The sequence below is a fragment of the Antechinus flavipes genome, chromosome 3, assembly GCF_016432865.1.
Source record: "Antechinus flavipes isolate AdamAnt ecotype Samford, QLD, Australia chromosome 3, AdamAnt_v2, whole genome shotgun sequence".
In the NCBI taxonomy this organism is placed as follows: domain Eukaryota; kingdom Metazoa; phylum Chordata; class Mammalia; order Dasyuromorphia; family Dasyuridae; genus Antechinus; species Antechinus flavipes.
This window is the reverse complement of record NC_067400.1, coordinates 590289893-590361981: the sequence shown is the minus strand read 5'-3', so window position 1 is coordinate 590361981 and position 72089 is coordinate 590289893. Positions and strand designations below refer to the sequence as shown.

The window sequence follows — 72089 nt, the reverse complement described above, 5'->3', positions numbered from 1 at the left end:
TGTTTACCTATTTTCTCATGTGTAAAATGAGAATAATAACAGCATCTATCTCCTACGATTGTTATGAAGATCAATTGAGTTAATAATTGTAAAATGCTTAGTATGTTCTAAGCACTATCTAAATATTAGCTTTAATTATTACTATTGTCATCACCATCTATGAAAAAGATAACACTTTGCATCCTTTAACAACTGATTTTATTCTTTTGCTTTACATAAATTTTCTTTATTTTCAGGACCAAATTGCTCCATATGAAAGGGTAATACCAAAAAGGATACTACTTTTACCATAAAGAATAAAACAATCCTTACTCTCAAGATGATTCCACCATCACTCCTGATTCCACCATTATTCCCAATTTCACTCCACGGGGCCAAACAAACAAGTTTAATCTCCCCTCGGATAAGTCTTAAAATTTTTTTAACATTTTGAAGATTTTTGAGTCAGAATCCAGATGATGGAGTAAAAGCAAGAGCTCACCCAAACTCTGCCCCAAACCACTCCTAATTCCTTTTAAAAATGACTCCACACAAATTTTAGAGCATCAGAACACCCCAAAATTCAAAGTAAAACATTTTCCAGCCTAAGATAACTTAGGTCAGCAAAAATTTGGAACTATGCCCAACTATGCCCAAAGGACAAACTGTGCATACCCTTTGATCTAGCAGTGTCTCTACTGGGCCTGTATCCCAAAGAGATCTTAAAAGAGGGAAAAGGACTAGCATGTGAAAAAATGTGGCAGCCCTTTTTATAATGGCTAGAAACTGGAAACTGAAAACTGAGTGGATGTCCATCAATTGGAGAATGATGAATAAGTTATGGTATATGAATGTTATGGAATATTATTGTTCTGTAAGAAACAACCAGCAGGATGATTTCAGAGAAACTTGGAGAGACTTACATGAACTGATGTTGAGGGAAATGAGCAGAACCAGGAGATCATTATACAAGGCAACAACAAGATTATAAGATGATCAATTCTGATGGACATGGCTCTCTACAACATGGAGATGATTCAAACCAGTTCCAATGATCTTGTGATGGAGAGGTCCATCTACACCCAGAGAGAGGAGTGAGAACTGAGTGTGGTTCACAACAGCATTTTCACTCTTTTTGTTGTTGTTCATTTGCATTTTATTTTCTTTTTCATTTTTTTCCAGTTTGACTTGATTTTTCTTGTGCAGCATGATAATTTATAAATATGTATACCTATATTGGATTTAACATATTTCTACCATGTTTAACATATATTGAACTACTTGCTATCTAGGGGAGGGAGTGGAGAAAGGGGGTAAATTCAAAAACAAGGTTTTGCAAGGGTTAATGTTGAAGAATTATTCATGCATATGTTTTGAAAAATAAAAAGCTTTAATAAAAATAATTTAATTTAATTTAAGAAAAGAATGAAAAACCAAGTAATAGACTAGAAAAGTGAGCAGACAACAAAAAAGTTTTTAACCATAGAAAGTTAATATGGTGACAAGGAAGATTGAAACACAAATGCAAAAGATGATTAACAAAATCAAAGCTCCTACATACAAAGCCTCTAAAAAAAATAAGAATTGGGCTCAGGGCATGGAAAAACTCAAAAGAGATTTTAAAAATCAAGTAAGAGAGATAGAGGAAAAATTAGGAAAAGAATTGAAAGTAAGTAGTACAAAAGAAATACAAAAAGCTAATGAGGAGAAGAATCCTTAAAATTCCTTAAAAAGCAAAATTGGCCAATTAGAAAAGGAAATTTAAAAGTTCATTGAGGAAAATAATTCCTTCAAAATTAGAATTGAGCAAATGGAAGTTAATGACTTTATGAGAGTCATGATCGAAAAAGAGTCTGGACATCCTCTTTTGAGATTTTTGAAGACAGTTTTCTGAGTTTTCTCTTATATCCACTGCAGTTCATATCTGTCAACAAGCAGTCATTTAGCATTTAAGTGTCAAACATTGGGCTGAGCACAGAGGATGGAAAGAAAAGTAAAAACAAGGCCCCTACCCTCAAGGAGTTTATATTCAAATGAAAGAAACAACATGAAAGATATATGTAGTATAAATAGAAAGTAATCTCAGAACAAAAGTGTTGGGGTTGGGGGAAGAAAATGAGGGAGACAATTGAATACACGTCAATTAAATATCTATTAAGCATCTGCTAATACCAGATGGATTCAAGTCCTATTTCTGACCAAGTTAATGTCCCAGTGCCCTAGACAACTCTATATAAACGCTGCACAATAGCTATTGAGCCACAGTGATAGAGTTTTCTAGATTGATGAAATAACTGACATTTATACAGTCCTTTAAGATTTGTAAAGCCTTTGTGTATGTTAATCCCAATTTGAGCCTTACAAAAGCCTTGTGAGATAAATAGAATTAATATTCCCATTTTATTGATGAGGAAACTGAGCAAATCTCTGAGACAAGATATTACTTCCAATGCTTCAGACACTATGACATGTTGCCTACTGGATGTTAGCTAAATATGTCAGATGCTGGGAATAGAAAAAAAAAAAATTGCAATGATCCCTGCCCCCAAGGAGCTTACTTTGTTCAGGAGGAATAAATGGATACAGGGTAATATGAAGAGAAAGTAAATTCTAATAATTGGGAGAGATCAGGGAGGCTTCATAGAGATGGTAGCATCTGAATTGAATCAGATGTTGAAAAAAAAAAAGTGAGCATATAGAAAGTATTTAAAGGTTTGCCAGAGCCATCATCAGTCATCCTGACCTATGTCTTGCCACTAGAGCTGATGACTCTGGAGGAGAACATGGGGATGGTGACTTGCATTTCTACTTCATGTAAATCCAATTCACTCACAAGTCTAGCTTCCTGGTCTCACTGATTCTCTTGGAAAACAAAAGATGAATAACAATGACAATAAGATGTCCTAAACACTACATATGTGTGTAGGCAACTAGGACTCTATAATGCATATAGCTCTGAGCTTGAAGTAAGTCCTGAGTTCAAATCTAGCCTTAAACATTTACTAGCTATATGACACTAAGCAAGTCACTTAATCCTATTTGCCACAGTAAAATGAGCTGGAAGAGGAAATGGCAAATCAGTCTAACATCTTTGCCAAGAAAACCCCAAATGGGATCATGAAGATTTGGATGTGACTGAAATGCCTGAACATCAACTCTGTGTGTGTGTGTGTGTGTGTGTGTGTGTGTGTGTGTGTCTTATAGAGAGAGAACATTTATCTCCACCAATAAGGAGAGAATCCCATGCAAGTGGTCTTTGGAACTGAGTCATGTTATTTCATTTAATCTTCAAAATTCTGTGAATGAAGAGCTTTTATTATTCCCATTTCACAGATGAAGAAACTGAGATTTGCAAAAGCTAAGGGTCTGCCCAGGGTCACACAGCTAAGGAAGTATCTAAGGCAGGATTTGAATTCAAACTCTTTTGACTCCAATTCCAGCACTCTATTCATTGTACCACTTTTGCCCTCCTAAGCAATTGCCTTTTCTGAGCCCATTAGATCATGGATCTCATTCCACAAAGTGAGATGTGCAAGTGTTTGTACATAGTTGTTTTCATGTTCTCCCCCATTACAGTGTATGTTCTTTGAGGACAGGGACTATCTTTTGCCCTTCTTTTGTTATCACCATCACAAATAGGGCATGACTCAGATCATCTGTTTAATAAATGCTATTTTATTAAGTGTCTAAACAAGTCTCAGGTCAATTTGCTTCTTGCATCATGATCTCTGGTTTGATATTCCTTGTTACCCATGAACACCATCTTTATTTGTTGGCTTTTCTTCATTATTGGTAGGACTGGTTTCTTTCTTGAATTTTTTTTCTCCCAAAAATGTTTAGTATTCTTCTTCCAACATTGTAGTATGCTCCATTTATGGTACTCAGCTTGGTAGATATGGATGGGAGATTTTTCTCCTCTTTTTTTCAGTTTAAACCTTATTTGGTCATTTTCATCAGATACAAGTCTAACAAAGGGACTAGCCAATGGGTGACCTATTCTCTTTTTTTTTTTTTTTTTGGGTGACCTATTCTCAAAGTATACTTCACCTTTTGCTAAAAAAAGGAAGCTGGTGAACTTATTTCTGGAAGCTTGTGATAATATATAATGGAGAATTTTAATCTCTACTTTAAAACATGTGCATATATGACTCCAGAACATGATTAAATAGACTTTTAGTTGGCTGTTAATCCTAATCTGAGAATACATACAAAAATCACCCTTGAGTACAGCTTGGTTCTTTTTCCTTCCTTAGTGTCTATTAAAAAGGTGAACTTTTCTAGCAGAGACCATGAAATTTTTTAAAAATATTTTTATGGGGGATGGAGTCAAGATGGTGGAGAGGAGACACATCTCTATCTGATCTCCTCTGAACTTCCTTCAAATCAATAGTATATTAAGCCTCTGAACTGGTTTTAGAGTGATAGAACCCACAAATAGTTGCAGTACAACAAATTTCTAGAAGATACTTTGGAAGAACTTCAGAAAAGGTCTATTTCAATTGGGCAGAGGGACAGGCTGCTGAGCCCAGACCACAGCTTAGGGAGCCTGGGGCAAGGAGCTGGGGCAGGGAGCTAGGGTGCTAGAGCATCTGCACAAGGGGAATCTACTGTGAGGGTCTTAGGCTACTTTATCCTAGGTACAAACCAGTGGTTCAGAGATTTGCCGTAAGACACCCAAAGCAAATACAAAAGGAAAATTGTGAGCCCCTGAACCCCAGAACATGAGACCTGGCCATGTCGATCCCAGCACCAGAAATCAGTCAACAACAACAACAACAATACCATGGCTGTTGCCCCTTTGTCTTAAGAGCAGATCTCAAACTTTAAAAAAAAAAATTGCAAAAAAAGTAAAAAGAACTCTGATCATAGATAGCTTTTATGAAGAAAGAGAAGAACAGATCTCACATTCTGTGAATCCTAAAGATAAATCAGCTCCAGATAAAGCCCTAAAAGGTGATATGAGTCAGTCCCCATTTCACAAGGCCTTCTTGGAAGAATTCAAAAGGTATCTTAAAAGAGTTAGAAGAAAAATGGGAAAAGGAAATAAGATCTTTGCAAGAGAGTATATATGGAAAAGAAAAAACATAAATCATCTGAAGAAAACCCCTTAAAAATAGATTTGATGAAATGGAAAAAGCAACTCCTTACAAAATAGAAATGAAAAAGAAACCAATTCATTGAAAAATGGAATTTATGAAATGGGAAAAAGCAATGAACAAAAATATTTTTATAATTATTTAAATATAACTGGTTTTCTTTGTAATCTGTATATTTTGCTTTGTTCTGAACTATGCTGAAAAAGTTATCAAACTGTGCACATCCTTTGATCCAGTAGAGCTTTTACTAAGCTTATATCCCAAAGAGATCTTAAAGGAGGGAAAGGGACCCACACATGGAAAAATGTTTGTGGCAGTCCTTTTTATAGTGACAAGGAACTGGAAACTGAGTGGATGCCCATCAGTTGGAGAATGGCTGAAATTGTGGTATATGGATGTTATGGAATATTATTATTCCATAAGAAACGACCAGCAGGAGGATTTCAGAGAGGTTTGGAGAGGCCTACATAGATCTTTATACACAGCAACAAGATTATATGATGATTAATTCTGATGGACGTGGCTCTCTTCAACAATGAGATTATTCAAACCAGTTCCAAATGTTCAGTGATGGAGAGAGTCATCTATACCCAGAGAGAGGATTGTGGGAACTGAGTGTGGTTCACAACATAGCATTTTAATTCTTTTTGTTGTTGTTCGCTTGCATTTTATTTTGCTTTTCTCTTTTTTTAATGGTTTGATTTATTTTTCTTGTGCGACACAATACTTATACAAATATGTATGCATATATTAGATTTAACATATATTTCTACCATGTTTAACATATATTGGACTACTTGCCATCTGGGAGGGGAGGAGATTGGAAGACAAGGTTTTGCAAGGGTGAATGTTAAAGAAATGTCCACATATAGGTTTTGAAAAATAAAAAGCTTTAATTAAAAAAACTTATTCTGAAAAGAGATTCATAGGCTTCACAAGACTGTAAGAGTAGGCCCATGACATAAAAAAGGATTAAGAAACTCAGATCCAATAGTTGTTAGAAAGATGACACCACCTGTTGTTGTCAGTTTCTCATGCAAGATTTTCTAAACATTGGCAATGCTTTCTAGGTTCATTCTAGAAGTACAGTTTGTGTCCAAGTGAATCACCGGAATTGGATAGTCTTCTGTTTTGACAGGTCTTCAAAGATTCTCTGTCATTCCTTGGATACATGCCCAGGAAATCAGCAAACTTCTTTATTGCTGTTTTCAATAACAGGTAAACTAACAGCTGCCTCAATACTCATCAGCACAGAGTTACCATTTTTCTCCTCCTTGGACTCCTATTGACTGAGTTCTCACTCAATAGCCCTTTTGGAGTACAGTATCACCCATTGGAAGATAAGCAGATGCTTTCTCCTCAGTCTGTCCAACTCCCTGCAGAAGAGACTCCCAGGGGTTTCTCAGCTCCAAGCAATCAGCAATCCTTCCCTACTTCCTTTAAGTCATATTTTTCCATTTTCTAACCATCTGACTCAAATTTCTTTTTGCCTTCTTAGATCCTTTTTCCCTTTCATTTTCACACTAAAATTCTTCTGTGTTTTTAAAAAACAATATATCGCCCTCTTGTTGTTGATTGTCCTTCATTTTCAAAGTTTGGAAATGTGCATGAACTGGATTTAAGTGAGACAATTGCACAGTCATTAGCTTCACTCTCTCTTCCAGAGCCATTGAACAGTGAAAGTTGGAACAATTCGTGATTGCCTGGGATACAGTGGATGATCTTGATGTCTTTGATGTCTGATCAAGTCTAACCAGTCTTCAACATCTGTTTCATCTGCCTATATGATTGTTGGAACAAAATGTTCTCAAGCACTTATTTTGTTGGGAGAAATCTTCACATGCTTGGGATAAATATCTCCCAGACTCACTGAGAGGTTTGAGGACCATAGATTACCCCCAACCTTGTTTTGCTCATCTGTGAAGATGGTCTTACCAGAGTGTGACCACTGCACATGCTATAGCTTCTTGGATGATTATTGGGTGAAGGTGGACACCAAAGGTGGATGAGCAGCCCTGAAAAAAACTCAGTAGCCTTCACAACAGCGATGCTCCCTAAATAGCCCATATACCCCTTGCCCTTAATAACTTGGAATATAATTTTCCTCTAATCCCTTCACTTTCTTTTCTAGGAAAGGGCAAGTTCACTGCATTTCAAGCATAGACATGTGTCTCTTGGTCATGGTGTATGGTCATTACTTATAAACATCACAGGATGAGTAAAGATCCCTGGGAATTCTCTCCATATTTACTAGAGGATGGAACTATAGACTTTATCTTTCTTGCTAGCACCTTCCCTGAGGAAGTCACCTATTGATTGTACACTTATCTTGTTCATTTTTAACTTGGGTCTTCCTTCTCTTTCTTTTCCTTTTCCTCCTCTTTCTTACCATCTGTCTATCTCGCCATCAAATTAAGTAATGGCTTATAAATTGTGTTAGTCTTTAAAAAAAACCTTTGCTTTATTAGTCTTTATCTTCAGCTTTACATCTATTCTAATTTTCAAATTTCCTTTGATTTTTTTAAAGCTTGCTAATCTATTAATTTACAGTGTTTTTTTTACTATATGCCCAATTCATTAATTCTTTTTCTCTTTAGTTAATATATATTTTTAAAGCTATGAAGTCATCTTGCTTTCACCCAAAATCCACAGCATCATGTATCACAAAGCAGGTGGCATCTGAATTTGATGGTCCAATGCCAATATTTTGCTTAAATATTTCCAAGAAAGTGGATAACAGATGTTGGGAAGGGAAAAAAATGGACATACATCTTTTTTCCATTAAGTCCTGAGAAAAATCCCACTTGTGTTCTGTACCTATCTTGGGCTGATGATAAGAACTCCAGTTTAAATAGGGCTTTCTCTGTGGATAACATTCTTAGAGAAAATCTAAGGAGGCACCATGATCAAGCTCCTGTTGATCTCAGTGCTGGTGGCTGGAGGTAAAACTTATGCCTGGAGGAATTGGGGAAAGTAGGGAATGAAAGATTTCATATGGTATAACAGAAAGTACAGTCATCAGATTTGGAACAGGAAAAGACTTTAGGGGACATTAGGTCCAATCTTCTCATTTTACAGATGAGGAAACTGAGGCACAAAAATGTTAAGTGCTTTGCCCAGATTCACACAGTAAGTATCTAAGATGAAATTTTGATCAAGATGGTCCAGTTTCCAAGGACTGCTCTTTATCCACCAGTCCAGCAGTCTCAGGATCTCTTTATAGTATTAAAATTTTTTGAGGACTTTCCTCCCTGCAAAAGAACTTGTATGAGGTTTTTTCCACTGATATCTACCACATTAGAAATGAAAATCTGAATTCATTGACCTCCTGACAGAATCTCAGAGACTATACTTTGAGAATATACTTATCAGACTGGCTCTGCCCTGCTTTCACAGATAAGGTACCTGAGTCCCAGAGAGGTAGTGCCTTTAACCCTAGTTCAAACTGGTCAAAATTAACAGAGCCAGAATTCAAATTAAATTCTGATTCCAAATTTAGTATCTTTCCACTATATTAGATGAGATTTCTAATTAGGAATAACTAAGTTCAAATCCCAGATTGATATTTACTACCTGTGTGAATCTAAACCAATCACTTCTCTACCTTTCTGTACCTTATTTTCTCCCTCTGTAAAATGGGGGCTATATTATTACTCTACCTATGTCAAAAGGCGGAGTGAATGAAGTACTTGATGACTTTAAATGTATTGTAGGAATTTGAGTTATCGTCATTCAGTTATTTTGTTCTGTATTCTTGTCTTCCATATTCCTTATGACCTGGTTCCAAGGAACCACTGGGAATCAAGTGAGGGAGATGGTCAAGACAATCTTTCACCATCTTGTCCATGAACTCTCTCAATACAGGTGTGGGGTCCAGACTAGATGGTGTCTGGGGTGACTTGGTTTAATGATGTTTCATCTGTCCTTTCTAACTCTCTTTTCTGTGTTTTAGTTCTAGGCTGTGGGGTCCCCACCTACCAGCCCAATTTATCCAGGGTAGTTGGAGGTGAAAATGTGCTGCCTAACAGTTGGCCCTGGCAGGTAAGTAACACCCCCCCCTCCCTAGCCCTAGTTGGAATTCAGGTTATGCAGGATGGTTACCATCTTGGGTACATATTATGGCAGAGGGGGGTTTTATGTGTCTTTTTATAAATTCACTTACTGATAATATTATAAAATCCATCTCTTCTATAAAATAATTATATGTTAAATCGAATCCCATTTTTCCAGTAAGGTTTTGGTGTATGTTAATTGCATTAATGATTTAATTGGGGATGGGAAGCAAGATGCATAAAAAGATGGGAAATGATTGCTGCCTTAAACTTAAAGTACAATCATGCTTATCATTCTTCTGTTTAGTTCATTCTTCTCCAGTCCTATCTTCCCAAAGTTCACTAAGTGCCCAGGACCATTCCGTAGACATACCTTTGTATAATCAGAGATTCTATAATAGGATGGAAAACTTCTGAATCCTTGATCACTTGGGGTGGGGCTGAGGGATGTGAAAAGGGAAATAGGAACTTATTAGCCCTTGCCATATAAACTTCCTATTATACTATGGGACAGTGCTTTCTATCCCCTAGACTGAACCATTGCCACTCCTTCCCGTGCCCTCTACCATACCCTTACCACCTTTAAAGGTATAGGAAGAATGGTTTGATATGAATTAATGTATAACAGCTGTCACCCCCAGCTTTGTTTCCATCCCCACCAAATGGACTATTTAAATAGCTACTGGTAGGTCTGATGGTCTTGAGTCTCTCCAACACTCCCATCTAGCTTCCCTTCAGCAGCCAAATTGATTATCTTAAGCAAGTCTGACCATGTCACTCCCTCCTCCCCCTGCCTCCTACTCATGAAACTTCAATGGCTCACTATCACCTCCAGGACCAAAAAGAAAAGCCTCTTCTTGGCATTCAGAGAACTTATATATCACCTCTTCCCACTTTCCAGTCTTCTCACACCTTACCCTCCAATATCTACTCTTTGATATGTGACAGTGAGACTGACCTCTTGGCTATTCCATGAATAAGACCCAATGCAGTTTCTCTGACTGTCCCTCATGCTCATAATGGTCTCCCTCCTCATCCTCTGCCTTCTGGATTCCCTGGTCTTCAAGTCCTAGCTGAAGTCCCATCTTCTATAGGAAATCTTTCTCAATCCTTCTTAATTCTATTACCTTCCCTCTGTTGTATTTCCTTTTCATCCTATTTATAGCTAGTTTATACATTATTTGCATTCTGTCTCCCCTATTAGACTATAAGCTCCCTGAGGGAAAGAATTCTTTTGTCTTTTTTTGTTGTTGTGGTTCCCCGGAACTTAATATAATGCCTAGCATGTAGTAGATGCTTAATAAATGTTTTATGTGCTGACTGACTGACATAGAAGTAGATTTCCCAGAAGCTTTATAGTCTGTTTTCTACTCAGGTCTCTCTTCAATACAATTCCAATGGTGTATGGAGACACACCTGTGGGGGAACCCTCATAGCCAAGAACTGGGTACTGACTGCCGCTCACTGCATCAGGTAACTGTTCTAAGATTCCTATCTAGTCCATATCTCCCATCATTTGCAAACACTTATTTCTGGGGCCTGAGATCTAAATGATCAAATTTATGACTAATAATTTAAACTCTTTAAAGGAACCTTACAAATAAATCACTTTCCTAGAGTGAATTGAATTGTATTGGGGCGGGTGGAGGAAATAAATACTGTTTGGAACTTAGAGTAAAGATCAATTTTTTTTAAAAAGCTTTATTTCACCCATAATTCCAATCCAAGACAGAAGGAAATATCCGTTCTCACCCTGAGAAGGGTATCTCTTAGGGCAAGTAGATTTCTGAATATAAGCCATTTTCTCACCAATATTTATAGCATGCAAAAAACACATTACTATTCTGGGTTCCCAACCAATTAGCCACTGGTCTTAGTGGAGGGATGGTGTGGATTTCGAAAGAAGAGGTAGAGACTTTCTAATGCTAGTCTCTCATTGACTTTAGGAGTCTGAGACAAGGCTGACACCATCTTTTAGAAGGCTTTTCCATAGCCAGGAGTAAAGAAAGGCAAAACAGAGTTATACTGAACCATCCATTTATACTAAAATGGAGTCACGTTATTAAATAATATTATCCATATCAAGAAAGAAAGCATAGTATCCCTTCACTCCCACCACAGTACCAAGGCAAAGGTGGGTCTAGAGTTCAGCCAGTGAGTCCAGTTAGTCAGTCAAGCCTTGATGGCGGTTTGTTTGAGAACCCTATATTAGGCTCTATGGAGAAAAGAAGAGTTCCAGTATTTGGGGATATTACAATCTACTACAAGAGACAAGCGGATGTCTCCCTGTGCAGACTGTCCTATTCCCATTACACTGATGAATTATTTCCAAAAAGTATTTCAAATTTAAATTTCAGCATTTTTATTGTGTTGTATGTATATAATACTTAGTGTGTTGTTGTGGGGAAGAAAATTGGAAAACTACATGGTCCCTGTCCTCAAGAAAATTACAGCCCACTGGAGAAATGCACATCTATTGAAAAAATAATAGTATGTATAATGTGAAACAAATGAGAGATTCAGAGAAAGCACTTTAGAAAATGTTAAAGTAGAAAATACTTTTAGCATAACTATTTGCACTAGGGTAATGGAAACTCTCTTGAAATTTAAAACTCTGGGTCTTGAAATTTTTGCCCTTTGAATATTATATCTTCCCCTATTAAATTTTGAATTCATAATTGTGAGCTTTAATGTTCTACAAGTCCATGATTCCTCAAAGATTCTTTTGTAACCTCATCATCATACCTAGGTCAGGGTTAAATGAGATTATTACTAACTGACTGGTTCCTGGTAACTCAAGCATCACCCAATGGTCTACTTATTGACCATATTATGGACAGATTCTCTCTTTCTCTGTCCCTCTCTCTCTGACTCTTTCCCTGCTTGTCTCTGTCTCTCTGTATCTCTTTCTGTGTCTTTGTCTGTCTTTGTCTCTGTCTGTCTGTCTGTCTCTGTTCCTCTTTCTCTTATACTCACACACCCTTGAGGGCCAAAGATGAATCTCAGATGTACTGTCACAATGCTTGTCCATGGTCCTGACCACGACTCCCTCCAGGACTGACCCTCTTGTCCTATCCCTTCTTTTTCTACAGCTCTTCTAGGAGATACCAAGTGGTGCTCGGGAGACACAGCCTGTCCACTGAGGAGAAAGGATCTTTAGCTGTCAGTGTTTCAAAAATGGTGGTCCATGAGGACTGGAACCCTAACAAGCTTTCCAATGGGTACTTCAAGGACATTTTCTCCTTTGGGTTGAACTGGGGAGACAGGAAAGGCTCTCATGGAAGGCAAAAAAGCTAAGGAAGAAACAGCTAATCTTCTCTTGGGAAGAAGATGCCCTCTGCCCAGTGCCTTAATCTCCAAGGGATGAAACATATGAACTCAAATGAGAATATAGTTATTTAATGGGAATATATGGAAAGGAATGCGTGAAAATGTCTATAATAAGAGCAGTGATAGTCCCACTAGACAGACCGCAGGTCACATGTACAGCCAAATTTTGGGAAAACATCGACAAACTGGAACATGTCCAAATGAGAGTAACCAGACAGAAAAGAGACTGTTCAGAAAGGAGAAACACAGAATTTCAGGGTCGGTCAAGAAAGATCTAAGCAGCCAACCAATTGAAACTTTATGTGGGAGAACATCCCCCCTATAGAACATATCTGATAAATAATTTTCCATTTGCTTAATTTGATGCAAGGATCATTTGTCACACTGGGAATGTTCAACTAGAGAAAACTTTGGGGAAATGTGACCAGTGTCTCCAAATATTTGCAGCATTTAATGCTTTATCTATCTGAAGGTCAGTCCACAAATATTTATTAACTCCTACTATGTGCCAAGAACTTCTCTAAGTTCTACAGATACAAAGTCAAAAATAGTCCTTGATCTCATAGAGCTTACAAAGAGAAATATAAATTTTTTTAATTTAAAATTTATTTTATTTAATTAGAGAAATATAAATTAATTAGATAGATAGAAGATCTATGCAGAATCAATGGAAAGTGATCTCGGTGGTGAAGACACTAGCAGTTGGGAGACCTGCAAAAGGCTGCCCAGAGAAAATAAGATTTGTGCTGAATCTGATAGGAAGCCAGAGACTTTTAAAACACGAGTGATGGGGAGAGGAGGCCAAAGACCTGGGAGCTCTCTCCTCACCCCATGGTCCAAGGCTGATTGGAGAATGGTGTCAGAGAGGAGAAGGTGCTAAAATAAGGTGGGGAGAGATGGATCCCAAGATTTAGAGCAGAACGGGGTTTAGAGATTTAACATCAATTCCCTGATTATAAAGGGACAGAGAGGAAAGATTGCTACATAGCAGAGAAAGGGGTTGAGTCCAGATTTTCTGATACCTGGAGTTGTAGATTATCTCATTTAGATTCAATATAAGAAAATACTTTCTAACGCTGAGAACTTCTTCCAAATGGAATAAACTCCTCTTCCTTAATATCATAATATCCAAACCATTGAAAGCTAGAGAAACCTTGGAGACCATCTAATATAACCCCCTCACTTTACGATGAGAAAATTGAGGCACAGAGTTTTGTTGTTGTTTTTTTAACACAAGTAATAAGTTTCAGAGACAGGATTAGAACGCAGATCCTTTGACAAGTAGGAGCACTCTATGTCCAGCAGGCTTTCCTCTATGACACACTGTTGTGTTGAACTCCTGGTGGGTTAGAAATTTTCAGTGTTGTCAAAGTCAAATAGAAACAGTGGCATATTTACTTAGAAAACTACAAACTAACATTATCTATGTTTCACTGTATTTTTATTTATTTTTTCCCGATTATTTTCTAGTGTGTTTCTCAATTGCATTTTTTTTTTGGCTGAGGCAATTGGGTTAAGCTAGGAAGTGTTAAGTGTCTGAGGTCAGATTTGAACTCAGGACCTCCTGACTTCAGGGCTGGTACTCTATCCACTGCACCACCTGGCTGCCTCTCAATTGCATTTTAATCTGATTTGAGTTGCATTTTGCAGAATGGAAGTTGACAGCTCTGAATGACTTCCAAGTCCCTTTGGGCTCTGATGATCTGATTCTCTAATGAGGAGTCCTGCACTAAAGGTCCTCTGAACAAGAAGGGATCCAAGGAAACCAATGTTTTAACCAAGTCCAGTTGGCCATGACCCAAAAGATAGATTTGAGCAGGAAGGGACAAGAGTCAGGGACACCCTGTTGGCCTCCACCTCCCAAGTCCTCTTGGTAGTTAGAAATCACCATTACTCCAAGCCCAGTTCCAATGCATCTGTGAGATCATGGACACAGATATTTGCTCCAATAATGCAGGGTGCATCATGTGTGTGTGTTCAAGAGTTTAAATGAGGTAATGTCTTCATTGATCCATGCAAGATTAATGGAGAGGCGAACACAAGACTCTGGGCTGGCTGCTGGCTGTTGGGATGATCTCAGGTCAAATTGGGAGACAAAGTTGACAAGAAGCCCCCGTTCTTCAGTCTTTTCTCTCTTTCACACTCAGGAATGACATTGCCCTGCTCAAACTCGCCAACTCTGTCTCTCTGACTGAAAAAATTCAGCTGGGCTGCCTGCCTCCTGCTGGTGCCATCCTGCCCAACAATTTTGCCTGCTACGTCACAGGCTGGGGACGGCTGCAAAGTAAGTGGGGGCCCATGTGTGGGAAGGGACCACAGGATAGTGATCCCCTCCCAATCATTTGGAGGAGACCAAAAACCTGGGAGCTCTTTCCCCACTCTATTGCCCAAGGCTGAGTGGAGAAGGTGCAGGGGAGCAGAAGATGCTAAAATAAGGTGAGGAGAGTTGCACCCCAAGATTTAGAGAATGTAACATTGATCCCCTGATTATAAAGGGCCAGAAAGGAGGAAAGATACAACATAGCAGAAAGGGGTTGAGTCCAGATTTTTTGATAACAGACCTAATGTTCAATACTACTTGTAAAGCTTCCCTCACAGAGCAGGACTTTTCAAAGAGCACTAACCTTCAAATCAGAGGATTTCTTTTTGTTGGTTTTTTAATTGTTGCTGTTTTCTTTGCTTATTTTTGAAAAATCAGATTTCCTGATTTCATCAGTCCTCAGGGTGTTTTTGGAGAGGACCCTTCCTCTACCAAGGCAGATGGGTACCTTCCTCATCGTGTATAGTCAGAGGGAGTTGCCTGAGGGACTCTAATTTGCCCAGAGTCCCAGAATCCTGTATGTTTCTATGTCATCACCTCTTGATGTTCACTACCTCTGTGACCTTAATCAACACATACAGGTTTCATTTTTCTCATCTATAAAATGAGGATGAAAAGATATTTCTAGCCCTAAAACTAGAATCCTATGACTTAGAGAAAGATAATTTGGATTCAAATCCCTGTTTTGCCATATACTAGCTATAATTATAAAGGAGTCACTTTTCTCTGAGTCTCAGTTTCCCCACCATCTATAAAAGAGGGAAAGCCATATTTGTACTTTAATCTTCATTGGGTAGTAAAAAGAATTTTTCAAACCTTAGATTGGCACAGGATTGCAAGCTACTAATATTTCAAGAAAAATACTTCAAGAAAATTATAGTGGAGACATTTGAAGGGTATTTTCCTGATCCTGGGAATTTTGGTCTTTCAGAATATCTAGTCCCAGCTTCTCCCATCATTTATAGGGTGACTTTGGGCAGTTTTCTCTCTTCCTTATATTTTTCTCTTTGTCATACAATTGTATGATGCATCTATAATTTCCATGGTTCTCATGAGATCTTCTCCCCATTAATTCTTTCTTCTCTGGTCTCCTTCTAGCCAATGGAGCTCTCCCAGATATTTTGCAGCAGGGTCGCTTGCTGGTGGTAGATTTTGCCACTTGCTCCCTCCCAAGCTGGTGGGGCAGCTCTGTGAAAACCAACATGGTGTGTGCCGGTGGTGATGGGGTGATCTCCAGTTGCAACGTAAGTGTGAAAAATGGAGAAATCTCCCTACCCCATATCTTCTCCACTCTCTGGTTCATTTAGTGAGCCACACAGCCAGAGCCATACTTGCTTCATTCCAGACAGATGAGAAGCTGGCTGGTCAGGGAATTAGAACTTAGATCCAAAGCCTCCCTATTTCTTGTTGCCTGTATGACCTTAAACAACCCGTCTGGGCTTGTTTTGTTTGAAAAATAAGGAAATCTGACTATATGGCCTCTGAAGTCTATTCCATCCTTTCAGTTATGATCCTATGAGCAAGAGAGGCAGGGAGCAAAAGTGGAAAGATTGCTGGAAAAATTGGGCAGAAGTAGATTCAAAGCCATGCAACTTATAGCATAGTGATTTAGGGCAAGTAATTTAATCTTGCCACTAGATGGTGGAGTGGACAGAGCACTGGAATTGAACTCAGGAACACTCATCTTCCTGAGTTCCAATCTGGCCTTAAAGGCTTACCACCTGGACAAATCACTTAAATTTGCTGGTCCTATGAGCTAGCAAAGAAAATGGTAAACTACTCCCATATCTTTGCCATGAAAATCCCAAATGGGGACACAAAGAGTTACATATGACTGAAAAACAACAATAGAAATTTAAGCTCACTGAGCCTCAGTTTCCTTCTCTGTAAAATTAAGGCAATGAATTCCTGTAGGGTCTACCTCACAGGATTTTTGGGAGGCTTAAATGAGATAAATGTGTGTAAAGTATTTCACAAGTATTAAAAGGCAATTTGTCATCATTACCATTATCATAGTTTTTATCCAGTGATGTTGAGTACGTCATTTATCCCTACCAAGTCCCCAGTTCTTTAGCTATAAAATGAAGGAATTAGAGTAAAAGTCCTTTACAATTCAGCTCTCAGACTCTACTACTAAGCCTCACACTTTTAGAGTTAATGGCTGATAATGGCTTGATGAGAAATTTCCCAGAAGTCATGACATTTAAACCCTATGTCAGACCTGCTAGAGAGGGAGATATTGGAGGGCCAGGATCTCTTTCACATCCTTCAAAGCATAGTTCTTGTCATTCTGTCCATGGATATGATCAGGAACCCTTTCCACAAGGCTGTTTAAAGGACAAAACAATTGCTCAAGTCTCACTTTAGAATGTAATGACGCCACAGGGACCTCTGTTTTTGGCTTTCTCTTTCCAGAGACAGAATGGCATGTGTTACAATCAAATATATTTAATAAAGATTTATGTTATATAGACAGGACATGAACTTTTTGGGGAAAAAAACATATTTATGACTATTTAAGACATTCCTCCCAAGAGCCTTAACCTGACCTCATTGAACCCTGGGTTCCCCTTAGGGAGACTCTGGTGGCCCACTGAACTGCCAGGCAGCTGATGGCCACTGGGAAGTGCACGGCATTGTGAGCTTCGGCTCAGCACTGGGCTGCAACTACTACCGCAAACCCTCCGTCTTCACCCGGGTCTCCAACTACAATGACTGGATCAATAAGGTGAGAAGAAGTTTCTACCTGTTTCCCAGGGCCAGAGCAGAAGTCCATGGCATAGCGTAAAAGAAATGAGTCATATAAAAGGACTAAAAGACAAGAGAGCGAGAAATCTTATAACAGAGATTAGGAGAACTCCGAGGTCCTTGGAGTGGAACATTCAGGATAACAAAAAACCTTAGGCCATTGAATGTGAAAGGCTGAAAGGGACCACTAGAACGCAGAATGTCAGAGCTGGGAAGGCCCTTAGAACCCGGGATGTCAGAGCTGAGAGGGCCCTTAGAACCCGGGATGTCAGAACTGGGAGGGCCCTTAGAACCCAGGAGGTCAGAGCTGGGAAGGCCCTTAGAACCCGGGATGTCAGAGCTGAGAGGGCCCTTAGAACCCGGGCTATCAGAGTTGGGAGAGCCCTTAGAACCCGGGATGTCAGAACTGGGAGGGCCCTTAGAACCCAGGAGGTCAGAGTTGGGAGACCCTTAGAATCCAGGATGTCAAGGCTAAAAGGGGCTTCAAAATCTAAAATGTCGGAACATAAAATATTAGAACTAGAAGTAATCTGGGATCATAAAAATTAGGACAAAGAATATATCTTAATAAAGGAGAAAAGGAATGAAATTGTGATACTGGTTATTATCCTGGGCTCAGAACTCTGCAGACAGCAGCAGAAAAGCCCTGATGTCAAAACCTAGCCTACCTTGTAAACACATGAGGGGGCAAATCCTGACTTTTGAACACCAAGAGAATTTTAGATGAAGAAAATCAGATCAAATCATTGAAGAACTGAAATAAGGGCAAGCTAAAGATTTAGGAAACTTTCAGTGAAGGAAGTGATAACACAAAAGCCAAGCTTCCCCCAGAAAAGAGTTGAGAAAATGCACGGTTCTCTACTCTTTGCAGAGGTGAGGGACTAAGGGGAAGGGATAACTGCTGATTCTGGCAGACATGGTTGATGTATTGATTGGTTTGCTAAACTGCTTTTGAAATTTTTATTACGACAAATGTCTCACAAGAAAGGGATCTAAAAAAGAAGTGTTTAAAATGAATGTGACACAATTATAAAAATTATAAATTATATAAAAATGTATATAACATCATTTTTTAAATTAAATTAAGAGTTTTAAAATTTTGTAAAGAAAAAGAATGATCTGGAGTAGTGACTGCAGACTACTGGATCAGGAGAATTTCCATGATATAGATATTAAAGAGAAGATATAAAGAGTAAATGAAGGGGCAGCTAAGTGGAACACTGGTCCTGAAGTCAGGAGGACCTGAGCACCTCAGACACTTGACACTTACTAGCTAAGTGACCTGCACAACTCACTTAACTCCAATTACCTCACACACACATCCCCAAAAAAGAGTAAATGAAAGCTGGAAATATTCCTTCTCTATTCTCCCTACACACATACCTCAAACAATATTAGAAATTTTCAGAGTATAGCTGGCTGCCATCTTGGGTCAACAAATCATGATAGACAAGTTTGTAGGTCAGAGAGGAAATTCTACCAAATCTCCTTCCCTCCTGAACTATTCTTTTGTATCTTGTGCAGGTGATGGCAGAAAACTAACCAGAGGAACCTGGAAAATGGGTCCATCATAAAGGGAAAAGGAAATAAAATCGATGTAACAAGAACCAAACTGGTGCGGTTGGAGTGGTTTCTACTCAACCATCTTGTCCTTCTCTTCCAGGGATCCTGGAGGGAAGTGGGCCCTTTGGGTCACAGGCAGATATGGGGTAGCACCCGTGGTTTCTGACATGCTCTCCTTGCAGTAGCATTCCAACATTCCAGAGGACAAACCAATACTTATGTGTGATGAAGTTTTAAAGAAATAATACATTAGGCAGCCCATAGCTCAGGGATGGAGAATTCACAGGATCTGGAATCAAGAAGACCTAAATTCAAATCTGGCCTCAGCTTTTTGTCCCTGGGCAGTTGAGTAATCACTTTCTGCCTCAGTTTCCCAACTGTAAAAATATCACCTACCTCCCAGGGTCATTGTGGAGAACAAATGAGATAATATTTACAATGAACTTCACATATTACTGGCACATAGTAAACATGATATGAATGCTAGCAATATATATATATATATATATATATATATATATATATATATATTTCACTACATTGTTCCCCTATAGGAGGATATATATATGTATAAATCCTATAGGAGGATTTCCATTTCACTACATTGTTCCCCTATAGGAGGATTTATGCATATGTATAAATCCTCCTATAGGGGAACAATGTAGTGAAATATATATATATGTATAAATCCTCCTATAGGGGAACAATGTAGTGAAATATATATGTATGTATGTATAAGTCCTCCTATAGGGGAACAATGTAGTGAAATATATATATATATGTATAAATCCTCCTATAGGGGAACAATGTAGTGAAATATATATATATGTATAAATCCTCCTATAGGGGAACAATGTAGTGAAATGGAAAGCAAAGGACTTGGGCTTGAATCTCTGCTCTGTTGCTCAGACTTGGCTGATCTTGGCCAGATCACTCATTCCCACTGGGTTTTATTCACCCCCACCCCGATCCCCATTTTTTTTGACAAGGCACTTGGGATTAAGGGGGGTTAAATGACACACAGCTACTAAGTGGTAAGTGTCTGAGGTTGGATTGCACCAGGTCCTCCTGATTTCAGGGTCCATAGGTTATCCACTGCACCGTCAAACAGCCTCTAGTTTACTATTCTGTAAAAATGAAAGAATTGGGGGAGGGAGTGCAGCTAGGTGGCGCAGTGGAGAGAGCACCAGTCCTGAAATCAGGAGGACCCAAGTTCAAATCTGACCTCAGACACTTAATACTTCCTAGCTGTGTGATCCTGGGCAAGTCACTTAACTCCAATTGTCTCAGCAGAGAGAGAGAGAGAGAGAGAGAGAGAGAGAGAGAGAGAGAGAGAGAGAGAGAGAGAGAGAGAAAGAATTGGTCTAGAACAGGGCTTCTTAAACTTTTTCCACTCATGATCCCTTTTTGCCTGAGAAATTTTTATGTGACCCCAGGTACATAGACACATAAAATAGGCATATAAATAAAGCATTCACTAACAATAATTCATAATTTCATGACCCCCACATTCAGTTACAAGACCCTACTGGAGTTGAGAACCACGGTGTAAGAAACTGGGGTCTGGATAATCTCTAAGGTGGTCTTGCTCTGAATTCTTTGATCTAAATGAAAAGTTCCCAACTCCCATCCTTCCAAGCCATGGAACACATAGCAACTGACAGAGGCTGAAACAAAGGGGTCAAGGGAGTGATGAGACAAAGAGCTCTCAATACATATGGGGAGGAAGAAAATAGTGGGGGGGGGAAACCTCCTAGAAGATGTGGAGCGTGAGCTGAAGCCTGAAGGATAAACATTCTAAAAGGAAGAGATAAGCAGAGATGGACTACTTCATTTCACTTATTGTGATTCACTCAGGGGCTTCATGTACTGAAAATTAATAGGTGAAAGGCAAGAAGATGTGATGAATGAAAAAACCCAAGAGACAGTTTCTGAGTAATTAATAATCTATGAATTAGGCAAGCTAATAATTGATAAATTGATGATTCTTGGTTTCTCTTAGCAACCAAAACCATACCAATGATGATGATGAATGCCTTAAACTCTTTGGTAAAAGGAAATGACCCTGAAAAGTGAAAATCAGCATTGACTGATAAACATTTAATAAGGAGGTGGAATAGAAGACTTCAGTTTCTCCTGCTAATAACGTGACTTGATCATGAGCCTCAGCCACCTCTAACAATCTGGACAGGAGAATCCCTCTCCATCCAAACTACTCTGATTAGTTTTCTCCTTCATGAGCCAGGTCACCCTAAACTCACGGAGGGGTACAAGGATAAAACTGGATAAAAACTAGTCCAAACTGGATTCTATTTATACTCTAAACAGAAATTAGGTCTCCTACTTAAGTAAAGTCCTGCCCAAGATTGAAAAGCATGTTTCCTGAGGTTAGGGTCAATCTCAATCAGCTATGTCCTTCAAAGGCTGACTTTCCACAGGAGTTGGGTCTCAATGAAGAAACAGAGGGAAAAAAGTCTGGATCCTAATCTAGTCCGGATCTAATCTAATCTGGATCCTAAACCAGAGAGCCCAGAATAAAAATTATGTAAAATTTTGGCTTTTTCTTTCTGTTATGGGTCTTCCAAAAGGGAAGGCTACAAAAGTATATATTGTACATTGTAAATTAGTTATAGGACAGCTATTTATTTTTGCCATACAAAAGAAAAGGCTATCACAATAATGCATCAATAAAGACAAACCATTAACAGTGAGATAACACAACCTCTCTAGTACTCTCTTGGGAAGTTAAGACTTGAATCAGAATATGAAATATCTTGCAGGTATGTTGAATCAGCATTTTACCTTTCACCTCAACTTCGCCCTATCCAAATAGTTCATTCCAAGTCCATGTCTTCAGGACCTGAAAACCAGACTAGCCCAGGTCAGACCTCCCACTCCTGTTGGTGGTCATCTTCCTCAATATAGAAACTCCCCTTGCCTTCAGTGAGCATCAAACCAGAAAATCTCTCAAACTCACAAGGTGGTCTTCAAGCCTAGAGTAGCCATCTCAGGGTTAATGTTCAGTCACCCATGTTTACTGAAGGAACACAACAAGATGCTGAGGCTCAAACTCATTCGGACATGTTCTTCAGTCATTATGAGCTCACCGTGACTGCACAGTGGGGATTAGAACCCAGGGTTGCTCACCTCTTGAAGACTCTTGCCACATTTCAATAATGATGAGAGAGACTGAGGACAGCTCATCTCCATTTAAAGATCTAAGCTTTCATGAAGGGTCTTCTATGTAACAGCCACTGTGTTACACTCAGGAGATAAATGAAATTATCTATTTTTTAAAAGTTTACAATCTAGCTTAGGGAGAGAGCAGGTACATATATTTTCTTAAACTGTTTTACAATTATGTCTAACTCTTTGTGACCCCATGAGGGACTTTCATGGCACAGATACTATGTGGTTTGCTATTTTCTTCTCAAGTTCATTTTACAGATGAGGAAACTGAGTCAAATAGGATTAAGTAACTTGCCCAGGGTCACTCAGCTAGGAAGTATCCGGGGTTTCCTGACTCCAGGCCTGGCATTCTATCCGCTGTACCATCCAGCTGTTCTATGTACAATTATCTTTTCCACCTCATGACTTTCCCTATTTTGGTTTTGATATATCATGAGCCAGCATAAGAAATTAAATAGGAATTTTGGGGGAATTTTGCAAAAGCCTCAGATGAAACACAAAGTCAGCAAATGACATAGGAAAGAAGTTCTAGAACTCAGAAATACATAAAATATACATATGCTATTATATAATATCAATCTTTTAATACCATAACAATTCAGATTCCTTTGGTATAAAGAGGTCAAGAAATTTTATTTTTTTTATCCTTTGATCATTTCTTTCTTTATTATTATTATTATTATTATTATAGCTTTTTATTTACAAAACATATGCCTGGGTAATTTTTCAACATGGTCAAGAAATTTTATGCAGATTTTCCACATCATAGGGCCACTGTACCCCTAATACCCATATTGTGGAAGGGATAAACATATACAGAAATAGAAAATGTGGCAGCCCATTAAAAATCTCCTTTCCATTTCAAGTAAAAAATAATGTAAAATAGAAAACCCAGAAAACCAATGAAATTTCAAGTACGATGATTGCAAAAAACCTGGAAAGACTTATATGAACTGTTACAAAATGAAGTAATCAGAAACAGGACAACACTGTTCACAGTAATAGCAATATTGTATCATAATTTACTGTGAAAAACAGCTATTCCCAGCAATACAATGGTGCAAGACAATCCTAAAAGACTTATGATAAAAAAAATACCATCCATCTCCAGACAAAGAACTGAAGCATACTACTTTTTACCTTCTTTCTGTTTTTTCTTCCTTTTTATTCAAGTCTTCTATCATGATTTCTTAACTAATATGGAAATGTTTTAAATGATTTTACATGATTGCACATTTATAAAATATATCAGATTGTTTACTGTCTCAGGGACAGGGGATTGGAGGAAGCAAAGAATCAAATTTGGAACTCAAAACTTCAAAAAATGTTATTGTTCTTACATGTAATTGGGGGAAATAAAATATTATTTTTTAAAAGATCTTATGTTGGAGAGACTCATGTCTAGCTGAAGGCATGAGGAGATAAGAAAGAAATGCTTGGATTTAGAACAATGATAAATCCTTTTTTTAAAAAAAATTCCAGAGGATTAGTGTTTAAAATAGAGTATGACAGCAACAACAAGTTTATGTGATGATCAACTGTGATGGACTTGGCTCTTTTTAATAATGAAGTGATTCAGGCCAATTACAATGTCTTGTGATGGAGAGAGCCGTCTGTTCCCAGAGTATTATGGGGACTAAATGTGGATCATAACATAGCATTTTCACCTTTTGTTGTTTCCTTGCTGGTCTTTTCTTTCTCATTTTTTCCCCTTTTTCATCTGATTTTTCTTGTATAGCATTATAAATGTGAGAATAAGTTAAGGAGAATTGCACATGTTTAACCTATATTGGATTATTTGCTGTATAGGGGAGGAAGAAGCAGGGAAGAGAGGGAGAAAAATATGGAACACAATGATTTGCAAAGGTGAATGGTGAGAACTATCTTTGCATATGTTTTGAGAAATAAAAAACTATTATAAAAACAATATGATACTAATTTTGTATCTTTGCATGTGTTTTGAAGAATAAAAGGCTATTGTTTAAAAAAAAAACAGAGTAATGACTTGATATTAACTTAATGGGGGAGAACACACGCAATTGGCAACTGTGGGGACCAGTAAGAAAGGTTTCATGTAGAAGGTGACATTTGAGCCAAACCTTGAAGAGAATGAGGGGTTCTAAGAAGCACTGAATTAAGAAATAAAACCCAAGTATTAGGGAAAGGCAATACAAAGGCACAGAGACAGATTATTACAAATGAGAAATAATAAATAGCTCAATTTGGATGAACTATAGTATACATGAAAAAGTATATTGTAAAACAAGATTCCAAAGGTGAATTGGAGCCATATGTCAAAGGACTTTAAATTCCTTTTATACTTTTATTTATATTACATATTATCTTTATCATATATAATATATATTATTAAAAGCATTATAGATATATTTAAATAATTGTGTTATTATTTTATTTATCACATATTAAATATGAATACAAAAAATAAATATTAATATTTTATATTTTTTAAAGAGTTTATATTTCCTCTTTGAAGTAATAGGAAGCTAGTTAAATTCAGTGAAGAGAGGATGGGCATGGGCAGACTAGCACTTTAGGAAAATCACTTTGGCAACTTTGTGGAGAATGAATTGGAGTTGAAAGAATCTGGAGCCAATAAGACCAATTAGGAAGCTATTAGGAGAGTTGGAGTAAGAGGTGAAGGTCTGAGATAAAGCAGTGGCTATGTGGGATTGAAAGTGATGGAAGGAAATAAACATTTATTAAGTGCCTACTATAAGTCAGGTTCTGTACTCAAGTCTTTACATTATCTCATTTGCTCCTTATGATAATCCTGAAAGTAGGAGGTATAGGAGAGATGTGATAAGACAGAAACAACCACATTTGACATCTGATTGATTATGTGGCGGGGGAGTGAGAGTACAAGGTCGAAGATAATACAAGACTGTGTACCAAAGTAGCTGGAGGTAGGAGTTCTGTTCAAACAAAATAACTATTCTATTGAGCTTGTAATATGTAGAGAGTATCTCCCCTGACATCCTCCTGTAAGATCTCAGCAGGACATGAAGTGACTTGAGTTCTCAAGATGGATGAATGATATTTTAAATATTGATTTGGCTTAGAGGGTCTTATTCAGCTGAGATTTTGGCACATATGCTACATTTTCATTTACATGGTACTTCTGCTTATTCACATCACCAACATTGCAAAATATTACACCAAATATACATCTGAGAATCCTAGCAATGCACACATTTGGAAGAAAAACACCAAAAAAAAAGGGCCAGTAATTCACAGAAGATAGCAATGATAAAACTCTCAGGTGATGAAGAAGATGAAATTGGGATCCTAGAGAAAGAATATATATAATTTCATAGATATCATTGAGACATGATGTAATTTACTCTTTTTTCCTTAGGTGTGAAACATTTTCAAATTAGTTATTTTGTTTAATAAAGATAGAATGCTTTGATCTGCATTCAGATTCTATCAGTTCAATCTCTGGAGGCAGATAGCATTTTTCACCATGAGTCCTTTGGGATTGTCCTGAATCATTGTATTGCTGAGAATAGTCAAATCATTCACAATTCTTCATTGTACATTATTGCTATTACAGTGTGCAGTATTCTCCTGGTTCTGATCATTTCAGTTTGTATCAGTTCATGTAAATCTTTCCAGGTTTTTCTGAAGTCATTCTGCTTGTTGGTGTTCTTATTTCCCATTATAATTAAATACCGCAACTTGTTCAGTCATTCCCCAATTGACAGGCATCCCCTCAATTTTCAATTCTTAACTACCACAAAAAGAGATACTATGAATATTTTTGCACACTTAAATGTTTCCTCCCCTCTTCCCCTTTTTTAATCTCTTTGGGATAAGGGCTTACTAATGGTATTGTTGGATCAAAAGGTATATTGAGTTTTATCGTCCTTGGGGCATAGTTCTAAATTGCTCTTCATGGTTGGATCATGATATGATTTACTCATGACTGAAAAAGAAAGATGAAAGATTAAAGAGATGAGTGGGCAAGTAGCACATTGAATATTTTAAAAAGGAAAACTCATGTAATGTAATCAAGGAATCAGAGAGAGAAAATTTGTCAGAAAGGATTTTTGTGAAAATTAATAGAGGAAGAAAACTTTAAAAATCCAAGACTAACAGAGTTAAAAGTAGTAAGTTTAAGGAGGGGAGCATACTAGGGAGTGCAGTGGATAGAGTGCCAGATCTGGAGTCAGAAAGATTCAGCTTCATGAGTTCAAATGTGGCCTCAAACATTTCCTGGGGCAAGTCACTTAACCCTATTGCCCTCAGTTTCCTCATCTGTCAAATGAGCTGGAGAAGGAAATGGCAAACCACTCCAGTGTCTTTGCCAAGAGAAAATCCCAAATGAGGTCACAAAGTCATGCATGACTGAAATGACTGAAGAATAACAACAATTAAGCCTTTGAGTTAATAAATAAAAACTAGGAGCTATTTTTAAAGTTATGATAATAAACAAATAAACCATTAGCTAATGTGATCTTAAAAGAGAAAAACCAAAATACTACTCTCAAAAATGAAAAAAGTGAATTTATAACAATTTAAGAAGAAATAAAGACAATCATTAGAAACTATTTTGCCTAATTATATGCTGACCTAAGTGAGATGGATGAATATTTACCAAAAAAAAAAAGTAAAATGCTCAAATAAACAGATCAATAAAGAAAGAATTTAAAGAACCCAGTCTCAGAAAAGTAAATTGAACAAGGCATAAATGAATCCCCACCCCACCCCACTCCTACTTCCCGAAAAAACATATAGGAGTGGAGGGAATTAGAAATGAATTATATCAAACAGTCAAAGAACAATTAATTTTGATATTACATCAACTTTTGGAGGGAAATCACTAAAGAATGGGGCTATTTAATACCTTCTATGAAACAAACATGGGTATGATGCCTAAAATAGAGTTAAAGAAAATTATAGATCAAGATTACTACTGAATACTTATTTTAAAAATTGTAAATAAAATATTAGAAAAGAAACTACAACATATCACAAAATTTATATGCTATGATTAAGTTATATTTATACTAGGAATTCAAGATTGTTTTATAATTGAGAAAACTACAAACATGATATTAATAACAAAAACATCAAAAAACCATACAATTAAAGCTTTTTTATGATAAAACACACACACACACAAAACTAGAAAATGTAGGAATAGAGTTTTCCTTAACATGATAAATAGTCTCTATCTAAAACCAAGAGTGAAAAATATTTGTAAAGAGGATAAATTAGAAGCCTTTATAATAAAAATCAAAGATACTCACCATTACTACTATTACTTGATATATTGCTAGAAATGATAGCCATAACAAGAAGAAAAGAAAAATAAACTTGGGGAACAAGCATAGACCAAGAAGAAACAAAATTAACACTCTTTTGGTAAATGATATAATGATTTCCACAGAGAATCCTAAAGTCAATTGAAAAAATTAATTGAAATAATAATTTCAGCAAAGTTTTAGGATATTAAATAAATTCACACCATAAATTAACAGAGGTGGTTCAATGGATAGAATTCTGGCCTTTAAATCAGGAGGACCTGAGTTCAAATGCTATCTCAGACACAAATTATGTGACCTTGGACAGGTCACTTAACCCAATTGCATCAAAAAACAAAAACAGGAAGAGATAAGAAGAGAAATTCCATCAAAAATATCTATAAAAGATATAAAATATTAAGAGTTTATCTGCCAAAAAGAAATAGGATCTATATGAATACCACAACAAAGCACTCTACACAAATACAGATGTAAATAATAAGACAAATACTAATGTTTACAAATAGGTTGTGGCAATATAACAATAACAATACTACTAAATACTAAATTAATATACTTATTCATTTCCATGCCAATAAAATTACCAAACTAAAAAGATGATAACAAAATTCTTCGGGAGAAACAAAAGGACACAAATATCAAGTGAAATTCTAAAGAAAAAGGAAGTGGGAAGAAAAATGACCTACAAATATGAGATTTCTAATATTTCTACAAAGAAGTAATCATCAAAACAACCTGCTACAAAAAATAGAGAGTGAAACAGATTAAGTAGACAATACTCAGAAGAAAATTAACATAGTGTCTGATAAATGTGGGGTCTGATAAATCCCAATTTTATCTATCAATATCGTATTTGAAATTAAAATATTTTAATATTAATAATAAACCAAAAAATACCATTATGGAAAAAAGAGGGAGTTCAGAGATATAATAAAAGTTATCCACCTTAATGTCGTTCCGTGCTGATTTGGACACAGTAGACCTGTTTCCAGTAACACAAAGGGAACATGTAATTTCCATTCCCTCCTCCTCCCCTCCTACTCCCTTTTAAATACACATTGAAGATTCAGTTATACTGAATTTATTCAGAGATTACAAAAATGTTTCTTTCTCGGATTTTGGTTTAAAAAAAAACACTGAGTTCTTTCATTACTAATAACAAAGGAAAGGGGGAAAAGGAGGGGGGTGGGCAGAGAGGTCCTGCTTAAGTGGTACTTCAGAAGGAAGAACAAGGGGACTGAGGGAGGGAATGAAGGACAGAGCCAAAAGAACAGTGGGGGTAGGGGAGGGGAACGTTCCTCTGTTTCAGCAGTGCACTGGGAAGAAGGCCAGGTGCAAGAGCAGGATAATAGTGGGGAGCCCTGCCTTTGGCATTGTGGCTGAGTTGCCCCTTTTGGGGGCCAGGCCCCATTGCAGAGTGAGGATTTACAGTAGCAGATACCAACTGAATTCAGTTTTTGGCAACAAATAAACTCTGCCTGTGTTTTCTCTTAAAATGATTAACGTCTCAAAGTGCTTCAATATTTGTCCTGAAGAGATACCAGATAGTTGGAAATCCCAGGACTGGGAAAAGAAGGAACTTTAGATAGCATCCAATATAATCCCTTCATTTTATAGAAGAGGAAATAGACTCAGAGAGAAAGGGGACTTGTTCAAGATAACCTAGTAAGGAAGGAAACAAGTATTTATTAAATGCCTACTGTGTGCCAGGCACTGTGCCTAAAACATAATTATCTCATTTGAGATAATAATTAAAATATCTTGTTTTGTCCTCACAAAACTGGAAGGTAATTGCTACTATTATTCCCATTTTTCAGATGAGAAAATGGAGGCAGGCAGAAGTTAACTAGTGACTTGTGTAGGGTCATACAGCTAGCAAATATCTGAGTCCAGATTTCAACTCATGTCTTCTGATTTCAGATCTAGTGTTCTCGTTGCCTCAAAGCTAGTAAAGAACAGCTGGGATTTAAACTTTAAAGACAATAAGTATTCTTTCTATTTGTCTGTGTTTCAGCTAGGTTCATATTGGAAGCAATAGTGAGCTGGGTTTGATTTTGGGGGGGAAAAAAACCTAATTTCTTTTAAGCCTGTTTTTTTCTATGTAAAATGGGAATAACAATAATACCTGTGTACTAGGTCGGTAAAATAATGCAAGCCTTAAAGTGTTTTGGAAATGTTATCTACTTTTAGAGGCAGCTCAGTGGTGTAGTGGAGTTAGGAATTGCTGAGTGAGTTCAAATGTTCTAGGCAATTACTTAACCTCTCCCAGCCTCAGTTTCTTCAGCTGTAAAATTTTGCAGTTCTAAATCTACTATCATGTGATTAGTACAGTGTTTAATGAATATGTGTAAAGCACCTACCCAGAGCCAAGTACTCTGCTAACTAGCACTAGAGATAGAGGAAAAATTAAATGGCTCCTGCCTTTAAAAGTGCAGTAATCACATAAATAGTATAGAGTGACTTCCCTGAGATCACGCATCCTAAAATGAGAGCTAGCATTTGCAACCTGGGTCTCCTGTCACTATATCACACCGCATTTCATGACTTGCGGTGGTCAGATTTAAAATATATATATAAACTGATAGTGAACCTCAGGCTTTCCTCCATTTCTATTTTCTTTGAATATTTTACATGTTTCTGCATACACTGTGTTCCTTCAGTAGACTATCAGCTCCTTGAAGGCAGGTGCTGTTTACTCCATGTTTAGTATGCAGCAGGCATGTAATAAATATTTTATAAAATGAAAAAGAAAAATGAAGTACTCTTTTCCCTCAAATATCTTCTCTGGCAGAGACCAACCTGGACACATAAAAGTATATAAAAAATCAATTGTGCACATATTGTGTTCCTTCAGTATAAGTCCCTTGAAGGCAGGTGCTATTTACTCTGTGTTTAGTATACAGCAGGCATATAATGAATTTTTTTTTAATGAAAAAGAAAAATGAAGTAGTCTCTTCCCCTCAAATACCTTTTTTGGCAAAGAGACAACCTGTGCACATATAAGTATATACAAAATCAGTTGTACACACATGCACAACTTCAATAGAATTTTCAGCCCCTTGAAGGCAGGTGCTGTTTATTCTGTGTTTAGTATACAGCAGGCATGTAATAAATGTTTTGTTTTTTTTAATGAAAAAGAAAAATGAAGTAGTCTCTGCTTTCAAATATCTTCTCTAATGGAGAGACAACCTGGACACATATAAGAATATAAAAAATCAGTACAGTTGATTTCAAAGAATGCCTATTGTTTGCCCAGCTCTGATTAAGTGATGAAGGGATGGGGAAGGGGAACTGAATTATTTAAGATTCGGCCTTTTCTCTCTGAGAACTTATAGATTATTTGTGTTGCCATAGAAGGAATTCTTGCACCCCACAGTGGGTTAGTCTTGAACTTTGAGATTCTTTTCAACTCCCAGATTCTGACATTTTTCTCTTTAACCAATTGATTCCTATAGATATGTCAGTGAGAGGAACCATCATACCTTGTGTTTCTTGCATATCTATTCCCCGGTACATTTTAGTCACTCATTGACCACTTTAAACTATTTTATAGATGCTTCTTCTTCCAACTTAAATCATTTGAGATGAGACCCCCCCCCATACCAAATCCCTTTTACAACAAAGAACAGTTAAGAAAATCAAGCAGTGACCTTGTCTGACATGTATGAGATGAAACATTCTGGAGGGATTTTAAGTTCTATTGATGACCTTTATTTACTGTCAGCCCCAAATGATTCAACCTCCCCCAACAGACTCTTTATTTGTAAGGAATAAGTTGTGGTTATTGTTGTTCAGTCAGATCTGACTCTTCACGACCCCATTTGGAGTCCTCCTGACAGAGATCCTGGAGCAGTTTGCCATTCCTTTCTCCAGCTTATTTTACAGGTGAGGAAGCTGGGATTTCCAGGGTTAAGTGACTTACCCAGAGTCACACAGTTAGTAAATCCGGCAGTCTGTCTGAGGCCAGAATTGACTACTGAGAAGGCGCTTTATGCACTGTGGCACCACCTAGCTGCCCTATAAATAAGTACACGCAATAAATACACTTTTTGGTTTAAAAACCAAAGCACCACATAGGTTATGTCATTGCAAACCTGGAGTCCATCGTCTTTCTTCCAAAAATGGGAGACATTCCTATTTCCAGTCCCCTGAATCATTTAGAAATTAATAAACTCCCATCTGCTCATGTCTCTTTCATGCAGGCATTCTGAACCCCTTATCCAATCCCATTCTCCATCTCCTACCATCCACTTTTTATTCCCAGCCTCCTGAACCCACCCACCTTCCCCGAAGCCCCAGCCAGACACTACCCAGCCTTTCCACTGAGCCCTCTGGAATACCTACTCCATAGACAACACATGTACTTTCATCTGAAAGCTTTTTCTTTCCCTCTCCCTCAGGCCTCTGACTCTCTCTGGTTTCCTCCTAACGACAGTTAGGCCATCTTTTCTAGCACATATTTCCCTTGATCAAGTTAGGGGAGTTGGAATATTCCTTGCTCCCCATTGACACTTTCAGGTTCTCTCCCAACATCATCAGTCAGTAACCTCTCGTACCTTATAGAGCATTCAGTACACATCTACCACCTGTCAAAATCCTGGGAGTCCCTGTCTGCAGACCTCCAGGACAGCCTCCTTCTCTCCTCCATAAGTTCAGTTCCTGGCTCACCATCTTCTCTCCAATTCCTGCCTTCAAGGCAAGGAAAGAGAAATAGATGGATGCTAGCACAGGACTGCCCAGCACGGCATCAAAGAAAGCACACTGCTCTGTGAGCAAAGCAGAATTGGAGTAGCTCAAAAGAAACAAAATATGTGTAAATTTAGAGAATCTGTCTCAAATGTCCATATGGATTATTTGTGAACAACTTGTAAAACAGACTTCTGAGCTCTTATTGGTCTAATCAGGCACAATTCTGTATCTTAATCCCTTCCTATTTACTGGTTTTTCTTTCTTCCTTCCTTCTTCCTTTCTTTCCTTCCTTCCTTCTTCCTTCTTTTCTCTCTTTCCTCACTTCCTTCCTCAGGGAGAACCTAACAAATCATTGGTTCTAGGATAGAGCACATTGATTCTTATACATGAGGACCTGGATTCACATCTCTCATCTAACCTTCACTAGATTGGAGCTTTCCTTCCTTTCTTCCTTCCTTCCTTCTTTCCTTCCTTCCTTCCTTCTTTTCTTCCTTTCTTTCTTTTTTCCTTCCTTCCTTCCTTCTTTTCTTCCTTCCTTCCTTCTTTTCTTCCTTCCTTCCTTCTTTTCTTCCTTCCTTCCTTCTTTTCTTTCTTCCTTCCCTCATGGAGAACCTAATAAGTCATTGATTCTAGGATGGAGCACATTGATTCTTGTGTATGAGGACCTGGATTCAACCCTCTTATCTAACTCTCATCAGATTGGAATTTTCCTTCCTTCCTTCTGGGGAACTTAACAAATCATTAATTCTAGAATGGAGGACATTGATACTTGTGTATGAGAACCTGGGTTCACCCTTCTCATCTAACCCTCACTAGATTGAGGACTTTTTGATAAACTATTTTACCAGTGAAATAAACTTTTATCACTTTCTTTTCTAAGATTAAGTGACCTGCCCAGGGTCTCACAGGAGCAGTAAAGTGTCTGAGGCTGTATTTGAACACAGGTCCTGCTGACTCCAGGACTGGTCTCTCTCCTTTGCACCACCTCCTTTGCTCCTCAGTTTTATCATTTGTAAAAAGAAGTGGTTGATGGTCCCTCCTAATCCTATTCTCATGATCCTTTATTCTTTGGTATACCAGAATGGTTGCTTCATTTCAGGGGTGCTTTAGAATAGGTGGGTGGGGAATAGATCTATGTTTATTTTTTTAATGAGATTAACCAACATCACAAACATGAACATTCAATATACAAAGAATAGGGGGATAATAGATTGTCTATAAAACTCTGGACCTCAGAAATAGGCCTTTCTTCAGAAATGAATGAACTCCTCTTACAAATGGAAAATTTCCCATAAGACCACTGGTCCTAGACTCCCACACCAGCAAGAAAGAAGAAGAAGGGGAATCATATTTGGGATTTAATATAATTTCCCTACACCATTAAAATTAATATTCATTTTATTTTTAAGCATCAAAAGCTTGTTACTCTGGATTAAAAATTTTTTCCAACAGATGACATAGTTCTTGGTCTCCTCTGTCTTCTTCTGAAGTTGGCTTTTGTTTTCACATCAGTTCTCCTGATAAGCTGATACCCTGAGTCTTCTTTGTAATCAAAGAAAAACCACAATTTAACAGCCTTTACTTTCCCTGCCTTTCCTGAGGGAACTTGAGAGCCTCTCACCCTGACTTACCTCTATGGAAGAAAAACTCTATACTCTTCATTTTAGGTAAAGTAGGTCAGGGATAATTTATTAATGAATCAGCATTCCCACTTGGAGAACAATGTCTCTAGGCAGTGACCCTTACTTACTGGAATTCTTGATCTCTCAAGAAATTTCCCCTTGTGTTCTATAATAATCCTAAAATAGAAGACAACGTTCTGTTGTAGAGTGAAAGAAAGTGTATAGTTAAAGCTCAACTTTTTTTTGGATGAGTTAAAATAGAATACTAATAATGCGTATGTGGGTATATCCTTTAGAAAACTACTTTCCTGAAACCCTTTTTAGATATTGATCTTTCAAACTGGTCAAAGATAAATTAAGCAATTCTTTTCTAGATTGGAATAAACAAGAGTCTCAGGACTCCTTTGCCATCTTAAAAATTATTGAAACCCAAGGTTCGATCTATCAATATTTGCCATATTAGAAATCAAAACATAAATATTTGCTTATTAATTCAGTTAGATATATCCATTATATGTTAACATAAATCCTGGTTTTTTCCCCCTGAGGCAATTGGGGTTAAGTGACTTGCCCAGGGTCACATAGCCAGGAAGCATTAAATGTCTGAGGTCACATTTGAACTCTGGTCCTCTTGACTTCAGGACTGGTGCTCTATCCACTATACCACCTAACTGCACCAACATAAATACATTTTGATGAAAAATAACTATTTTTGAAAAAAATTAGTGAAATGCATTGTTTTTCATAGTTTTGCAGACTTCTTTAATAGGAGACAGTTGGACTCTCAGATTTGTTTCTACATTCGGTATCTTTTGATATGTTGTTTTCATTGAAATATTTCTGGAAAATGTGGCTTTACACAGATACTTAAAAAAGGAAAGAGAATTTTAAGAAGCAAATAACATTTTAGTATCATTATGAAAATAACTTGGACCTTACAGACCTCTTGAAAGAGTAATGGTCACCTTTATGGGTCAAGAGACCATTCTTTGAGAATCTAGATTAAACAAAGACACTTTCACACTTAATTTGGATATCATAAATAAACTTGAGTCTCTTAGTTTCAGAGAATCCAGTTCCCTTCCTGGAACTGAATAAATCATTTCAAGAAAGACTGATTAGCAAGACTTTGATCTCAGTGAAACAAGGACATTTGGAACTTTGGCATAATATTATTTCTTAATAATTTAGAACACAGTGAGGTCTTAACCTGTAAACTCCTTTGGAATAGGGATTGTTTCATTCTTTGCATTTGTACCCCAAGGGCCTGGTCCTGTGCCCAGATTAATAAATTCTTGTGGATTCATATATTAGTTTACCTCCCACCAGGAGAAAGCTGGACTTTGTTCTTTTCTCAGTTAGGTCAGAGCCATTTTGTTGATAGAATCACCATCCAAAGCCCTGAAAGGACAGATATAAAAGTATGGAGATGCATGCTGGTGTCCTGGAAAGAGTGCTGTGCTTATTCTTTGACCCAATGCTTCTGATCCTGTTCTGAATTTACCTCCTTTTTATACTGTATTTATTTTGTGGCTGTTTGTATGTTGTCTCCAGCATTAGAATGTAAGCTCACTGAGGGCAGGGAACAGGATTTTTGTAACTCTAGTGCTTACACTCCAAATACACATCAAGCATTGTAAAAAGAAATGTGAATTGTTTTGTTATTCCTTTCACAGGACAATTATGTATAGTTTCCAGGAGCCATCTATGTCACAAAGAGAGCCTCCATTTAGGCTGAGACAACTGTGAACATCAAGAGGGAAATCCAAGCTTTTCTTTATCTAAGCCTGCGATGAAGGAAAACACTTTCCCTCTTTCATTGCTGCTGTCTTTTTTTGTTTGTTTGTTTGTTGTTTTATTTTATTTTATTTTACGGCTGCTGTCTTTTAGAACATCTGCAGGACATCTGAAGCATGGTCAGCTAGGTGGCAGAATGGTTAGAGCACTGGGTCTGGAGTCAAGAAAATATGATTCTACATAATACTTATATAGTTTTCAGTTACTTCAGAGAAAAAAATGCATTTGAAACTTAAAGCTGCCAAAAAGAAAAGGAAAAGCTGTATACCTCAAAAATAAACTTGTAAAATTTATAGCAGGTTACTGGAGCGGAAAGGAGGTCTATATGGCAAAAATAGCAAGAAAGGGAAAATGACCTCATTTGCTTATAAATTGATTAATAAACATTGAGAGGAGTTAGTCTGAAATTTACACTAGCTAATGGCTATCATAAAACAGTCAGAAATTCTTTTATGCCTAGTCAATTATTCATTGGAGTTAAAGTATTGGAAATCTGGCTAATTCTACGCTATAGAGAAAATCTCAGTTATTACCTGATTTTCCTCACAAATAAAATTACAACTGTGGTTGTGCCACAGTTCCCTTTTATTGTCCTGCCTCAGTTTCCCTAAATTGTTCTGCCTCAGTGTCCCTAAATTGTTCTGCCTCTGTTCCTTGAATTGTTCTGCCTCAATCCCCCTAGTTGCAACTCCCCCCTCCTGACTTTGATTTAGGGCTGGTTAGTCTAAGGTTATAAATTACAAATGTGAAATCTCAAGGTAAAGGGGAATTCAGACACTCTGGCTCCTAATTCAGAACCGGATTGATGATCAGTCCCTGGAAATTCCCACATTTACCAGTTTTCGGACTCCTCTCCTTTCTCCCTGACCTATGGAAAGATATAAAAACTATTGGAATTTCACATTCCTAGCTGATGCTAAGGCTGAAGCTTTTGTTGCTGCTGAATGCTTTGAGACATCAGTTCTGGAACCAAAATAGATCCTTTAGCCCCAGAAAATCTCTCCCTCTCAGAAATCCAAATAAAATATTAAAAACTCTTTAATTTCTACCTTGCCTCAGTTTCTCCAGCATTACATTACTAACAATCAGTCAATCAATAAACATATATTAAGTTCTGGTTCTGTCCTAGGCACAGTGCTAAGTGCTAATAATATGAAAAGAAAACAAGACAGTTCCTGCCCTCAAGGAGTTTGTAATCTAATGGGAGAAACTAAAAGTAAGCAAATATGTGCAAACAAGTTACATACAGGATAAATAGGAAAAATTAAAAGAAGGAAAGCATTAGAATTGGAAGAAAATTAAAAATTCTTGTGACAGGATTGTTGTGGGGGAAGTACTTTGTAAACTTTAGAGGGTCTTAGAATATGTAATATGGAATTGATTGCCTACTGTATGCAGAATACTATAGGTTCTGAGGAAGATACAAGGATAATATTTTAATAATGATGATTATAGGAAGTGTAGAAATTGACTAATTCCCTTTTCCCTACTCCCTCTTTTAGAAAGAATTTTTTATTGATTTTTTTTTTTAATTTTTAGGAAGACAATGGGGATTAAGTGTTTTGCCCAGGTCACACTAGCTGGTCATACAGCTAGTAAATATTAAGTCTCTGAGGTAGAATTCGAACTCATAACTTCAGGGCCCATGCTTAATTCACTGTGCTATCCAACTGTCCCTTAAAAAAGAATTTTTAGTATAATCCTTATCTGAAGACTTTGGACTAATTTGAAAATAAAACCTTATTAGTCTTCCTTTAACTATCAGTTCCTAAATAATGTCCTGTTCTGGTCTCTCTAGATTAGGAAGGATTCCTACTTAAAGTGAATAGGAGGTAACCTGACAAAGGTAATAATAATAATAATAACAGCATTTATATAATATTACATTTACAAAATATGTGTTACATATTTTATATATGCATAATATACTATATAAGTTATATGTACATACATATAATGCATATATATGATACATAAATGCAATTCTATATAAATATCTGTATATTTATGTAATATGGCATTCATATAATATTTTAAAATTTGCAAATACAGTTTGGTCCTTATAACAACCCTGTGGGGGAAGTGCTGCTGTCTTTCCTGATTTCAGATTGGAAAAATGAGAATGAAGGAAATTAAGGGATTTGTCACCCCTGGGAAGTTGTTGGGGACTGCCTTTGAAGGCAAGTCTTCCTAATTCCAAGTTCTTCACTTTCATCTACTACACTACACAGCTACCTATATTGATACAACTAAGAATAAAAGTCTCTTCCTCCCAAGGTCCTCCAGATCTCCTTACCAAAAGGATAAAATAATTAATAATGGACTTAAGAGAAGAGGCAGGTCAGTGGCACAGCGAACAGAACTCTGGGTCTGGAGTCAGGAGCATCTGACAAATCCAACCTCATTCACTTATTACCTGGGCACTTTACCATGTTTAAATCAGTTTCCTCATCTGTAAAATTAAGCAGGAGAAGAAAAAGGCAAATTTAAGAGAATACTAAATGAGTCATGAAAGAATAGAACATGATTGAAGCAACTGAATGACAACAGAAAAAAGAAGAAACAATTCTCTAATTATTTCAGGTTATGGTAGTATCTGTCATGTCCACTTGTGACAACTGGACAGGAGAAATCTTGAAGGGAATATCAAAGAGGGAGCAGTTCTAAGGGAAGCCCAAAAGTTAAGTGATTGTTATTTCATTTGATAAGCCAAAAATTAACTGTTATATCCTTGTTCAGTTAAGACTGATACACACACACTTTGAAAAAAAAAAGAATTCTTTGAAATTGCAATGTCGTAATGACTAAAAATTAAAGAAATATACAAGAGCACGAGGGGATTTTTATTAGTTTGGGTATTTTTCTAGTAGAAAAATCCTTATATTTAAAATGGAAAGAAGGAAACAATCATTTATTATGTACCAAGCATCATTCTGAGAACTTTATAAATATCTTTTTTTAGTCCTCACAACAATCCTGTTGTTGTGGTATTATAGATAGGTACTATTATTATTCCTGTTTTATAATTGAGAAAACTGAGGTAGGCAGACATTATTAGATTTGCCCAGGATCACTCAGCTAATAATTGTCTATAGCAGAATTTGAACTCAGGATTCCCTGATTTCAATCTCAACACTCTTATCCACTTGCCCCCAAGTTGTCTCTAAATTCTCTAAAAATAATAAATATTGCTGCAAATAGGCTTATGCCTACAGCAGAGAGTATACAATATTATATTATTTTCTCTCCACTATTCTATAGCATCCAAAAGTTTTCAAAGCAGCACCTTCCTAATATTACTGTAATACAGTGTAGATTAGGTAAAACAAAGGTTGTGATCCCATTTTACAGATAAGGAAACTGAAACTCTGAGAGGTTAAATAATTTTTAGAGAGACATCAAAGTAATTAGTAAATAGAAAGCTTGGCCTACAGTTAAGATGATGATTTCAAATCTAGTCTCAGATATTTTCTGTGATGCTGAATAAGTCACTTTTGCCTACCTCAGGTTCCATAACTATAAAATGGGTATAAAAATAAGAGCTACCTCCCAGGATTGTTGTGAGAATGAAATAAGATAATATAAAGTAGTTTGCACAGTGCTTAGCACTTAGAGATACTTAATAAATATACATTTCCTGCCTCTCTTCACATCATACATTTTTTTTGCTTTTGCTTTATTATTATTTTTTAAATTTTGAGTTCTAAATTCTCTTTCTCCTCAATCCCTCTCCCACCCATGGAGAAGGCAAGCAAGTGAAATCAAGCAAAATATATTTTCGTTTTAGCCATGTTGAAAAAAAAAAAAAAGAAAAATGAAGAAAGTTGAAAGAATAGTATACTTTAAATTGTATTCCGAATTCATCAGTTCTCTCTGTGAATACTGATAAATTTCTTTGGAATTTCTTGAATTATTGTATTGCTAAGAATAGCTAAGGCAATCACAATTGATCATTGTATGATACTGCTGTTGCTATCTATGTTCCCCTGATTTGTTTATGATTTTACCCTTTTTGTCTAAATCATTTCTCTGTTTTTACCTAATTTTGGTATATAGTATTAGATGTTGGTCTGTGCCTAGTTTCTGCCATATCATGCTTTCTAGTTTTCCCAATAATTTTTATCAAATGATGAATTCTTGCCACAGAAGATTGGATCTTTAGGTTTATTAAATACATGGTCATTTACTACGCTATATTGTGCATGTAATCTGTTCCACTGATTCACCACTTGGCCACACCAGATTGTTTTGAGATTACTACTTTATAATACAGTTTGAAATCTGGTACTGCTAGAGCTACTTCTGTCACATTTTTTTTCATTGATTCTCTTGATATTCTTTTGTTTTTTCCGATGTAATTTTTTTCTAGTCCTGCAAAAGAATTCTTTGGTAATGTAATTGATATGGCGGTGAAAAAGTAAGCTAACATACAGAATTATTTTAATTATACTAACCCAGCCTACCCATGAGCAATGAATATTTTTGCAATGGTTTAGATCTGTCTTAATTTGCATGCATAACAATAAATGATGCAAAAATAAATAAATAATAATAAAATGCATAATTGTATTTATATAGTCCATGGGTTTGTCTAGACAGATAGAAACCAAAATATTTTATATTGTCTGCTGTTATTTTAAATGGAATTTCTCTTTCTGTCAGGTTTTGTTAGTAGTATATAAACATGCTGATGATTTATGTGGGCTTATTTTATATTTTATACTTCCCAAATATATTTATATAATATAATATTATATATATTTTAATGACCAGGGAGGGAAAAGGACAAGCAAAGAGAGTCTGTATGTGTTTAGGGAATATTTATATATATATTTCTATGCATACAAATATATAAATATTTATTTTTAATATTTTATACATTTATATATGTTATATCCTGCAACTTTGCCTAACTAGTTTAGTTGATTCTCTAGAGTTCTCTAGGTATACCATCCTATCATCTGCAAAAAGTGATAGTTTTGTTTCATCATTATCAGTTCCTATTCCATCGATTTCTTTTTTCTCCTCATTGCTATAGTTAACATTTCTAATACATTATAGAATAATAGTGGTGACATTATCTGTTTTTGTTGTTATTTTGCTAAATGTACCCGGGGTCACACAGCCAGAAAGTGTTAAATGTCTGAGACTAGATTCGAACTCGGATCCTCCTGACCTCAGGGCGGGGCGCTACCCACTGCGCCACCTAGCTGCCCTACCCTTTATTCTTAAATAGCAGTTTTCTTTGTCCTTTTCCCCCTGGCTATTCCACTTCGCACCAAGGGCCATTCCCAGTCCCCTGATCCGGCCACCGACCCAGATGACTCCGGAGGAGAGACCGAGATTGGAGACCTCGCCCAGCCCTCCCTCCTTTAATCCAATTCACTTGCGCGTCATGGCGTCACCTCCCTGACGTCACGATCCTTGCTGAGAATAAAGGACAAAGCTTTTCCATCGCCCGTTTCCATTCTCGTAGGGAGTCCTGGGGCCCGAAGTACGCTTGTGGTTATTTTCCCCCGAGTCTTTAACTGAACAATGTCAGATTATTCTCTTCCTAGGGGGTTACATCCGGGACATTTCTCCATACTAGTTTCCTCATAGCATTTGGAGCTTCCCTTGGCTTTCTCACTTCAGCAATTTCAGCTTCCCAGTTGGGGGCCTGTGAGGGGTCAGATTGGGGAGGGAAGGACCCGCGCATTCACTAAATCTCTGCTGGGCCACGTGCTGTACAAGTTGTTTTTCAGATCCTGCCTGATGCTGCATGTGGGGTTAAGATTAGAACTATCTAAAACAAGGGCGGGGAAGGGGACAGCTAGGTGGCGCAATGGATAGAGCACCAGCCCTGAAGTCAGGAGGACCCGAGTTCAAATTTGACCCCGGGCAAGTTACTTAACTTCAATTGCCTCGGAAAAAAATAAAAAATTAAAAAAAAACCTTCCTTCAAGGGAATCTGAGTCCTCCCTCTTGCCCCAGGGCACCTGAGCCACCCCTTGTAGTAGACCTTTCTTCACTACTAAAAGACTCCTCCTAGGAGAGGTTTCCCACAAGCTTCCCTCTTACTAGGGGCTCCTCCCGTTCCTACTTTAGGTTCTACCAGAACCTCCTGCCTTCAGATGCTCCCCTCCAGACTGCTGTAACCTCCACGGGGCTCCCACCAGGAGACTGCAGGGTTATTATTAACCTTTTGGGTCTCTCCTACCACTGGAATTGGAGTCTCCAGTTTCCAGGTCACGCCGGACCTCTGCAGGTGCTGTGGACCATGCATTTTGATCTTACCAAGGCTTAGCCACTTCAAACCAAGATTCTGGCAGTCCTATTCATCCCTATGTGAAATGAAGGCATATATAGATTTTTTTTCCCCTTATTTTTCTAGTTAATCATGCATTTTTGCATTTTCCTGTAGTATTTTTTGATCTGGGTTCTCTAAGTCCCAGTACATCATTTCCCCACAAACCCTTCCTTAGGTAATTTCTGGTCTGCGTAATGCAAAATTACATATCACCTCACACTCAGGTTATATGTCAGGAATCTTCCTAAGAGGAAGAGACTTGGTCCCCAGACATGTCTCAATCTGAAGTAGTGCTCATAGTATTTGGAGTTTTCCTTGGTTTTCTCCAACCTCTAACTATGTTAGGTCTGTGATTGGGGCAGAATGCATTGTTTCACTCTCAAAGTTAAGGAAGCAGCAATAAACCCTAGGCGTGGATATTCTAGTGGAATTACACAGCACACAGAATGAGGGCACATGGGAAAGCATGGTATATAATTAAGGGCGCTGAATTTGGTGTAAGAGAACCTGAATTTGATTCCCTTCTCTATTAGTTGTCACTTATGTAATCCTGGAAAATTAAATTTCTCTGGGCACATCTAAAATGAGAGGGATGGACTAGGTTATCTCTAAGGTGCCTTCCTGCTCTAAATTTTATGAACTAAAAGAAACCACAAGAGTGAGTCAAGAGTTCTAACTTTTATTTCCAACACTCCAACACTTTTGAGCTATAGAACACAATAGCTAATAAATGACACTTACAAAAGTAAAGCACAAGAGAAAAATCACAAATAAGCATATGCTGTAGGAAAATGTAAGGAAGGAGACAGCAATACCAACTGATAGATATCAAGAGATCACAGAAGGAGTAACACATAAACTGAGCCTTGAAGTAGAACAGGGATTCTGAAAGGCAAAGATAAGCAGGTACTACATCCAAAGGCACAACTTTTACCTTTTGGTGTATTATATTACAAGCTTTCCTTTTCTATACACATAATTTTGTTTGAACATGACTGGTTCCTTAGTATTTGATTGCTTTCTTCCTTGCAGTTTTTTTCCTCTCTGACCTAAAAACTTTGAAAGTTTGCTATCACATTTCCAGACGTGTCAAATTTGGAATTTCTTTCAGATAGTGACCTGTGGATAACTTCAATTTTCATTTTGCGCTCAGGATCTAATAATTCAGGGTATTTTTCTTTTATTGTTTTATTGAAATATGACACCTAGAGTTTCTGTTTGGTAATGTTTTTTCTAGGAGTTCAATAATACTTTAATTGTCTTTATTTTATTTTTTGCAGATCAACTGTTTTTGATGTAGAAACATCATGAATACCAACTTTTCAATCCTTTGGCTATATCTGTATATTCCTGTTATTAAGAAATAAACTTAATTTTAATAGACTTACATTCATGTTTAATTAATAAACTTTAATTAACAAACTAAACTTTTTAATTTTTTTCCCTCAATTCTCTTTTAAGTATATCTGCTACTACAGTAAGTTTTTTTCATCTTTTAAATTATTTCTTCCAGTTTAATTTATTTAAGCTTATTCAAACTTAATTTTACTTAATTCTTTTATCTCTTGTTTTGGCTCTTTATTTTTTCTATTCTTGGAGTTCTTTTGGCCAATTCACTTTTTTTTTTCTGCAGATCTAGGTGTAATTATATTTTTTTCTACTCTTGGACTTCTACCTATACAGACAATGCCTACCCAGGAGCAGGTATCTGTATCTTATGGACACCCCCACCCATGAGGTCTTCAAATCCATCAAGGCCTCCTGACACAGCCTTGATCAAGAGATCTGCAGGCTTCAGGTCAGGCACAGGTTGTACAAAAGAACTGAGGCGGAAAATGAAAAGCTGAGTTTTATGCCTGCTCCTCTTCATTCTGTGATCTTTTCCCCATTTTGCATTTCTCTCTTTATCAAATGAAAAAGACAATCCTTTACATTCCCCTCTCACAGTCTTGTGGTAAGAAATATAAGACAATTTATGTGAAAACATTTTGGCAACCATAAAAAGTCCAAGCCACTTCATTTCTCTGGGTTTTCATTGTCTCATATGTTAAATGGGGATGAACATTCAGCTTGATAACAGATATGAGGAAAAGCCTTTGTGAAAATTAGCACAGGCCATAGAAGCCTGAGGAAAAAGCAAATAGTCCAAATGGCAAAATAAATAAAGAATCAGGATTTATAAAGGAACTCTTTTTATGAAAATCACAAACAGTAGAAACAACAAACAACTTCTAAAGTCTTTTTCAAGATTAGAAATTTCCATTTTCTTGGATCTTGCCACCCATCTTACTTCTTGAGGAGCTGAGATTTCCTTAGGTGATTGCAACCAATAATTTCAAAGAAACCAAGTCATCAAGCTAGCCAGCCTCAGGAGGATGGGCAGAAATGTAGATGGCCCCGTTCTTCCTCCACTCCTGTTAGTCACTAGCTTTGCCATCAATGAACCTGTTGCTGTTGGTGGGGCAAAGGCCCGGAAGCTTCATCTCCAACGGCTCCAGGATTCGTAGCAAACCAGAGGACATGGTTTCCTAGGCAGGAAAGCCCAGAGCCTTTACCTGCAGCTGTTTCCAGGTAGAAAGAAAGGAGAATTTCCAGGTAGGGAGAAAGAAAAGCAGGCTCATTCTCACTTAGGGTTTTTTTTTTTTTTTTTTTGAAATTTTTTTGTTTTTTTTTTTCTTTTTTTTCTTGCTGAAACAATTAGGGTTAAGTGACATAACCAAGGTCACACAGCTAGGAAGTGCTAAGTGGCTGAGGCCGAATTTGAATTCAGGTCCTCCTGACTTCAGGGCCGGCACTCTATCCACTGCACCAACTAGCTGCCCCTCTTACTTGGTTTTAAAGAAAAATCTCTTCCGGAGGAAATTAAAACAACCAGGAATCTGTTTGAATATCCCTTTGGAGGATACGGCATTAGACACCTGTGGAAAGATAAGCACATTATGAACCAGCTTGACAATGAGGAGAAACATGCTCTCAGCAAGATGTCATGTTAATGACCCTCAAAATCAGCAGCTAAAGCTCAAGTCCCACCTTTGACCTCTGAGGACCCATACTGGCTGGATGACCCTGGGCAGGTCATTAATTTCTCAATGACATCCAGAAAAAGAACTAAGGAGACTGAATGTAAACCAACACATGCTATGTTCACTTTCTGGGTTTTTTTAATCTCTCCCATGGTTTTTCCCCTTTGCTCTGATTTTTCTCTCCCAACATAATTCATAAAACAATGTGTATTAAAAATAAACCAAAAAAAAAACTTCTCAATGGCTCCCATGCTACTATTTAGTGGCAAAGAAAGTGCCAAACTACATCTATAGAGAAAAATTGTTCAGTAAGAGGAAGGATATAGCTTTATTAATAATATCCCCATGGGTCCAGTTTAAATTCAATATGTATTATTTATATATATAAATATATACATATGCATGTATATTTATATATATAAAAAAATAAAACATATTGAATTTATGTTGTTTACATGAATGTTATGTATGTTTACATGTGTATATCATCAAGAAGATGATTTCAAATATGGTCTCAGACACTAACTAGCTATGTGATCCTGAGCAAGCCATATGATTCTGTTTGCCTCAGTTTTCTCACCTGTAAAATTATCATAATAGCATCTATTTCCCACAATTGTTGTGACGATCAAATGAAATAATGTTTGTATAGGACTTACAGTAGGCATTTAAATGCATATTCTGCTCCTTATTTCATTTTATTCAGCACCTGCTATGTGCAGAGTACCTCCACAGACATCCTTCTCCAAGCAAAACATGGCAAGATGGTAACCTGAGTTCACAATGACTATACCGACATATCTATAATCAACTATAAATTGACTTGGTTTGAAGGATTTTGTCAAACTCTACACAGAATTTCTCCATCCCTTCAACCTCTGTCAGAGATGCTGAATGTCCAATACAAGGATGTTTCTTATGCCTTCTGCATGAACAATGAAAGCCAGCACTGACAAGTCCTCCATTTATCCACCTGAGAAAGAAAACCTATGTTCCTTTCCTTCCATTTTATTGCAAATTATTTGTCTTCTGACTTCAGTATATAGCAAGAATATTTTCAAAGACCCATAAAAATCCAGTTCTGATGATTCAACAAAAATATCACCAAAAGAAACCAAGAAATCACTGCTAAGGATTATGAAGCTATAAACAAACAAAAAACAAAGACTTTCAGTCATTGGAGTGTTTTCATCAGTACCGCTGATAGAACAGCTGGCTAAGATGCTGATGTCTGAGAATGAGATTTGGATTTCTGGACCATGGTTTAAACTGGCTAGGAATGGAAGAGCTAGTAAAAGGATTTATAACAATAAAATAGCTTGGAGTCTTGTGAATCTAATTAAGAATTTTAAATTAACAAGAGAAAGAGATAGAGAAAAGTCTATCTGACTGTCTAGTATCAAGTACAACCTAGAAATGTCACAGACAAAACGCAAGTATTCTGTTAAAGAAAAAGCAAACACAAAGAAATTCAAGGACTAATAAATCAGTCGGCTTGAATACATAGGTGAGGAAAGCATAGGATATAATATTCTAAGGATCAGAAAGTCAGCTTAGCTTTCAACTATTTCCTACCCTCCTTTTTGATATTCCTCCTCTACCACCACTTCTTCTTTGCCTATTTTTCTACTGAATTTGATATATTTCTAATTGTGTGTGTGTGTGTGTGTGTGTTCTACTTCAGATGGCAGTAATATTAATATTACTCCTTAATATTAAGGAGCTCTAATACCTAAGATAAATAAAAATTAACACAAATGCTTAAGACCAAGAACCCTTCCTCAATCAATAAATGATCAAAGTATATGAATAAATGATTTTCAAAAGAATTACAAATTCTCCATACCCATATGAAAGACTAACAAAATTGGTAATAAAAAGAGAAATGCTAATTAAAACTACTAAGTGGTTTCACCTCCCATGCAATAATTTGGCAAAAATCAGCAACAATCAGTGCTGGAGAGAATGTGGGATGACACTCTTAGATCTCCTAACTCAGGAGTAGAGCTGAAATTATTCTATTTGGTGAGTGAATAAATAAGCAGAAACTTATGTGGTCCACTTTATCTAGCTGGCTCCAAGTTATACTTCATATACATTCACGATGGCTAACTTCTTGCTATCTGCTGGGCCATAACAATCTCCAGAGACCTTGCTGTGAGGGCCTTAATCAACTGAGTTTTGGAACTTTCACTCTAGAGCTATTGGTGAATGAATTTCTGAGCCTCCTCTCATCTTTCTGCATGGAACAGGCAGCAATGTTCTAAAAACAAAAAAGAGGCTTATGTTTAAGATTAAAAAAGAAGAAGAAAAAAAAAAAGAATGTGCAATGATCAACTCAAAGCAATCCCAATAGACTTTGGACAGAAAATGCCACCTGCATCCAAAAAAAGAATTAAGGAGACTGAATGCAAATCAACACATGCTATGTTCACTTCTTTTTGCTGTTTTTTCTCTCTCCCTTGTTTTTTCCCCTTTGCTCTGATTTTTCTTTCCCAACACAATTCATTAAGCAATATGTGTTAGGATAAACAAATGAATAAATTTTATAAAAATAAAAAAAAGGTTTTTAGAAGCAGCTAGGTAATACAGTGGATAATCAAGAGGACTTGAGTTCAAATCTAATCCAAACACTTATTGGGGGAAAAGTGCATTTAAAAGCCACCAAGCACTGCTCCATAGTTTCCTTGGGAGAATATCAATTTGATTCTAATGTGTCAAATTCAGCAGCAAAACTCCCTTAATTTGCAACATGCAAACCCTCGGGAATCTGTGTCTATGTGAGACAGAAACATCTCTCAGCTTTCACGCCATCATTCCACAATTCTCTCCCTTAAGCCCCCAGCCATGAAATCCAGAGAAAAAACAGACTCACCATGAGAAGGATACTCAGTAAGTCTTCAGTATCTGCCCATTCCCCCAAGATTCTATCCAGGGTTTCTATGTACCATGAACCAATCTTCTTATCCCTCCAGGAGACGAACCCTTAGGAGAAAATTATCAGGATTATATCTGGGGATTTCTGAGCCCCAGGAAAGCAATACAAAACATGTCTTCAGTTGGGTCAGAAAGATGTAGAGTAATGGGATAGGGGATCTTATTTGAACTCAACACATGGTAGTTTCTTATTTTAACTAATTATTCTTGCTAAGTTTATTTACTGATAGACAGTTAAAAGTTCTATGAGTGCCTGTTAAATTTGTTACCCTGGAACAGAAATCAAGATGCCTTAACCTCATTACAACTCTGTCCATGGTGTCCTAAGTTCTGATTCTCTCTCAGAAAATGTCTTTTGAGTATATGTCACCTTCTCACTCTATTGCTCAAGACCAGCCCTAGAGTTTCCTTACTGTCACAGACATTCACTCCAGAACAGTCTGCAGTCAAGGTGATGATTACTTCTGGCTTAGACTCAGAAGGGAGAACAGGGATCAAAATTCTGAGCCTAAGTTTCTTTATCAATCATTACTATAATTCTTATTTCCCAAGGTGAGTGAGAACAAATCATTCCTCAGATTTTAAAGTATTATAGAAATATGAGCTGAGATTATTTTTATTCTTCATCTCCCACCCAGATGCCTTTCTTCAGATTTCTCCATCATCTCCCTAATCTCAGTACTTTCTCCCACAGCCATCCCATGCTTTCTCATCTTCTATTTGTATGTTGTATTTCTCCAGTAGATTCTATGGGCAGGGAGCGTCTTATTTCCATATTGTATCCTTAGCACGGTGTTAGGCAAGTAGTGGGCACTTTAATAGATATCAGTCAAGGGTAGAAGTCCAGGTCTGGAGTAAGGAAGACTCATCAAATCTGACTTCGGACATTTATTAGCTGTGTGACTCTGGGAAAGTCACTTAACTGTTTGCCTCAATTTCCTCGATCTGTAACATGAGCTGGAGAAGGAAATGGCCAACCACTCCAGCATCTTTGCCAAGAAAATCTCGAGTGGGGACACAAAAAGTCAAGACACCACTTAAAAATACCCGACTGAAATAAATGCTTATCGATCAATTTATCTGATTATGGTAAAGGACTCAACACCTTTAAGATCTCTTACAACTCAGATATTCTATGTTCTATCAAGTTCAACAAGAATGAAGGAGTTCTGAGATTTTTTTCTAATGTTTTCTCACCAGGAAATGTGGAATAGGACACCAAGATGTCACTCGGGGTCGGTAAGTTGGCCACAGCATCTGGTTGATCAAAGTTGGTCTGAAAAGGGGTGGCGTCTGCCTCAATAAAGAAGTTGTCCTCAATAGTATTGAAACACACCTGAAATCCATGGTCTTTCTGATCTGCAGGCAGCAAAAAGAAATAACATCATAAAACAAGTCAGTAGCAACCAATGGTGTGCTTGTAAATGTTTAACTACAAGCTCTGGGGAGGAGGGGGGAGGAATGCCATAATATACTTTGAAGTTTAATCTCCATTTTCTCCATGACTTTCTTAAGTATAGGTCATCAAAAAACAAGGGAGCCCTGAAATATAATACTTGCCAATGTCTGAGAGCTAAATACCCGTAATGAAAATTTAGCAATCAGTTCTTGGGAGCCCATTCAAGTCAGCTCCAGTATACCCAAAGTCACAATCCTCCTTTTTAAAAGAAATATCAAGGTGGCAAAAAATTGGGAATTGAGCCAATCAACTATGGGGAATGGCTGAACTAATTAGAGCGTATGAAGGAAATGGAACACTATTGTGCTTAAGAAGTAATGAAGGGGATGGTTTCAGAGAAACCTGAGAAGATAAACAGGTACAAAGTCACTTCTTTGGAAAGTTATGGAACACTGCCAATCACGGTTGATTATTTTGACATCTTGGTTGGTTTTGCTGAATTTATTCTTCCCTCTTATAGTTGCATTTACAGTTTGCAGAGCTTTTTATAAATTGTATATCATTTTATATCACAATAACCCTAGGAGGGAAATTTTGAAGAAACTACTGAGGAAACTGAGGCAGACAGAAGTTAAGAAATTTGCCCAGTATTTCACAGCTAGTTAAGTGTCTGGAGAGAAGGGGAGAAAAAAAGGAAGAAAAGTAAATCAAAGGAGAATTTCAAACAGGTACAGCAAGTAATAGAACAAAAACATTTTTCCTAATTTGTTATTTCCCAATTTTGTCATAGAAGCATCTAGTTCTACATTATCTTGTTAAATGCTAAGAGGTATGTATAAGATTTTACTCCTCATTCTATGTGTTTATTTGATTTCTTTCTGTTACCAATTGCTAAAATTTATTATTTGGGGGGGTTTTGGTGAGGTAATCAGGGTTAAATGACTTGCCGAGGTTCACCCAGCTAGCAACTGTCAAATTTATTATTTTGGAGCTTTTTTTGGTAAGGTAATCAGGGTTAAATGTCTTGCCAAGGATCACCCAGCTAGTAAGTGTCTGAGACTGGATTTGAACTCAGATGACTTTTCCTGATTTCAGGCCCAGCGCTCTGTGTACTTTGGCATCCCTAGCTGCCCCTTGCATATAGTAGGCACTTAATAAATAATATTATATATTAATATAAATATGATTTGTTATTTAATAATTATATCAAAATAAATTTAATAAAAATAAGATAAATATTGTATTACTATATAATATAAATAAGCAAATAAATAATTGCTTCCTTCCTTCCATTCTCAATATAAGCATTTTTAAACATAAGAGAAAAAAATGTCCAAACGGATACAAGTCCCTTCATGTCTTTGTATATATATCTCTTTAACTCTGATCATTATGAAGCCTCAGTTTCATGGAATTCTCTTTTAAAAGCAAATTTCAGTCTCTCCTGAGCAAGGAGCCAGAGCTAAGAATTCATTTTTTGCTTCACCAAACTGAGTAAACACTTAACTTGCAGCCTTGCAAAAATTACTTTTTCTAAAACTTTTCCCTCCCTCTTCCATTCTTCCAAGTTTTTCTCTCTTGGTCACAAATGAATGCTGACAGATAACATCACCTGAAATATCAAAGAGAATTCTTTCTTCTCTTAGGTCTATCAACTGCCCGATCTCTTCTGGGTATGGAGCAATCTTAAATTGAGTCAATCCAGATGAAAGGCAACTAGCTATGTGGTATAGTACAAAGAGTTCTTAACTTGGAATTAGAAGTCGGGACTTCAAAGCCAGTCTCTGACATGTTCTCAGCTGGGGCAACTTTTCTCATTCTTTTTTGCCAATTTGAAAAATGGAGAAAATAACAGCACCTCCCTCACAGGGTTGTTGTAAGGAGCAAGTTGGGGTTGGAAATTTTAAAGTACTATAAAAATGCTAGCTATTATCATTATTTATAATTATTACTCTAGGCAGGTTACCTCCCTAACTACTTCAGGGAAGAGTCCTTCCTCAGCTAACCAACAGAGGCAGTAGCAGTGATGTGGTTTATGATGTAGGGTACACCATCGATGTGGTTCAAACACCAACATGTAGGGGAGGTAGGCAGGCAGGCTAAATCCTGAAAGGGACTTATCACCCTAAGGGACTTAGCTGTAAGGGGGAGATGTGGGGCTGGGAAGCAGAGTGGAGTCAGGGGAGATACCCCATGGCATAGGGGAAGCATGAGGCAGCATGTCATGGTGGACTGACCCAAAGGAAGGCGATCATAGATTTTATAGGGAAAATGTAACCTCAGGGATACGACTGGGACTTTTGACAAGGTGAGACTGCTGGAGATCTCCCCAGAGAGTGGGTGTCTCAGGAGTTTGACATAACTTGGATTTCAGACTGGAGGGCCTCCCCAGAGGGTGGGACCATGGAGCTACATGGATCTCTACAATGCCTTCTCTCAGCATTAATTTTTATCAATTCAATCAAATTTATCAATTCAATCAGATTTATCAAATCAAAAATTTATCCATTTTATCACTTATTTTTATCAATGTGGCTAACCCCACCTAACACTGAGGACCTCAGAAGCAGGACAAGGATAATGATAAGGTTTTGCTGTCAGGTGTTTCCAAAGCCTTCAAGCAAGGATAACAGGAAAAATGCTTTCTGGATATTTCTAAAAGAAGAGAGTGGGCGGTAGGAAAGAGAAGTTGGCGTGTGGGAAGAAAAGGCCAGATTTGAGAGGGAAAAGAGATCTGAGAAGCGGCCGCTTCTTCCTGGGTCCTGAGACAGCAGCAGAGATGGGGAAGCGCTCACCGCCGCCACAGGCCTGGATAAAGAAAAGCTTGGGTTTCCCTCCCAGGCTGGGGCATCTGGATCCACTGAAGAAGTTCACAATCTTCTCGACTGAAATGGAGCCTCCGTCCGTGCCGCAGATGGCTCCAGGAAACTGGATGTGACTGGCCTGAGGAAGGAATGACAAAAGTCACAGCCCACACTTTCTTCAGCCCTCGGGGGTCTCCAGAGCACTTCTGCACACAGTCCCCGCGCTGGGGTTCTATGAGCCCTGTTTTATAGGTGAGGAAAAAGGTTAAATGGCTCCCCAACAAAGGAGACTGTTAGGGCTGGGACAGGATCTGAATCCAGGGCCCCAAGGATGGCGTTCTCTCTCCCCAGGCCCAGCTGTCTCAGAGCACAAGGAGCCAGGACCTCCATGCCCGGCGTTCCCAAAGGGGGACCCTTCCTCCCTCCGGCTCGGGGGCAGGGCTGTGTGTCAGGGGCAGGGCTGTGGCCAGGGCACGGGCAAGGAAGGCCCTGCTCTCCCAGTAAGAGATAAGGGGGACAGAGTCAGGGGCATAGACCTGGGCTGGGCGGGGCCATGGATCCCAGGCCCTGCTTGAGAAAGCGCCCAGTGGGGCCCCAGAAGGGAAGTGACCCTTTAAGACCTTCAGCCCTCCTCTGAGAGCAGGGGGATGGGAAGAATGAGCGATGTCAGGAAGAACTTGCTAACACCTGGAGCTGGCCCAGGCTGGGATGGTCTACCTGGGCCTTTGGGATCCCCCTTGGAGGGATGCATGTTCAGGTGTGCTGATGCTAGCCAGGATCTACAAGGTGTAGAAAGGTTTGCAAAGTCTCTTACCTAGGAGATCTCACTTGATCTTCTCAGCAACCTTGGGAAGTAGACCTCATTGTCAAGTCCATTTTACAGATGAGGAAAACAGAGGCTGAGAGAGGTAGTCACTAGCCCAGGATCACACGGCTAGGAAGTGACTGAGTCAGGATTTGAACCCAGCTTTTTCAGGCTCAGAAGCTCTCTCTATTATCCCAACCTACTCTACAGAATGTACATTTTTGAGTGGATCAAACCTGGGCGATCAGCCCAGTGTCGGGAAGGAAACCCAGCAAGGAAATAACACCTCCCAGGGCAAAATTTGCCCCTGCTCCATCATTTCCTCTTCCCCAGTCACCTGGGGCCCTGATAGATTAGTGACTGGCTCAGGATGATAGACAAGCATTCCTCAAAGGCAAAGTTTGAACTCGGAGCTTCCTGGCTCCAAAGCTGCCTCTCTAGTAGCACAGCTGCCTCTGTCAGTCTATGATGAGTTAATTTAATTAACTGGGAAGCTCCTGGAGAATTTGTACAGAATGAACCCACTTCTTCATCCTCCACAAGTGATGTTGGTACAAGACCTAGGAGGATGTTCTGAGTGGTCCTTTGACAAATACTTCACATGAGCACTGAAAAGTAAGCTGATCAAGCTGGGGGACCATGTAAAATGGGATCACTGAGATCACTCCCTCAAATAATGACCCTACAGGATGTTCATGAGGAAAACTCATCTATAAAATGGGGATAATCTTTGTAACTGTAAGGCGCCCCAGAAATGTAGACTAAGAATAATGATGATATAGAAAGGCTTTAGAATTTGGATTCAGGGTATTTGAGCTCAAACTCCACTTCTGATATTCTTCAGCTATGTGACTCTAGGGCTCAGTTTCCATACAAAAGTGTCCCCAAAGTCTTAATAATCAATAATAATAATTAATAATCAATAAATACTAAATAAACTATTAAGGCTTCAAACTGCCCTAAGACTGGGAAGAGGTCCTGGATAAAAAATCAGAGGATAGAACTAAATGACCTCTAAAAATCTTAATCCAGGTCTATATCTTAGGATTTTAATTATTTTCAGAAGTTTATTCAGAAGGATCATAGGGTCACTGCTTTAGAATTGGAAGGGAAATCAGAAGGCCACAAAGACCAAAGCCATCATCTTCCAGAGGAGGGATGGAAGGCACAGAGAGGTTAGGGGAATTGTCCAGGATCACACAGCTGGCAAGTTCTGAACCCAAACTCTGAGCTCTCCCAAAACAAGTGAAGCATATCTGTTTACAGTATCTGTCTCTTCCTTCCAAGCACAGAATAAAAGAGTAATTCCAAAAGGAAGAGAGCATCAAGAACTAAGAGGATCCCTCATTCTGTGTGTACCGGGGGTTTCCTAATATGTGAATCTCTTTCTCCCCAGGACAATGTAAGCTCCCTGAGGACAGGCAATGTCTCACTTCCCTCTTGGACTTTCCCAGCCCAGAGCGAGGCCTCAGGTGGGAGCTTAAGAAATATGTCTTTTCAAGGCTTCAAGCAGACAAGTCAGAAGCCTGAGGAGACCTTCACCAAAGAATGTTTTTACCTGACGCCCATGAGACAGAATGACCACCACGCAGCAGTCCAGGGCGCTGTGGTCCCTCTGGGCCAGGTGCTGCAAGGTTGTTCCCATCGCCTGTGGGCAAGAAGACCACTGTAAGTCAGAAGGCCGAGGTCCTGGACTCTCTGAGACATCCCCCATGACTCCCCGTTCAGCATCAGGAGGAAAAAGCCAGAACCCAGAATGTGACCAGGAACAAAGACAGACATTAGGAGGGGGAAGAAAACCAGAGTGAAGTCCACAGGCCACTTGTCCAGTGCAGGCCCATGCTGGGCCCTACCCACATCTGAAGGAAGCCTTCAGCATGGAGGTCCAGGACTGTCTAGGACCCTCTACAGACTTCTGTGGTTGGGATTTCACTTTGCTGAGAGATTCCCTGGCTTTAGGGAGATGAGGGGAGGGGGATGAAAGGGAAAAAAAAAATAAAGTAAAAAGTGCCCAGCAGAGAACAAAAAAAAAATCCACAAGGAAGCAGATGGACACTCACAAGTATAATTTTTTCTATTATTACATGAGCTTTCTTGAAATAGAAATTTATTGTTATATATTTTGAAACCTCCCTGATGTTCTGTTGAGCACCTGACAATGTTTTGTTTTTTATTTTCCTTTTCTGTCTTTTTTCTATTTTGAAAACAAAAAAAATTCTTCAATAAATAACTTTTTTTAAAAAAGAGAGATTAATGGAATAATCTAGGTGAGACGTAGTTGTCTAGAACTAAACTGGTAGTTCTGAGTGACAACAAAGAGTCCAAAACAAGAAATGCCATGAAGATACCCAGGAAAATATTTGGTCTGGTTATTTGAAAAGACAATGTTAAGATTAAGAATTTAGGATTTTTATTAAAGCCTTCCTTGATTTTTTTGCCTGTCCAGAATGACTTTCCAATGCCTTGGATCTTAAGGCAACAAGATGATGAAGAAGAAGAGCTCTGATTCTGGAGTCAGGAAGACTCATATTCATGAGTTTAACACTTACTGTGTGACCTTGGCCAAGTCACTCAACTGTTTACCTCAGTTTCCCATCTGCAAAATGAGCTGGAGAAGGAAACAGCAACCCCCAAATGTGATCAGGAAGAGTCAGATATGACTGAATAACACCACCAGAAAATGGCTATTCGTGATTATTACTTTATCATATAATATCTACAATAAATATCTGTGTTAGTATCTTAATCCCCTAATAGACAATAAATTCCATGGGGCAGGACCATTTCTTATTTTAATTTCATTTCTCCCAAAGATGTTAAAACAGACTGTACTTTGGGGTTACTTAACACATGTAAAGAAAATTTCCTAATAATGAAAACCACCCAAAATTGGAATGAGCGCCACAAAAATATAGTGAGCTCCCCAGCAGTGGAAATATTCAAACAGAGGCCTGACCACTTGTCAGGGATATTAATTCAACTGTTTTCAGTTGTGCCTGACTCTTTGTAACACCATTTGGGATTTTCTTGGCAAAGATATTAAGGTATTTTACCATTATCTTCTCCAGCTCATTTTTTACAGATGAGGAAACTGAGGCAAATAAGTGAGGAGAACCAAAAGAACATTGTACATGGCAACAAGAAGCCTATGTAATGATCAATTTTGATGAACTTGGCTATTTTCCATAATGAGACGATTCAGGCCAATTTCAACAGACTTGTGATGGTGAGAGTCATCTGCATCCAGAGAGATTATTATGGGGACTAAATGTGGATCACAACATAGTATTTTCACCTTTTGTTGTTGTTTGTTTGCTGGTTTTTTTCTTTCTCATTTTTTTTCCTTTTTGATCTAATTTTTCTTGTGCAGCATGATAAATATGGAAGTATGTTTAGAAGAATTGCACATATTTAACCTATATAAGACTGCTTGCTATCTAGGGGAGGGAGTGAGGGGAGGGAGAGAAAAATTTGGAACAAAAGGTTTTGCAAGGGTGAAAGCTAAAAACTATCTTTGCATGTATTTTGAAAAAAATAAAAACTATTATTTAAAAAAAGGAAAAAAATTTTTTTCAATACATATAAGTTCTTTTTTTCCCCCCTGATCATCTTTGGGAAATAGACCAAGTAATTATTCCTAAGGGAAGACTTTGTGGAAAAGGTACCCTCTGAGTATGAATTCAGAAAGACAGGATCTCTAAGGGGTAGAGAAGGGGAGGTCACATAGCTAAGTATCAGAGGAAGAATTTGCAGGTTTTCCTAACTCCAAAACTAAGCTCTCTATCCACTATTCCAGACTGCCGCTATCTCCCAAGCTGACCTGCCTCTACTTCCTGCTATGGAGGAGCACAGGGTCCATCTCCTTGATTTTTCCCCATTTCAGTCTAGTTCTCCAGCCTCCGCTTGCATTTTTGTGTATGACCTTGGCTAGAGAGCACACAGTTCAAATGAGGAGATGTGGATTAGTTGCCCTGGCCCTGCCCTGCTTCTCCCAGGAGAGATGGCCCCAAAAAGAACATTACCTTTGCAGTCAGATTCCACTCGACCTCCACAGCAAAATGCAGTGCTTGGAAGCGTTTCTGCATCTTTTCACAGTCAATGTTGGAGCCTGTTCGGACAGAAAGGCCTGAAGCAGCACTGAAGTCCACATTGTTGATGATGAGGCAGTAGCCACATGGGTCTGAGGTCAGAGGATACACCTGTCCAACCTGGAAGAGGGAAGAGGAAAACCCGGGCCAGCTCCCCAAAGAGAAAACACCCCTTGGAATGGATTATGCTAATTACTCGGGTGCGATATTGCTAATCAGGGCTCCTATAAGAAAACCAATGTGAACTGATGTAGAATAAAACAAGCAGAACTAGGAAAAAACAAATCTCAAAAAAAAAAAAAAACACACAAGAACAAACAAGAACTGGTATAAAATTTAAACTTAATTTGATTTAAATTAAAAATTCGATTTAAAAACTGAATGCTAATTATAATGACTCAATTTAGTCTCCAAGAAAAAAGGAGAAAATGTACCTCAATCCTTTCTTTGTACAGGTGGGAGAACCATGCAAGTGGAACATTGATCAGTTTTGCTGAGCTGATTTTTTTCAGTTTTATTTTTTGTTATTGGGGATGTCTCTCAAAGGTGTAGGAAAAGAGGACATTTGAGAAAAGGGGGATGGAAAAATGAAAGCCATCAATATAATTTTACATAATGCTAGTGATAATAGTAATATAATCTTACAAACAGTTGGTTGCCTTTTCATTAGCCCTACAGGGAAATATCTGTGGGCAGAGACTGGTACAAGGTCGATGAAGAATACAAAGGGGAGAGTGGGCTAACACTTAATACTCACCAGAGCAGGATTTCTCCCACCTCTGGCCTGTGGAGGCCCCACAGCACCTGTGTTAAGCATTTCAAAAAAACAGGGTATGAATAGAAAGAATAAGCCCATTTGCCCTAACCCATTCACAATACAATTATTTGTAAGAGCAAAAAACTGAAAAATAAAATTCAGTAAATTCAGAACCACAAAATCTACAAGCAGGAAAGGACACTGCTTACCATCAGTTCCAACCTGTAACTGAAAAAGGATCCCCCCACCCAATTTCTTCTGTTTATAACTTGTTTTTCCATAGCTCTTTGTATGTTGTCCCCCATTAGCTCATGAGCTCATCACCATGTATTTTTGCCTTTCTTTGTATCCCCAGGGCTAAGCACAGTGGTACAAGGTAGGTACTTAACAGATGTTTGTATTAATCATTTTGCTTGGGTCCAGGGGACTATCACTAAGTTAATTCCATGTCTGTCATTCACTTCCTTTCTTTTAAGAAATGGAAAACTGGGGGGTGGCATAGTAAGTAGAGCACCAGCCCTGAAGTCAGTAGGACCGGAGTTCAAATCTGAACCCAGACACTTAACACTTCCTAGCTGTGTGACCTTGTAACACAGTTAAGTGGGGTGTCACTTAACCCCAATTATCTCAGTGAAAAAAGAAAAAAAAAAAGAAATAGTAAACTTTTATTACAAATCTCAATTCTTGAGTAGGGGAGCAAGGAGGAAATAAAAAGATCAAAGATAGATCTTTGGAGAAAACTGAATAGAGACAGAAAGGAGTACACTTTCTTCTCAGCAGTTCATGGAACTTATACAAAAATTGGCCATATATTAGGGCATAAAGACCTCAAAAAAAATGCAGAAAAGCAGAAATAATAAATGCATTCTTTTCAGATCATGATGCAATAAAAACTATATTCAAAAAAGGCCAGGGGAAAATAGACCAGAAAGTAATTGGGAACTAAATAATCTCATCCTAAAGAATGAATGGATGAAACAGCAAATCACAGACACAATCAATAATTTTATCCAAGAGAATGACAATAATGAGACAACAGATCAAAATTTGTGGGATATAGCCAAAGCGGTAATGAAGGGAAATTTTATATCTCTAGATGCTTACTTGCATAAAATTGAGAAAGAGAAAATCAATGAATTAGGCTTGCAACTAAAAAAGCTAGAAAAAAGAACAAATTAAAAATCTCCAATCAAATACCAAACTTGAAATTCTAAAAATAAAAGATTAATAAAATTGAAAATAAGAAAACCACTGAATCAATAAATAAAACTAAGAGTTGGTTTTATGAAAAAACCAATAAAATAGATAAACCTTTAATTAATTTGATTAGAAAAAGTTAAGAGGAAAATCAAATTGTTAGTCTCAAAAACTGAAAAGAGAGAACTTTCCACCACTTAAGAAGAAATTAGAGCAATAACTAGAAGTTACTTTGCCCAACTTTCTGTCAATAAATTTGACACCTAAGTGAAATGGAGGAATACCTACAAAAATATAGATTGCCCAGATTAATAGAAGAGGAAATAAATTACTTAAATAGTCCCATTTTAGAAAAAGAAATAGAACAAGCTATTAATCAACTCCCTAAGAAAAAATCCCCAGGATGAGATGAGTTTACATGTGAATTCTACCAAACAGTCAAAAGAACAATTAACTCCAATACTATATAAATTATTTGAAAAAATAGGAAACAAAGGACTTCTACTAAATTCCTTTTATGACACAGACATGGTATTGATACCTAAACCAGGTAGGATGAAAACAGAGAAAGAAAATTATAGACCAGTCTCCCTAATGAATATTGATCCAAAAATCTTAAACAAAATATTAGCAAAGAGATGACAGATAATCATCCACAAGATAACACACTACAACCAAGCAGGCTTTATACCAGAAATGCAGGACTGGTTCAATATTAGGAAAACTATTAGCATAATTGACTATGCCAATAACCAAATTAACAAAAACCATATGATCATCTCAATAGATGCAGAAAAAGCATTTGATAAAATCCAACATCCATTCCTATTAAAAACACTTGAGAGTATAGGAATAAATAGGAAAATAGTCAATAGCATCTATCAAAAACATCAGTAAACATCATATGTAATGAGGATAAACTAGAACCATTCCCAATAAGATCAGGGGTAATACTGGAAATTACAATAAATATGTAGTATTTTTATATTATATATTATATTATATTTTATAAATTTATTTTACTTATTTACTTATTATAATACAAATAAATGTAATATTTATTTAATAAGTAAATAAGTAAAATAAAATCTCTGTACAGGAATTTCCAAAATAGCACTCAGATTACTATTAACAGGGAACAGAGCTGTGGATCAGAAAAGACTTCTTGTACTATATATCACCTATGCTTGGCTTTGAAGAACACTGTGGGGCCAAGAGAGAAGGGATCGTCACTAGCACCAAGAAGCTAGCCTTTGATGTAAGAATAGCTTGCCCAAACATGAACCCTTTAAGGACCAGAAACAAGGAAATGGAGGGGCTGTTGACCTCCACATGATAGGTGGAACTGAAACAACAAAAGTGAGGAAAAGTGAGAACTTTGGGCTTTGGAAACACAAAAAGCCTGGAAATGGCTAAAAAAGATACTATGGAAGAAATTCAGGATTTTGGTGATCATAACCCCCCAAAACAATCTCTTTCAAAAGCCTAAAACACGTACCCAGAGAACTCTAGGAAAAGCTCACGATGAAGAAGCACAAGAAATAATTTAAAATGAGCAGCACAGAGAAGAAAATATCAAGAGGAGTTCCTGAGGATCGTGGAAAAGAGCAGGCTCTCATTCCTCAAATGGTAAACGGTCAAAGGATATAAACAAAAAATAGATATCAGCCCAAGACTCAGGAGGATCTGAATTTAAATCCAGCCTCAGATACCAAGCTGTGTGACCCTAAGCAACTAACAATATCAACTGCCTCCCAAAAAAAAATTTTTTTTAAAGAAAAGGAAAAATTCTCTAGCTCACCAATAATTAGAGAAATGCAAATTAAAACAATTCTGAGGTACTATCTTACTCTCATCCAGTTGGCAAAGTTGAAAAAAAAGGGAGGGGGAAAATGGCAAATGTTGAAGTGTAGAAAAACAGATACATGAATATACCTTGGGTGGAGCTACAAACTAGTCTAGTCATCATAGTCTGGACTATGCTCCCAAAGCTATTATATTCTACATCCCTTTGACCCTGTGATGCTGGTACTAGGTCTGTATCACAAAGAGATCAAAGAATGAGTTTCAGACTTTGAGGGACAAAAATGTGAAAAGCAGCTTTTTCACTGGGGAATGGAATGGAAAATGAGGAGGTTCCCATCAACTGGAGAATGGTTAAACAGTATGAAACATGAATGTGATGGAATACTATTGTGTTGTAAAAATAATAATGAGGAGGATGTGGATGGTTTCAGAAAAGCCTGGGAAGAATTGTATAAACAGATACAAACCAGAAGAACAACTTATACAATAACAGCCATATTGTAAAGATGAGTAATCCAAAACCACCACCATAATTCCAGAGGACTCAGGAGGAAATACATAACCCTTTCTTGAAAAAAACCCTATGGAATGGGAAGGTAGACTGAGGTCTAGTTTTGGACAAATTCCAATGCAGGAATTTGTTTTGCTTAACTACAAATGTCTGTAACTGGTTTTGTTTTTCTTGCTTTGTAAATAATAAAGCAAGAACTGAAGTGGGAACAAAGAGTATTTCCTTTAAAGTTCTGGTTTTTGAAGAACATTCTGGGAATTGGTTCTCTTTTCTGTTCCAGCTGAGTGATCCCAATTGGATCACTTTTAGCCCCTTTCCTTGTTGACAGAATCACAATTAGTCAGAAGTCCATTAAAGTGTTTTCTATGTTTTGTGACAACGGAAGAATATTCAGAGAAATCTGCCTCTGTCTTCCGTCGTTAACCAGTAAACTCTCTCCTGGTTCATTTCACAGTTCTCAGTCTGGTTTACTGGCATTGTAAATGCCCAGTGTAGATCTGGAACCCCAGTTTATCTAATCTCTAGTCCAGCACGTTTGCCCAGGAAACCAAGAGGCCCCTCTCTCTATATACATATATCCTTCTTTCAGGGCCTTAGATGGTTCTAGCAACAAAATGGCTCTGGCATAATTGAGAAGGGAACAGAGGCCAGATTTCTCCTGTTTGGAGGTAAATATGAATTCATAAGAATTTGTTAAGCTGGGCCCAGGGCCAGGCCCTGGGGGTACAATGAAAAGAATGAAACAATCCCTGTTCCTAAGAAGCTTATGTGCTAAGACCTCAGCTGTGTTCTGAGATAGTAAGAAATATTTATTATGCCAGAGTCCCCAAAGTCTTTGATCTCACTTGGATCAAAGATTTAATCAGCTTTCTTGAAATTATTTATTCAGTTCTAAGAAGGGAATTGGATTCTCTAAAACTGAGAGCTTCAGGCTTCTTTATGGTATCCAAATTAAGTGTGGAAGTGTCTTTATTTAATTTAGATTCTCAAAGAATGGTCCATTGACTTATAGAGGTGCCCAGAAGGTCTGCAAGGCTCAAGTTATTTTTATAATGATATTAAGATGTTATTTGCCTCTTAAAATTCTTTTTTCTTTTCTAAGTGTCTGTGTAAAGTCACATTTTCCAGAAACATTTCAACAAAAAAAATAACACAAGAGACTGAATACAGAAACAAATCTGAGAGTCCAACTGTCTCCTATTAAACCAGATATTAAAGAAGTTTACGAAACTATGGAAAACAATGCACTCATCCCATTAATTTTTTGTGGAAAATATAGTTATTTCTCATTAAAAGTATATTTACCATAACATGTAACAGGTATGTTTTTGTTATTTTTAACTGAATTAATAAGCCAATATTTGTTTTAATTTCTAACACATAAATATTGAGAGATCAAATATTTCCACATCAACAAAAACTCTTTGGATAGTGCTATTCAATAAATTTTAAGAGAGTAAAGGGATCCTAACACCAAAATGTTCAATAAGCTCTGGTTTATTCCAAGTAAGAGAAGAATCTCTTTATTTAGGGGGGTGGAGCCTAGAGGTAGAGAGGAGAATCTATTTATCTTTAACCAAACTGAAAGGCCCATAGTTAAAAAGAATCTTAGGAAGATATTATTCCAGAGGGTGTGATGATATTAACATTATTATTTCTGTTTAAATTCATCCAAAAAAGTTGAGCTTGAATTATACTTTTGTTTCACGCTTGCTTTAGGATTATTATAAAATGTAAGAGGAAATTACTTGAGTGATCAAGAATTCTGTAAGCAAAGATTACCACCCACAGGCAGGAATTAGTAAATTATCTCTGACTGACTTTGGCTAAAATGAATACAGAGTTTTTCTTTCATAGAATAAGCCAAAGTGAAAGGCTAACTACCAGTTTCCCTCAGAAAATTCAGGTAAAGTAAAGAAGGCTGTTAATTGTGGTTTTCCTTTGATTACAAGGAAGGTTCCGTGAGTAAAGGTAGTAGGAAGATATCTATAAACTGATGTGATATATTTTAACATGTATAACATATATTGGATTGCTTGACATCTAGGGAAAGGGGTGGAGGGAAGGAGGGGAAAATCTGAAACACAAGGCAATGCAAGAGTCAATGCTGAAAAATTACTCGTGCATATGTTTTGAAAATAAAAAGCTTTTAATAAAATAACATGGAAAAATTTTAAAATAAAAAAAATGAAACTGATATGAAAACAAAAGTCAACTTTAAAGGATGAGAAAGGAAGAGGTCAGGAATTGGAAAAGATTTTCATTCAGAATAACAAATATGTGGTGCTTAAAAAAAAAAGACCATGAATTCTACTGACATAGGGAAGTTACACTGAGCACAAGTAAGAACTGAGCATACATACCCTCTCCGACACCCAAGGATGATGTTCCTTGTTCTTTTTGTTCTTCTTTCTTGCTGGGAGAGCCTGGTTCCACTGATTTTATGGGAAGCTTCTCCTCTGTAAGAGAAGCAGTTCATTTATTTCTGAAGAAAGGCCTATTTCTGAGATTTAAAGTTTCACAGACAATTTTCTCCCTATTCTTTACAAGTTGAAATGTTCATTTTTGTTGATATTTCTTAATTCCAAAAGATAAATTAAAAAAGCAAATTTAATTTAAAAATAAACATAATCCTATTTCTACCCTCACACCCCAAAGCACCAATGGACCAAGACAATCATTGTGGTACATCAAAGAATAAATTATCATAAGAACAGGAAAGGACCTCAAGGGCCATCCAAAAACTCGTTTTACAAATAACAAACTAAGGCTAGTAAAGCAGATTATTGATTTAAAGACACCAATTTAGTGAGGGAGAGAGGTGAACTTGGGTCCTGAGACACAAGAGTCAGCATGCTCTGTAATAAAAACAGTGATTTGTTAGGTCGTCCACCAGGAATCAGAAAAATGAAATAAATAAATAAATGGATAAAGTGAATAGAAGACATAGTGAAGGGAGAATGAGGCAGAAGGCCAAGGATGATGCAAGATGAAAGAATTGGACCAAAGGATCTCGAAGGCCCATCCCAACTCAAGTCTTGAAAAATCTCTTGGTATTTCAAACCAAGTCTTAAGCACAGAGAAAAATAAAGTGTGGGAGAAAAGGAAGAAAACCAACTTAAAATCTTAGGTTCTAATTCTGTCAAGGAAGACCAGATCTGTTCAGCTGATAAATCCTTTATCTATCTATCATAGCTAAGAATACATATTTTTCTCCAAAGAATATGCTATTCTTTTTGTATAACCATCTGTATTTATAGTCATCTTTCTTTTCTTTGTTTCACACTATTTTACTCTGAATAATGTTTAGCTTATGACTGCTACTCTTAAAAAATGACTTTTATATCATGACAATTTTATGTCATATTTGAGGTAGATTTCTGCTCCAGCTTGCCAGAATAAACAGCTACTTGCTTTACTCTTAATTGACTCTTTAATGCTGACCCTAGCCTCAAGAACCCAAATAGACAAGCATTGACCCTCTTGAAGTACCATTTTGTTATCCCCGTAAATAGATAAGAAAACTGAGGTCAACCAAGACTAAGAGGCTAATCTGCCCCCCTAGCTGCCCCTGGCTCCCAGAACCCAGGGCCCCAACCAATGCTCTCTCTAACACAACTGTAGCCCATCTTTCAGGACTTACGTGTGCCACTTGCTCCCTCAGATCTGTTCATCTCAACTGGTTCGATGTCAACAGTTTCCAGTTGCTGGGTTGTGTTACCTTCACGGAGGAGAGCTGCTAGAGCCCATTGGTCAGTGTCTTCCAGGCAAGAAATGAAGATGGGAAGTGCTTGCTTCCCTCTAGTCTGAAGATCTGTGATCAACTGTCTAGCCTGATCTCTGCGAGTACCAGCACTCTGTTTGTAAAAATGCAAAAAAAGGAGATACAGCAATTACCCAATGGCTTCCATTTTTTCTTCATTTCCCAACTAGCCAGAACTATGTAAAAACTACACTCATTTTTAAAAAATTTAAAATATTTTGTTTTTTTTTTCCCTAAATACAGATAAAAACAATTTTTAACAATAACTGTTTTGTTTTTTTTTTTTTTTTTGAGTTCTAGCCTTCCTTCCCTCCTCTCTCTACTCCCTGAAATGGTAAGAAATATGATATAGGTTATACATGTACAATCATATAAAACATTTCCATAATAATCATTTTGTACAATAAGATTTGAACAAAACAAAACAAAAAAGAAAGACTATGAAGAAAATGTGCTTCAATTGTTAATCAGTTATCAGTTCTTTCTCTGGAGGCATTTTCCCTCATGAGTCCTTTTATCACTGTACTCCTGAAAATAGCTAAGTCATCCACAGTTGTTCAGTACATAATATTCTGTTACTATGTACAATGTTCTCCTGATTTTGCTTATTTCATTATATATCAGTTTGTGTAAGTTTTTCCAGGTTTTTAAAAATCATTCTGCTCACCATTTCTTATAGCACAATAACAATTCCATACTTGTACATCCACTCCCAATTAATGGCCATTCCCTCAGTTTTCAATTATTAACCACCATAAAAAGAGCTGTGCTATTTTTTTTTCCTGAGGCAATTGGGGTTAAGTGACATGCCCAGAGTCACACAGCTAGGAAGCGTTAAGTGTCTGAGGCCAGATTTGAACTCAGATCCTCCTGACTTCAGGGCTCGTACTCTATCTACTGCACCATCTACCTGGCCCTTGTGCTAAATATTTTTGTACAAAGAGATTCTGTCCCCATTCCCAATGTCTTTTAAAAAATTTCTTTGGACCAAATTAAAAACCCCCAATCAATTACTAAACTTGAAATTCTAAAATTAAAAGGAGAAATTAATAATACTGAAAGTAAAAAAACTATTGAACTAATAAATAAAGCTAAGAGTTGATTTTATGAAAAAACCAATAAAATTGACAAACCTTTGGTAAACTGATTTAAAAAAGGAGAGGATTTAAAAAATTAATAGTCTTAAAAATGAAAAGGGAGAACTTTCCACCAATGAAGAAGAAATTAAATAAATAATAAGGGGTTACTATGCCCAGCTTTATGCCAATAAATTTGATAACCTAAGTGAAATGGATGACTACCTCCAAAAACATAGGCTTCCCAGATTAACAGAAGAGGAAGTAAATTGTTTAAATAGTCCCATTTCAGAAAAAAAAATAGAACAAACTATTAATCAACTCCCTAAAAAAAAAATCCCCAGGACCATATGGATTTACATGTGAATTCTACCAAACATTTAAAGAACAATTAGCCCCAATGCTATATAAACTATTTGAAAAAATAAGGCATGAAGGAGTTCTACCAAATTCCTTTTATAACACAGACATGGTACTGATACCTAAAGCAGGTAACTTGAAAACAGAGAAAGAAAACTATAGACCAATCTCCCTAATGAATATTGATGCTAAAATCTTAAATAAGATATTAGCAAAAAGACTACAGAAAATCATCCTCAGGATAATACATCATGATCAAGTAGGATTTATACCAGGAATGCAGGGCTGGTTCAATATTAGGAAAATTACCAGTATAATTAGCCATATTAATAACCAAATTAACAAAAACTATATGATCATCAATAGAAGCAGAAAAAGCATTTGATAAAAAAAAATCTCTTTGGAAAGGAAAGAGGAAAATCAAATTATTAGTCTCAAAAATGAAAAGGGAGAACTATAAACCAATGAAGAGGAAACTAGAGCAATTATCAGGAGTTAAGTTTGCCCAAATTAATGCCAATAAATTTGACAACCTAAGTGAAATGGAGTAATACCTACAAAAATATAGATGCCCAGATTAATAGAAGAGGAAATAAATTACTTAAATAGTCCCATTTTAGAAAAAAGAAATAGAACAAGCTATTAATCCCTAAAAAATAATCTCCAGGACCAGATGGATTTACATGTAAATTCTACCAAACATTTAAAGAACAATTAACTCCAATACTATATAAACTATTTGAAAAAATAGGGAATGAAGAAGTCCTACACCAAATTTCTTTTATGACACGAACATGGTACTGATAACTAAACCAGTTAGGATGAAAACAGAGAAAGAAAATTATAGACCAATCTCCCTAATGAATATTGATATAAAAATTTTAAACAAAATATTAGCAAAGAGATTACAGATAATCATCCCCAGGATAATACAACAGAACCAATTAGGATTTATACCAGGAATGTAGAGCTGGTTCAATATCAATAAAACCATTAGCATAATTGACTATATCAATAACCAAATTAACAAAAACCATATAGCTCAATAGATGCAGAAAAATCATTTGATAAAATCTAACATTCATTCCTATTAAAAACACTTGAGAGTATAGGAATAAATGGACTTTTCCTTTTTTTGTTGCTTTGATGCATCAACAGAATATAAACTTTATTTTCAAAAAGACTCTTTACCAAGATGACACATAAATAACAAAACTTAACCAACAATGAATAGATTTTCTATAAATGACAGCTTTTTTAAAATGGCTGCTGTTCCTAGAGAATGGCACCGGGAGAATACAATGAGCATTTCTGCCATTAAATGGATTTTTCCTTAAAATAATCAGTAGCATCTATTTAAAACCATCAGCAAGCATCATCTGTAATGGGAATAAACTAGAACCATTTTCAATAAGATCAGGCATGATACAAGGCTGCCCACTATCACCATTACTATTCCATATTGTATTAGAAATGCTAGCTTAGGCAATAAGAGAAGAAAAAAAGATTAAAGGAATTAGAGTAGGTAATGAGGTAACCAAATTATCACTCTTTGCAGATGATATGATGGATACCTAGAGAACTCCAGAGATTTTACTAAAAAGCTATTAGAATGAATCCATACCTTTAGCAAAATTGCAGGATACAAAACAAATTCACATAAATCATCAGCATTTTTATATATCACTAACAAAATCCAACAGTAAAAAATCTCTTTGGGATATAGACCTTGGTATTACTGGATGAAAAGATATAAAATTTTATAACTCTTTGAGCATAGTTTCAAATTGCTCTCCAGAATGGTTAGATCAGTTCACTCCAAGAGAAGTGCACTAATTTTTAAAAGAATAATTTGTAAGTAGCCAAATGAAAATGAACAGTTTTTAAAAGAAGAAAAGAATAAGTACTTGTTAACCATATCCTATGTACTAGGCACTATATTATGCAATTTACAAATAATAATTTTATTTGATTCTCAAAACAACCCTGGCAAGTAGGTGCTATAATAAACCCCATTTTACAATTGAGAAAACTGGGGTAGACAGGGTCACACAGTTAATACATTATTTGAGGTCAAATTTGAATTCAGACCTTCCTGATTCCACACCCAGTGCTCTGTCTACCAGCAAACTCTCAACACGCAATTAAAAATGTTCCAGTTCACTAAGAATAAAAGATATGCAAATCAAAATGTCTCTGAGGTTTTATCTCACCTCCATCAGGCTGGCAAAGATAACAAGATATTGACTAAGTAGTGTTAAATATTGGAAAGACTGTGATACAACAGTTATCCTAATTACTGTCAGTAAAATTATAAATTGGCCCAACCACTCTGGAAAGTAATTTGGAATTATACCCAAAGGGTCACTAATTATACACACTCTTTGACCCAGCAATATCACTAATAGTCCTACATCCCAAGGAAGTCAAAGCAGAGGGAAAAGTAGCATAAGCCCCAAAATGATTTCTAGCAGCACTTTTATAATATCAACTAAAAAAAAAAACAGAAAATGAGTGCCTGTCAATTTGCGGGCCAGTTTAAGAAACTGTGAATGTCATTTTTAACCTATACTGGATAACTTCTTGTCTGGGGGGGAAGGGGAAAGGAGGGGAAAGGAAAGGAGAGAAAAACACCTGGAACACAAGGTTTTGTGTGCTAAAAATTATCTTTGCATGGATTTTGAAAATAAAAAGCATTATTTTTTTTTTATTTGTGAATTTAAGAAATAGAATATTGTTACACCATGGGACTCTGTGAGTTAGAAGGAATTCTCTAGGAATTAACTCTAATTAATCTCTAATTCTAGAAGAAAGCTCTCTAGGCACTGAGAAAGACCTGGATGAGCAAAGTAAGCAAAATCAAGAGAACCATTTACAAAATAAACACAAGAAAGGAAAAGAAATAAACCTGGAAAGATTTCAATTGAGGACCTGAGAGGGGGATATGCTGCTTAGCAACAAGTTAGACATGAGGAGGAGAGAAAGAATGAGCCTGGGAAACTGGGCTTCAACCCCAATTGAGTCTGGTAGTAACAGTACAGTAGGTATAGCTAGATGGGGGATGGGTGAGTAGGTATATAGGGAGGGGGATAGATAGGTAAGTAGATAAATTGATAGGCAGATGAACAGTTGGATGGATGGGGAGAGAGAGAGAGAGAGAGAGAGAGAGAGAGAGAGAGAGAGAGAGAGTTAGATAGAAAGAAAGAAAGAAATAGATAGATAGATGGATGTATATAATAGAAAGGGTACTAATTGTATCTGGAGTCTGAATCCTAGCTGCATCCTTCTCCCTCTTTAAGCCTCAGTTTCTCTCTCTAAAATGAGTTATACTGGATAATTTCTAAGTTCCTTTTCATCCCCAAATATGGTTGTCTCTTCATGAAAAATATGAAACCACCTTAAGAGCAGGGAGATATTAATCACTTTCAGAAAACACAAATTATTTACCAGTTAGTGTTAAAGCAATATTTTTGAAAGAAAAAAAATTGTTTCTGAATGCTAATGGCTGCATTTGGTTGATAGGGGTAAGTATTTTCATATACACCCCCTCAATCATAAAAAAAGTAGGATGATCAAATAGAAAGAGCAATGAACCTTGAGTCAGTATCAAAGAGTCCCAGCTTTAATAGTCAAACCCTCTGAACAAAGAAATCACTTAATATCTCTGGGTTTCCACAATGATAGGGCTGATCTCTAAGTTCAATTCTCTATTTTAGGATTATCTTTCTTCATTTCTTTTTCTCATCCATAAAATGGGAATATCTACATTTGTAACACCTACTCCACACAGTTTTATGAAAAATGCCTTGAAATATTAGCAGTCATTTGGAACACAGGAAATTTTGGTCCTAGTAGGAGAGAAAAGGGGAAATGAAATGAAACAGGAAAGAAGTAAAATGAATGCGAGGTGCTTATCATGGGCCAGGGCTTCTTAAACCTTTCCCACTCATGACCCCTTTGTGTCTGAGAAAATTTTACTCAACCCCCTCTCGAATCCGAGCTGAGATGTTTCTGGCAATGTTCATGCATGTGCAAAATGAGCATGATGTGTGTGCAGAAACATAGTGAAGCCATCATGAAATGCAACACAAGCAAGCGCTGCCAGAAATACCTCGGATTCATTACACATTTGATTTTGAATTAATGTTGGTTGCTGTGTTCAGAAACCTTTTATTGTTGCCAAATTTTTCACGACCCCCCACATTCAGTTACTTGACCCCATATAGGGATCGCTTTGTCCTAGGCCCTGGGAGATCTGGGTTGGTTAGGGCTGAAACAAGGCAGTGCTCCAAAATGGATTGGAGATCCTCAAAAAGATTCACTACCCCTCCCTAAACCTCAGTTTTCCCCTGTGTAAATTGAGCGAGTTAGACTAGATCAGTTCTTTAAAATCTAGAGAGCCTTTTGGAGGGCCTATGAGATCAAAGCTAATTTCATAATTATGCTAAAATGTTTTAATTTCTAATATGCTAAATATGAATAGATACCACCCCCATAAATAAACACTTTTAAGGATATTCTTAATATTTAAATAGTAAAAGGAGTCCTGAGATCAAACAGTTTGAGAAATAGTTAAGACGATCCCTAAAAGTCCTCCCAGCTAAGGGCCCTCCCACCTCAGACATCTGTTCTAAGGGCGCTCCCAGCTCTGACATCCTCGGTTCTAAGGGCGCTCCCACCTCGGACATTATCTGTTCTAAGGGCGCTCCCGGCTCTGACATCCTGGGTTCTAAGGGCGCTCCAGCTCTGACATTATACGTTCTAGAGCCCTTTTCCATTAGCATCCTAGGTTCGAAAATCCTCTGAATTCGGCATCCCAACATCCCAGACTACATCCCTGCTCTGAGCCCTGTGCTCCAACATCCCATATTCCGGCTTCCCGCACCGCTCTCCATTCTAGGGCTGGACCACTCCAACAGGCCCTATTCCAGACCCTCCCAGCTCCCTCCTCGCTCCCTGGCGAAGCCCACGAAACGACGCCAGAGCTCCCGCCCACCTGGATGTCTTCAATCATGTCGCGAGTGAACAGCTCCCGGTCCAGCATCAGATCCCACAGCGGCTCCACCTGCAGCTCCTTCACCAGGCGCAGCCGGTGCCGCTGGAAGAGCTCCCGCTGAGCCTCCTCCATCTTCGCAGTCAGGTTCAGCAGAGAGAGGGGCTCCGTCTTCAGACCCCGACAACAACCCGTCAGCTTCCGGATCTGGCCCCGCCTTGGGGGCGTCCACACCCCTGCTCCTGCTCTCGCGGACACGAGTCCCCGCCCCCGCTGGGCAGGAGTGCAGGCGCCGTCGGTCTACGTCTCACGTTTTCTTTGGAAGTAGTTCTGTACCCCTCCGCCAAGCCTTTCACCTCCCTTTTATTCTTCTTTCTCCATTATTTCTCCTCCCCCTTCCCCGTCTCCTCCTGTTTCCTGCACTCCCTGTTTCCTCTTCTATCCTATACCCCCTCCTGCTTTCCTTTCCCCTCTCCCCCGTTTATCCCCACCCGGCTCTGACAATCTCTATTCCAAAAGCTGCGCTTCCTTTTCTTTCCCTCCCTCCTCTCCCTTTCCCTCCCTCCCTCCTCTCCCTTTCCCTCCCTCCATCTCTCTCTCTCTCTCTC

At 37.4% G+C, this 72089-nt stretch overlaps 2 protein-coding genes across 2 annotated transcripts; one reads left to right on the top strand and one right to left on the bottom strand.

Moving 5' to 3' along the window:
* Window positions 1-7971: 7971 nt before the first annotated feature.
* On the top strand, window positions 7972-19137 carry CELA2A (chymotrypsin like elastase 2A). The gene is made up of 8 exons (XM_051991396.1): window positions 7972-8017; window positions 9028-9116; window positions 10503-10600; window positions 12220-12348; window positions 14605-14741; window positions 15876-16021; window positions 17353-17505; window positions 19050-19137. Exons 1-8 carry the CDS (start codon window positions 7978-7980, stop codon window positions 19065-19067), a joined length of 810 nt encoding a protein of 269 aa, XP_051847356.1. The 5' UTR covers window positions 7972-7977; the 3' UTR covers window positions 19068-19137.
* Window positions 19138-42625: 23488 nt separating this feature from the next.
* On the bottom strand, window positions 42626-71777 carry CASP9 (caspase 9). The gene is made up of 10 exons (XM_051988497.1): window positions 71485-71777; window positions 64933-65146; window positions 63653-63748; window positions 57776-57822; window positions 56953-57138; window positions 54489-54578; window positions 52117-52264; window positions 49120-49281; window positions 47861-47970; window positions 42626-44880 (listed from the first exon to the last, which is right to left on the bottom strand). Exons 1-10 carry the CDS (start codon window positions 71614-71616, stop codon window positions 44788-44790), a joined length of 1278 nt encoding a protein of 425 aa, XP_051844457.1. The 5' UTR covers window positions 71617-71777; the 3' UTR covers window positions 42626-44787.
* Window positions 71778-72089: the final 312 nt, after the last annotated feature.

Bases quoted from the DNA above. Each gene is read 5' to 3' on its own strand.
- CELA2A (XM_051991396.1), top strand. From the start codon at position 7,978: ATGATCAAGCTCCTGTTGATCTCAGTGCTGGTGGCTGGAG. The intron at 8,018-9,027 runs GTAAAACTTATG...TCTGTGTTTTAG, and splicing joins CTCAGTGCTGGTGGCTGGAG to TTCTAGGCTGTGGGGTCCCC. The intron at 9,117-10,502 runs GTAAGTAACACC...TTTTCTACTCAG, and splicing joins CTAACAGTTGGCCCTGGCAG to GTCTCTCTTCAATACAATTC.
- CASP9 (XM_051988497.1), bottom strand. From the start codon at position 71,616: ATGGAGGAGGCTCAGCGGGAGCTCTTCCAGCGGCACCGGCTGCGCCTG. The intron at 54,579-56,952 runs GTAATGTTCTTT...TCTTGCCCACAG, and splicing joins AGTGGAATCTGACTGCAAAG to GCGATGGGAACAACCTTGCA. The intron at 52,265-54,488 runs GTAAAAACATTC...TTCCTTCCTCAG, and splicing joins TTCTGTCTCATGGGCGTCAG to GCCAGTCACATCCAGTTTCC.